Source organism: Colobus angolensis, unplaced genomic scaffold, assembly GCF_000951035.1.
Source record: "Colobus angolensis palliatus isolate OR3802 unplaced genomic scaffold, Cang.pa_1.0 Scaffold18, whole genome shotgun sequence".
NCBI classification, from domain to species: Eukaryota; Metazoa; Chordata; class Mammalia; order Primates; family Cercopithecidae; genus Colobus; species Colobus angolensis.
Window position 1 is genome coordinate 6021176 of NW_012114932.1, and position 70638 is coordinate 6091813.

A 70638-nucleotide genomic window follows, 5' to 3' on the forward strand; every position below is an offset into this window, starting at 1 on the left:
TATTAAGCACTTGCCAGCCCACATTAGTCATTAGGCATATCCTGCTTTAACTGATGCTGCCAAATATTTTTCCAAAGTGATCACAGTAATTTCTACATCTGTTGGTTTTTTTTTTTTTTTTAAATTTGACGGAGTCTTGCTCTGTCTCCTAGGCTGGAGTGCAATGGCGCAATCTCGGCTCACTGCAACCTCCGCCTTCCAAATTCAAGGGATCCTCCTGCCTCAGCCTCCTGAGTAGCTGGGATTACAGGCACCTGCCATCATGCCCAGCTAATTTTTGTATCTTTAGTAGAGACGGGGTTTCACCATGGTGGCCAGGCTGGTCCCAAACTCCTGACCTCAGGTAATCCACCTCCCAAAGTGCTGGGATTACAGGCATAAGCCACCATGCCTGGCCCTGTTGGTGGGTTTTTAAGTAAAGTTCATTTGTACTTTGTCCTCCTGTCTTGGGACAAGCAGTTTCCTGAACACTAAAGCTATGGCTAAGGGAACAAGCTGGCACAACCTAGTTGATAATTATCCTAGGAAAGGATTCCATAAGCAATTGCTAAATTCTACAGGACCACTTGCTCAGGGGTGATCCAGGCAGGGCAGTGAGTTGCAGGAAGGAAGAGGTCACAAGGGTGCAGGTACTGAGCTTCCTGGAGGGGGGCTGCACTCAAATGGCCCTGAGAGTTGGAGTGGCCAAGGAGAGACATCAGGCACCAGGGCAGGGACAGCCTATGAGTGCTGTGGGCAAGGAGTGTGGCTGGGCCATGATGCCCATCAGCAGTGGAGGAGTGTGGAGGCTGGGGCACTTCCATTGGCAGGTGCGTCCCTGCTGTCAAGGGCTCCTGGCTTTTATGTGTCAGCCCCCATGGCCCACCTGGAGGGGAAACTGCATGGCTGTCCCTGGGGCAGATGCTTAGTTTGAGGAAGCTGTGTTTCCTTCTCGAGACTTCTCTCCTAGGTTTAATTCTCACGTCTTGTATTTAACTGCTCAGATCTAGTCTCAATACATTCTTTTGTGCACTAACAATGGTGGGGAATGCAGAGTGACCCGTAAAATAATAAATCAACATTGTCCAAACCTGCACACAAACCTTTTTGAAGCCCGTGAATGTGCCATTGTCTTTTTTGTAGCTGGGACACACATTTCCTGCTCTTACTCTCATGGAAAGGCCGTGATGCGGTCAACAATCGACCACAAACAGGTTTTAATTTGAAATTCCCAGAGCCAGGCCCAGCACCAGACAGGGACCATGCAGAGAAAACTTCAGCCCCTCTCTGGGTCCACGAGCAAGGAAGGAACCAATGTGCATGAAATAAGGCAGGAGAGCAGCAGGTCGCTGCAGTCAAGGGTATGACAATCCATCGCCACAGGCACAATGGGCATGGTGAGGAAAGGTCAGAGTGGGGCTTCAAGGGTGGTTAGGAAGGTAGAGGAGTCCAAACTCTGGAAATGTGAGAACAATCCAGGGACATGACACAGAGCATTCTACAAACCCTAGGAGCTGGACACAGCAATTTGTGTGAATAGGCATCTGCATTGTCCTTGGGAGAAAATGTGCCCAGGGTCCAAAAATTAGTTTTAAATAAAGTTCAAGGCCTCTACCTTTGGCTTCTATAGCAGCCATGCCATTCTGAGTGGCAACGAGTCAGGGAGCTGGCTTCTCCACGATTCACCTGGATGTCCAGGGTCTGCCAGTCTCACCATGATTAGAATGGAGCTTCTGATCCACCTCCTCCTCAATCTGCTTTATTTCCAGTCTTCCCCATCTCAGTTAATGCAACTCTATCCTTTTAGTTTCTCAGGCCAAACACCTTGGTGCCATCATCCACCTCTTTCCTTCATACCCCACATCCCCTTGTAATGTAAGCAAATCCCGTGACCTCCTCTTTTAAAATATGTCAAGAATCCAACCATCTCACTGTTTCTCCACTGCCACATCCTAATCAAAACCACTTCTGGCTGGGTGTGGTGGCTCACGCCTGTAATCCCAGCACTTTGGGAGGCCAAAGTGGGTGGATCACTTAAGGTCAGGAGTTCGAGACCAGCCTAGAAACCAGCCATAGGGGAAACCCTGTCTCTACTAAAAATACAAAAATTAGCCAGCGGTGGTGGCATGTGCCTGTGGTCCCAGCTACTCAGGAGGCTGAGGCAGGAGAATCCCTTGAATCTGGGAGGCAGAGGTTGCAGTGAGTCGAGATCGTGCCACTGCACTCCAAACGAGGCGACAGAGCAAGACTCTGTCTCAAACAACCAAACAGACAAACAAACAAACAGAAAAGCCACTTCATCTCTCTCCCAGGTCACTGATGGAGCCTTCCCAATCATCTTTCTGCTCCCCACTTGTTTCCCCTCTCAGTCCATTCTCAGCCTTCTGCCTTGGCTCCTACATCCTCAGAGTAAAAGCAGATGGTCTTCTAGGTACCCATAGGACCCCACAATTCCTGGGCCCTGTAATTTCTCCCTCAATCACTTGGTTCCGGCCAAACCCACTTTGTGGAGGTTGCTGGAAGATGCCAGGGTGGGAGACAGGGGGCTACGGGGTTTCCCTGCGTGTCACAGGGTCAGGCTGCCCCTCCTCCAGAGCTGCCGCAGGTGGGAGGCAGATTCCCCACCACAGGGCCTTGGGGACATGCTTCTTCTGTTACTGTGGTCCATGGACATTGTCATCTCCTACGGTGGTAACTGCCTATTCCCTTGTCTGTTGCCCTTGGGGACAGAACTAACTCAGTTTGGTGACCCAGTACCTAGCAAGGACCTGGTCCAGGGTAAATGCTCTGTGAGGATGGTTTTAGTTGAGAGGAACCCCTCTAAGTGCAAGGAGTCAGGAAACTGGATTCTACCTGGTCACACCATGTCAGGTCTGAGCAGGCCACATGCCCCCTCTGGGCTTAGAGACCTCATTTGTAAAATGGCATAAAAAATGTTATTTTCTGAAAAGTGTCTGATTTTCTTGGTCAAATTGTTTCATGGTAGTAACCTCAAGCCAGAATATTTCCAAATATCCTGGAAATTGCTTACTTTTGTGACTCCTCCATTTCCAAATAGCCATCAGGTTCTGCTTCATCTACCAGGTCCCCAGGCCCACCCACTAGTTCCTCATTCTGCCAGTCATCTTCTGCTCTCTGTCCTCCCCTTGGCCCTCTAGCATCCACGTTGCATCCTGCGGCTGCTTCCTTATCCAGCTGCACTGTCCAGGAAGATGGGGAGTGATGATTAAGAGCAGGGTGGACCTGGCCTCACCCCTTGGTCCCTGGCACTCTCTAGGTTCCCTACCCATGCCTGCTGATAGCACTGTGGAGAGCAAAGTGTGTCACCTGCCCTTTGCCAACAACATAGCAACGCTCAACTTCTGGGGAAGTGACCAAGTGGCCATGTGGGTTCTGGGAAAGCTTCCCTTGTAGACCAGGGACCCTTGGAGGGGAAGAGATAAGATGTGTGGAGTAAAGCCAGGACTAAGAATTGGGACGCAGCTGGGTGACTGGTGAGTGGAAATTCAAGGAGGCCGCTGAGGCTGCTAAGAGGGGCCATTAGGAAAAGTCTCAGGGCAGTGGGGCCGGAAGAGGGCATGATGGTGAGAGAGACGGAGAACTGGAGAGAGAGGATGAGACCTGGAGACTGAGAAAGAGGGGGATGTCATAAAAGAGAGAGGAGTGAAAGAGCTACAAAGAGTTACAGATAACAGGACAGAATGCGAGCATAAGGAGTGTGGGTATGGAGAGGAGCCCAAGGAATCACAAAGACAGATGTCTGGAAAAGGGCTGGGGCGCGCTGCTGGGTTCAGCTTCAGGAGGGAGGCTGGGGAAAGTGGCTCCCCATTGGCCCTCTGTCCTCCCTGTAGGGTGGACTTGCTTTTGCCAACACCTTCTGTTGGATTGTGATTCATCTGGAGCCTGTGGAAAGGGACCTCCTTGCAGATCCCCAGGACTCTGCATAGGGTCTGACTCAGAGCGGGGCCCAGAAATGCCTGGAAATAATAACAATAATAGTTAATGTTGACTGAGTTTTCACGGTATGGTTTGGCCTTGTACTGAAATCTTACATCCATTCACTTATTAATTCACACACCCATTCCTTCATTCAAAAAATATCAATTGAGCAGCCCCCACGTGCTGGCATTGTTCTAAGCATCTTTATAAGTTACTTCATTAAGTTCTCACAGTTTTATGAGGGAGATGCTTTTAGTATTCCTATTTTCACATGGGGACGCTGAAGCTGAGACAGGCTGAATGATGTGGCTAGATCTGGGGACTGGAGAAGAGGTAGAGCTGGTTTCAAACTCCCCTGCCTGCGATGTTTAACTACTCTCATCACTGACCCTGCCTTTCTGGCACCAGACTACCCAGTGAATCAAAGAAGGGACAAGGAAGTCAGCTAGAATGCAGATGCTGCCTTGGGATGAAGCCCAGGCTTCATCTGGGCTTAGAAGAGCTGAGGGAGGAGGAGCACTGGGCTCCCTCAAGGAGGCAAGTGGAGGGAAATGGTGACTCTGAAGAATATTGAAAGAACTATCAGCCAATAAGAAAAAGCCTTACGAAACAATCAAAAAATGAACAAAAGACATTCCGAAACAGAGTGGCTGAAATGAAAAAGACAGACAATGCCAAGTGTTGCCAAGGATGTCAAGCAGCTGGAACTCTCACATACATTGGTGGGAATGTGAATTGGTATGATTAACTTTGGAAAACTGGCAGAAAGCAGAACATAGGCATATGCTGTAAAACTCCTTTCCTAAGTACATGACCAACAGAAAAGAATACAGATGTTCACTTCAGCACCATTGTAATAACACCAAGTTAGAAACGATCAAAATATCTATCACCGATAGAATACACACGTTAACTGTGGTACACTCATATACATAAAGACTATAGAAGTGAGCATGTAAGAGCTATTTCTTTATGGAACAACATTGGAGAATCTAATAAACAAATTTTTAAACAAAAAGCCTCAGGCACCTTCTGTACAATTCCATTTATAAAAACTTCATACATAGTCATAATGAATACATTGTGTTAGGTGTTGGGATAGTGATTACCTCTGGGATAGTGATTGGAAAGAGGCATGTACAGAGTTTTTGCGGGCTGGTGATCTTCTCTTTATTTGAGAGCTGTTTTATAGGTCTCAAATAAGGTTCAAATTTTAAAAATTCATCCAACTCTACATTTATGATTTGTGCATCTGCTGTTATATATGCATATGTATGCTACACTTTAATAAAAAGTGTATTTTAAAAAGATAAATATTGCCATTTACAGATTGCATGTGAAATTTAAGTTTGGCTTGGTATTTGAAAATAAATTGCTAAGATTCATCAACAAAGAGAAAAATCAAATGATTATCTCAGTTGATGCTGAAATTCAGCATCCATTTATGTTTATAGCTAACTATCTAAAGGGACTTCCTTAACCTGCAAAGGTTGCTATACAATCTACATATCTATAAAAAAACCAACAGAAAATGGATAACATATTTAATGGGGAGAATGTTGAAAGCTTGCATCTGAGATCAGGAACAAGACCCGGATGCTGTTATCTCCATATCTATTCAACATTGTACGGAAAGTCTCATTCAGTGCAAAATCGTTGGAAAGAAAATATAAAGCTCTCATTATTATGTTAGCGGAAATTCCCAAGTAATTAGATTTTATAAGTGAATTTAACAAGCTTGCCAGACAGAAGGATAAATACAAAAATAGATTGTATTTCTAATACTAGTAATTATTACCAAATTAAATAAAAATTAGAAACTGAATTAAAGGATGATCTCACAAGCAGAATGTTGAATGAAGGAAATCAGATACAAAAGAACATATTGTATGTTTCTATTTATATAAAATTCAGAAGTATGCAGATCTAAGGTGTAGTGTAGAAATTAGAATAGTAGCTAGATTTAGGGGTTGGGAGAGGGTGTGGGGTTGAGTGGAGGCATAAGGGGGTTTTGAATGTTGGCAGTTTTCTTTGACCTGGGTGGTGGTTACATGAGTGTTCTTTGGGATAATTTGCTCAATTGTACATTTATGTTTTTACGTTTCTCTTATCAGAGTCTTTTTTTAAGTTAAAAAAGATTACTTGGCCAACTTGAGTTGGGTGGTCTCTAATGGTCAATTGGCTGCAGCCAGGTCAAAGGAGCCATGTGGTTCACATGGTAATACCTTGCAGGGTCATAGAATTGGAGAGTAGATGAAGACGGTGTGTGTGTTTGTGTGTATGTGTGTGTGTAGGGGGAGAGCAAATAAAAGTCATTGACATCTCATAGGGAGTTTCCCCCAAGAATAACGGAGATGACCATCTCCTTTTTCTCTCTTGGTAACAAACGGGCCTCATGGAATGTATTGGGGAGTATTTCCTCTTCTCGATTTTGGAGGAGGTTGTGTGGAATCGGTGATAATTATTTAAACGTTTAGTAGAATTTGACAGTGAAACCATTTGAGTCTGAAGATGTCTTTTTTGAGAGTTTTAAAATCATGAACTCTATTTCTTAATTCAGATGATCTGTTTCATATTGTGAGTTGCAATAGTTTTTTTTTTTTTTGGAGAAATTGGTCAATTTCATATCACTTGTCAAATGTATGTGTGTAGAGACCTTATAGTAGTCCTTGAGTTATCCTTCCATTGTCTTTAGGATCTGTCGTGATAGCTTCCGCTTTATTTCTTTTGCTTGCTTTAGGTTTATTTTGCTCTCCCTTTTCTGGTTCCTTGAGGTGGCAGTTTAGATTACTGATATGAGGCTTTTCCTCCTCTAATGTTATCATTTGGTGCTACAAGTTTCCCTCTGAGTACTGCTTTAGCAGCATCCCACACATTTTGATATGTTGTATTTTCAGTCTCATCAGGTTCAGTGTATTTTAAAAAAATGTTTACTTGAGGTTTTCTCTTTGACCCACTGATGATTTAGAAGTGTGATATTTAGTTTCTAACTGTTTGAAGATTTCTCTGCTATCTTTTTGCTAGTGATTTCTAGTTTGATTTCATTGTGATCAAAGAATAAATTTTTATGATTTCGATTTTTAAAAAGTTGTTGAGGTTTGTTTTATGTCCCAGCAAATGATCTATCTTGGTAAGTATTCTGTGGGGACTTGAAAAGAATGCGTATTCTGCCGTCGTTGGGTAAAGGGCTCTATAAATGTTGATTCAGTGCTGCTGGTTGATGGTGGTGTTGAATTCTTCTACACCCTTGTTGATTTGCTCACTGTTTGTTCTATCAGTTGTTGGCAGAGGAGTTTGAAGTCTTCAACTATAATTGTGGAATCTATTTCTCTTTCTAGTTGTATCAGATTTTTCTTCACGTATTTTGCAGCTCTGCTTTTTGGTGGGTACATTTAGGATGGTTATGACATCTAGGTGTATTGACTCTTTTATTATTACATGTTTCTTTCTGCCCCTAATAATTTTCTTTGCCCTGAATTCAACTTTATCTAATATTAATGTAGCTCTTCCTGCTTTCTTTTTGCATGGTTTATGTTTTTCTATCATTTTACTTTCACTCTACCTACATTGTTATTGTTTTTAATGAGCTTCTTGCGGGCAGTTTAGAGCTGGGTTATGTTTTTTAATCCATTCTTTTAATTGGAGTATTTAGACTATTTAGTTATGTAATTATTGATATGTTAGTGTTAAGCATGCCATTTCATTTTATTTTTTCTCTCTGTTTTTAGATTTTACTGTTTTCTTTTTCTTACTGTCCTGTGGGTTACTTAAACATTTTTTAGAATTCCATTTTGATGTACCTATAGTAACTTTGAGTATATATCTTTGTATAGGTTACTTAGTGGTTACTGTAGGTATTACTTAGTACACATATGATTTATTACAGTCTACTGGAGTGGTATGCTGAATAATGGACCCCAAAGATGTCCATGTCCTAATTCCTGGAACCTGTAAATATGTTAACTTAAATGGCAAAAGGTACTTTGCGGATGTTATTAAAATCTTGAGATGGGGACATTCTCTGAATGGCCACAATATAATCATGACAGTTCTTACAGGCGGAAGGCAGGTAGGTCAGAGTGTGAGTTGGAGATGTGATGAGAGCCACAGAGGTGAGAATGATGTACAGCCCAGATCCAAGGAATGGGGTCAACCTCTAGAAGCTGAAAAACAATAAGGAAATGGATTCCGCCCGGAGCCTCCAGAGGGAAAACAGTCCTGCATTCTTTAGTTCACTGCTGATTTTGAAACTCTGATCTTTAGCATTATAAGATAATACATTTGTGTTGTTTTAAGCCACTACATCTATAATCTTTAGCGTTTTAATCTGTACTTAGAGGGAGGAATAGAGAGCGATGTGCCTACTCCATCTTGATCCAGAACTGAAAGTTGGACATGCTGTTTTGAGGTGCTGGTGGGACCTCTAGGCTGAGCTGTTCTGTTCACAGTTGAGTACACATCGCCAGAGTAGAGTAGAATAAAGTAGTTTTCAGCACAGAGAAGGTATTAATCCAAAGGAGGAAGGAGAATGAGGTTCTTAAGGAGCAGATTATGGGAGAAGAGAGGAAGGGCAAGAAAAGATTCCTTGGAACCATGGTTAGCTCTGCCGTTCTGGAAGCTTCCCTCCGGGATGGGTGCATTTGGAGAGATGAGGGTCAGGAGAGCAGTCAGAAGCTGAGGCAGGAATCCAGGGTCATCTCCGGACCATGGAATGGAAAGGAATAGGCAGGCACAAGAGGCAGGATGGAGGAAGAATTGAGTGCACCTGGGCACAGATGACATGTAGTGACTGAAAGAGAAAGGAGAATCAGTAAGGACACACAAGTATTGACCTAGAGACATGGAGAGTCTGACCTCTGCCTTGCCAGATGGAGTGAGGAGAAGGCCACCTGGAGGGGTTCCAGAGAGGGACGAAGAAGACAAGAGGAAGAAACAGAAAGGATTGGTTCAAGCAGAGAGAAGTTCTTTGATTGCTGAGTTTCCTTTACAAATGGTGCAACATTTGGCAACAACATTATTGGTTCAGAGGCATTGCTGTCCTGGACCTTAGCCCCATACCCACAGCTTCCCCCTAATTCCTCCAACAACACACGTTCTGGAGAGGTCAGCTTTTACTCAAGAGGGCTGACCAGGTGGCTGAACCTCAAGAGGATCACTTGAGCCTGGGAGTTTGAGGCTGCAGTGAGCTATACTGCTACACTGTGCCACTGCACTCCAGCCTGGGCAACAGAGCAAGACCTTGTCTCTCTCTCTGTCTCACACACACATGCATGCGCGCACACACACACACACACACACACACACACACACGAGTCTTTTCCAAAATCGATTTTCTGGAAATTAATACCCTCTGGAGGAAGACTGCTCAGGATGAAGTTTTGCTAGGTTGATCACAAAAAAGGGGCATCTTGCCCCCTGTCTCTGCTCCTTCTCTGTCCTTCAACAGGACTCCACAGGAGGCTAAGGATGAATGGACAGGATGCCCCGGAGAGGACCCTGGATGAGAACCCTCTGTAGCTTGCCTGCCACATGTCCTTGGGAGGGTGTAATTTCAGTAAAAACACACACTATAAATGCCACAGCTCATGGTAGGCACCTCCTAAAGTCATATGAGTTTGTGCTAGCTTTACTTCTGGTTTTAGCTGAATAAGAGTAGAGGGAGGAATGGGGAGGGTAGAATCTAGAGCTGGGAGGGAGAGGGGAGGGAAGAGTGAGAAGGGAGGGGTGTCACTGGAAAAGACTCATGCCCAGAAAGAGCAACAGAGGGAGGCCCTGGGCTGCTAAGGACCCTCTGGAGGCTCCAACAAGCCTCCAACTACAAACATAATTGGTTAAAATGACAGTATCTATGGCTTTGAAAGGGATGCGTGTTAAAAATTTGGGAAATTGTCCCTATGGCCCACAGCCCCTATATTTCTTTTTTCTCTTTTTGTCATCATTGGCACTGCCTTGATTCTCTACCAGTGCCCTTGCTTCTTATCCTTGGAAGGTGATGGGGCTGTAGAAGAGGAGGCCTTTCAGTAGGAGAAGTAGGTCCCAGCTTCCCTGCAGGCAGGTGCTGGGTGCTGGGGGTGATGGAGAAATCTCTTCAGCCTCTGCATCCTCAAGACATACACAGGTGGGTACTGCACAGGGTGAGGAAGGGGCACTGGGTGGCCCGCTCCCTGCTCCTTTCTCCATGTGCCTTAATGCAGGGCTTGTCCTCCTCTGCTCCACGCAATCACCTGGTCAACAGCCCTGAGGGAGACTCTCTGCTGGGCCAAGCCTGGAGGTGGGCCCTGGGGATGCAGAACTGGTCAACCATAGTCCCTTCCCTCCTGGAGCTCAGAGTGAGGGCATGGGTGCAGGGACAGGTGTCAGTAGTTACAAGTACTATGTTAGAGGAAGCTCAGCCAGGGTCAGATCCCCTCCCTATGGCAGGCATCCATAACACCTATGACATAGGTGTTTAAGAGAGAGAGGGAAATAGAGACAGGGAGATAGAGAGGGAGAAGGTAAGCCAAGGGGAGAGAGAGAAACAGACAGAGAAAGAGAGGAGGCAGGGATTAGGAGAGAGACACAGATGGTGAGTAGGCTGGCCAGATTGTGAACACTGTAGAAAAGGCAGGCAGCTGGGGGCAGTGTGTGCTCTCCTAGGAGGGCCATGTTGGAGAACGGACTCTGCCACTCTCTCTTCCACTCTCAAAGCTCCCTGCAGTCTCTGTTAACATTCTCTGCAAGTAGGATGGTGACTCTCTGGGTTCATGCAGCCCCTCTTGCTGACCAGGCGTCGCTGGAGGCTGGGCTCCTTCCTGCTCAACCCTGAACCTCTGTGCCCAGCTGAGGTTTTCGCACACAGTGGGGGCTCATGAGTGTCTGCAAATATCAATGACAACTTGCCTGTACCAAGCACTGCACGAGCATCTCAACGTCAGGTTTTAATTCTACCCACCTCATATGGTGGATATTATTTGTATCCCTTTTTTACATATGGAGAAACTGAGGCTTAGATAGGTTGAAAGACTGACCTAGGTCCAAGGAGCTGTTTAGGGTGGAACTGGTTCAAACCTACCCAGCCAATCCCATCTCTGAGCTTCTAACCACACCTTTCCCCATGCCTTTCCGTCTGCCCAGCTGTCAGGTGAATAAAGGAATGGTGGGATGAGGAAGTCCGCTACCAGAGCAGTAGTGAGGCTTGAGGACTGGTCAGAGAGCTGGGCATCTCTAGCCTAGAAGAGCTGGGGATAAGCAGCCTCACCCAGAGAAATGGAGGAACATCAAGCCTCTTCACTCCTCCACTTGCCCATCTCAGGCTCCTACTGAGTGAAGGATCCAGCTGATCTTGTCCTTGCAGGACACAGACAGCAGACACAGAGGCCTCCAGCACAGTGAAGCCTGTGGAGCAGCCCCCTCCAGAATGCAGCCTTGTAGGAGGAAGCACCATGGGTCAGCAACTCAGGTGCTTCATGCCTGGGCTTTCCCTGGGCCAGGGCCTCATTCCTTCTGGGAAGAAATTTGCATGACTCACCTTGGGCCACCCACATGCTCCCTCTGGGCCAGCACCTTCCCAGAAGGCTCTCCCGCGGGGCCTGACCTGCTGTACATTCTCAATGGATGTGGTGATTAGGTGCTCAGTTCAGATGTCTACCAGGAACTTGGGTGCTATCCTGGCCAGGAGAATTGAAAGCTCAGAAGTAGGGTGGGACTGGAAGCTTGAGCTGTTTCCACTGCTCCTTGGCCACTGGGGAGCATGCTCAGCAGGTCTTTGGAGCAGCCAACCCCAGGAGGGCTGTCCCTGTGAGGAGAGGGCCCAGAGGGCAGAGGGTTCTGCAGAGGAGAAGGGGTCAGGTGAGGGGAGGGAAGAGGAAGAGGAAGAAGAGGGCTCATCCAAGTAGACAGAAGCTCCTTGTCTCTGTGGGACCTTTGTAAATTGGGCAATATTTGGCAACAATACATGTTGGCTAATGAAGCCACTGTTTTCCTGCCTGGTGCCCTTCAGCAGCTCTTCCCTCCTAATGGAAGCTTCCAGGAGCCCACAAGCTTCCCAGGCTCTCAGGGCCTTTGGCTGTCTTCAAAGGGGCCAATGTGGGGCCAAATGTGAGGGCCTTTCTCTCGAGATCATTGTGTTGGGATTTTGTGGGGACTTGGGTGGGTAGAGACACAGGCAGCTCTCCATCCCTCTCTTTCTCCTTCTTGCCCATTCTCTGCCCCTCTCTTCAGGGTGATCAGCAAATAAATGATCATTACTAAGGCACCAAGGCCCTAAGGAGTCACCGGATGGGGTCCTGGGTGGATTTCTGGCTCTACGCTCCACTGCCTGTGAGACCATGAACAAAGTGCTTTGCCCAAGTCCACTCAGCTGGAAACAGGTGTAACAAGCACCTTATGATATTTCCAGAGCATCAGAAGACAGCTAATGTGTCTTCTGACAGCTGATATTGCCAGGCAGGGCCTGCTTCATGGAAGGGTTCAATTCTTTCCAGGTTCCCTTTCTGCTGAGATCCCTGGGCCTCAGTCTCTGCATCCTGAGCTCTCAGAGGGTTCTTGGCCTGTAAAGGAGAAAGCCCCTGGCCGTGGGCCTAATGGGAGACTCAGGGATAGCAGTTGTATCTTATTCAGTGTGTGACCTCAGGCGACACTCAGAGTACCTGTTTTTAGAATGGAAACAGTGACTGTCTTAACTCACAGAGCTGTTGTTAAAGCCACACGAGACAAAGTCACTGATAGCACTATTTGAATTTTAAAATGCCGTCCAAATATTAAAGATTATTATCCTATTTCTCTGCTAGGGATGGCACAGCCACCCACACACAAACACACCCACACGAACGTGGACATTGCATGACACCAAACAGTGATGAACGTAGGCAGCTGTGTGCTGGTCAACCGGTCCTCCAGGGGCGTGGAGGGAGGAAGCCCTGATTTAGAGCATTTGCTAATTCCATGGCATAAATATATGCCTGGAATCTACTATGCCTGACATCAAGCTGCCATCAGTGAACCCACCCCAAATCTCTAAATATTTAATTAAGTGGCTCTCAAGTCAGCAATCTCACACCACTGGCAGGGAAAAGAAATGGCCAGAGTTCTCCCGTCTGCCAGGCTATTGTCCAAGTGTGAATAGATGTCTCAGGAAGGCCTTTTCTGCCTTATTCCATGTGGAGCCAGTTCTACCCAGATCTCACACTTCCTTCCCAACACTCTTCTTGGGGTTTGAAGCTAGAGGCTCATAGAGGGCAGGGTGTAGGTTTACTGGCTTGCAGGGAGCACTTAGGTTGGCCAGAGACTATTGCCTGCTGGTGGGGCTTGGGCCTGCAATTCTGTAAAGGCTCCTTGGGGGAGTTTTGAGGGTGAGAGTAGAGCAGGGTTGGGGGAAGGGAGTCAGCCTCCCACATCTACCTGTTGAACACTAACTCTTGCCACTGCATGGTGGTTCCCACAGCAGCTACCTTCTTTGTGCTCCTTAAACTCATGCTACCGTCTCAGCATTTGGAAACCTGCATTCTGCTTCCTGCAGGCTTTTCGAGATCTGACCCAACTCCTGGCACATTGGAGATGTCCCGTAGACCAGTGCTGAATGAGTGGATAAATTAATAAGTCCATGTACACAGGCTTTGGCGTGGCCTGGCTTAGCCAGCCCTGACCCTCACTGTCCTTCAGACCCAACACATTACATACAGGATCCTTTGTCCCTTTCTTAGCCTGTTCCTCCTCTTCATTTATTCATTCCTTCAACCGATATTGATCTTCAAGTGCCTATAACATGCACAGAGCTAGCTGGCCAAAGGATTTGAGGGTGCCTCTGTGGCTCTTTGGTGGGTTTGGTGGAAAGTGGTAAGTAATATAAAAGAAGGTGGCTGGGCGCAGTGGCTCAAGCCTGTAATCCCAGCACTTTGGGAGGCCGAGACGGGTGGATCACGAGGTCAGGAGATCGAGACCATCCTGGCTAACATGGTGAAACCCCGTCTTTACTAAAAAATACAAAAAACTAGCCGGGCGAGGTGGCGGGCGCCTGTAGTCCCAGCTACTCGGGAGGCTGAGGCAGGAGAATGGCGTAAACCTGGGAGGCGGAGCTTGCAGTGAGCTGAGATCCGGCCACTGCACTCCAGCCCAGGTGACAGAGGGAGACTCCGTCTCAAAAAAAAAAAAAAAAAAAAAAAAAAAAGGAAAAAAAAAAAAAAAAGAAGGTGCAGGGTTGGAGGGACTATGTGAGTTGCATTTTCGATATTAAATTTAGGTGCCTTCAGGACCTGCAAGAGTAGCTATCCAGAGGCAGATGAACACATGATGTGGAACTCAGGATAGAGGAGGAGGATTTTGTTAATCCTTCTTCCAACAAGACTTCCAGGCCATGGCTGGCTGCAAGGGCTTATGCCTGTAATCCCAGAACTTTGGGAGGCAGAGGTGGGAGGATCGCTTGAGCCCAGGAGGTCAAGGCTGCAGTGAGCTGTGATTGTACCACCACTGCATACCAGCCTAGGTGACAGAGGGAGACCCTGTATGTAAAAAAAAAAAAAAGAGAGGAATTCCTGGCCAGAAAGCCAGAGTGAACTTTTGTTGTCCCTGGTGCTCAGGTAATTGGTCACTGGGTTCATGGCTCCCACGCCTTTACTTGTTTGGTTGTTTACTTTACAGAATGCTCTACCTGTAGAAATCCCACTTTCCTTCAGGTACCCAGGCCAAATCTTCCTTGAGTTCTTCTGGAGCCCTCATGATGGGTGCTGGTCATTCCTCCTCTGGGCCCTCACACTCTCTTGGTTTATGCTGCTTGGCCTCTTCTTAGGGAGCCTCTGTGATAGAAGTGCATTCCTGTGCCCGTCCCTCCCTCATGGTCCTGTGAGCTCTTGAGGGCAAGGACAGACCCCTTTTCTCTGTCTCCCATGGCATCTACCAGTTCTGGCATGAATGAATGAATGAATGAATGCTGTTAATACATCAGTTAAACTTCATGGTTTTGGGGGCAGACTCATCCCCTACATCAACCCGCTCTGCAAATGGCCTTGGGGGCTGCTCTGCCTGTGTCCAGATGCGCACATCCCTGCCCTGGGGCTAGGCTGTTCCAACAGGCGCGGCAGGAAAACAATCTGCCCTACTGCCTACCCATCCTGCCTTCAGGACCCTCCTTAAGCTGAGCCTCTTGGTGGTGCCCCCAGGTTCTCTGTGTTCTTAACATACTTCAGAGGGTCCAGGGCCCTCTGACCTCCCAGTCAGAGGGAATTAGTCAATTTTGTATTTCTTCAGTATTTTTGAAAGAACTTACTGCAATTATTGATGAAGGCAACTTTTAATGGTGCAATATCATGTTTCCAAACAATGAGAGACCTTGGATCTGTCACCACAAAATCCAGCTGGTGATTCTAGCACCAAATCTCAGACCCCAGTCTCATGGCAGGCAAGCAGGATCCCTGATTAGCCTCCACCCTGTGCCTTGGCAGGATCATGCCCAGAGGTGGAGGGGCTCCCCAGCCTCCTTAATGGCCTCTCCACCTTGGGCTGCGCCTGCTTCTCCATGGCTGGATGCCCACTGCATACTCACTCTTGGCAGAGCTGGATCCCTGGGGCATTGCCCATCCGCTCCAGGAAGTGCTTTTTAGTACCAAGTAGTCTACGCAGAGTCAAGACCAGCTTTTCAGAATAAGCAGATTTCAGAGTCACATATTGGCCAGGCTCACCTGCCAAGAAAGGTGTTCAGGTGACTTATTATTTCCCTCACTGTTGGTACCTTTTTTCTTCACTTAGTTACCTCTTTTTTTTTTTTTTTTTTTGGTGGGGGTTACAGAGTCTTACTCTGTTGCCCAGGCTGGAGTGCAGTGACACGATCATGGCTCACTGCCACCTCCATCTCCCAGGCTCAAATGGTCCTCCCACTTTAGCCTCCCAAGTAGCTGGGACCACAGGTACACACCACCATGCCGGTCTAATTGTTGTATTTTTTGTAGAGATGGGGGTTTCCCTATGTTGCCCAGGCTAGTCTTGAACTCCTGGGCTCAAGCAATCCTCCCATCTTGGCCTCCTAAAATGCTGGGATTACAGGCATGAGCCACTGCGCCCTGCCCAGTTACTCTTGGGCTAAGTTCACATCCATACACACAGGATGTTCTTTCTGAGGCCCCCAACGTGTCCCACGGGCACCAGGCTGTGTGTGACACTGCCCCAGAGATGGATGTTTAGTTTGCTTCCAACTGATTAATAGCATGCAGTGGTGTCCTGGAGACATTTGTACCTGGGCTGTTGTGTGTCATGGGACTGTGTTTATGAGATGTATTCTTAAAAGCAGTATTCTAGCTTTTGAATTTGAAAATCTGACATTTATGGCAATTGTTAAAATGAGGTTACCGTTTCCTACTGAATACTATCAACACCAAAAAAGAAGGAGGAGGAGGTGGAGAAAAAAAAAAAAGAGAGAAACAAATGGTAGGGCATCCTAGCCATAGGGCATCTTTCTTGTTGGCAAATAAGAACTTGGAGCCAGCCTTGGGTGGTGGCCATTCCCCTCTGAGGTCCCTGTCTGTTTTCTGGGAGCTGTACTGTGGGTCTCAGCAGGGCAGGGAGACACCCCCTGGGCAGCTTGCCTGAGACTCTGGGCAGCCTCTATTTTCTCTGTCAGCTGTCCCTAGGCTGCTGCTGGGGGCGGTTGGGTCATCTTTTCAACACAGGGCTCACTGCTGAGCCAAGGTGAAAGCAAACCCACCTGCCCTAACTGGCTCCTAAGCACCTTCAAGGTCATCTGCTGAAGAAGACAGCAGTCTCACAGGTCAAGGCGATCTTCCAGTAAAGACCCTCTGCTCTGTGTCCTACCCTCTAGAAGGCACTGAGACCAGAGCTGGGGCAAGGCTCAGGGGGCTGTGACTCCTAGGGACTTGCAGACTAGTGAGAAAGAACATTGCAGTAGCCAGGCAGAACCAGGATAGGTGAGGTGCAGGCTGGCTTTCCTCTCCCGGCTCTGTGTGGAGTCCTGCCCCGCCTCAGGGCTTTTTGGAGGAGCCTGGATCTTCAAGGAACAAGTAGACCTGGCCGCGGGGAGTGGGGAGGGAAGGGGTGTCTATTGGGCAACAGGGCGGGGCAAAGCCCTGAATAAAGGGGCGCAGGGCAGGCGCAGGTGGCAGAGCCTTCGTTTGCCAAGTCGCCTCCGGACTTCAAACATGAAGCTTGCCTTCCTCGCCCTGCTGTTCCTCGGGACCCTCGGTGAGTGCAGGTGCCTGTGGGCTCGCGTGCCGCCTGATGGGCCTCTCCTGCGCCCTGTCTGCTAGGCGCTTTGGTCCCTGTGTCCGGTTGGCTGGGCGCGGGGTCTCTGAGCCCCGCGGTCCCTGCGTCTGCAGCCGGGAGACGGCCCAGACGCGGGGCCAGTCTCTTTCCCACCTGGGGAGGAACAGGATCTGGGCTCCTCTAAACCGGGTCGGGACACGCCTAGCTCTGCGCAAAGCTTCTCAAAAGGCCTCCCAGGCAACTGTCCCTTTGTGTCCCCCCTATGGATTTGGTCCCCATTGTACTGTGATACGCTTTTTACCTGGGAGGAAAATTAGGCTCAGAGAGGGTGAATGACTAGCTCAAGGACCTGGTTCAGATCCTAGCTCCTGCCGTGAGACCCCAGCCAGACAGAGCCTTTATGAGACTTAGTTTCTTGGCTTAAAGAAACGGCCTAACCATGGGTCCGCAGGGTTGTGAGCAGGAGATGGGGCATTCATGCACCTTCCGTGGCAGAGGGGTGGGGAGGGGTGCGAAGGGGTGCAGTGCTCCTGATGGAACCCTGTGTCAGAGAGTTTGAGAGGGAAATGTGAGCCGAACAGAAAGGAAGAGTAGAAGGAAGGAAACAATTGTTAGTTCCATAACCAAAGTAATTTCTCGGGTGCTCAGTGGGCACTCTCCAGCGCTGCACATTAGTGAGTGTGGAGCTCCCTGCGGTGCCGGGAGGGGAAGGTCCCAGGCCTCAGCAGAAAGGGCTGTGATGGGCATCAGGACCTAGGCAGTGGGAAGGGGCATCGTGAAAGCCCAGGTGTCACACCTCCCAGCCCAGTGCAGCCTTCACTTGTCTTATGGCATCTACCTAAGGCGGGGAGCTTCCTGGATGGAAGTGGTGGAGGTGGATAGAAAGCAGCAGTGGGAGCCCGAACCCATCCTTGTGCCTGCCCTTCTGGTCTCCTGCTCCAAATTCCTGCCCATGGGTGTTGGTCATCCTTCTCGTCTCTAAGACAGATTGGGACTGGCCAGGACCCAACTGTTCTCTTCCCCTCAAGCTCCCTGGCAAGTGGCCTGTTGCACAGGGTTAGGGCCACCTGGGAGGGGCAGGAGAGGAAGGAAGCCTTGCCTTCCTGGAAGTGGTCATGGGCTGTGGTCCAGGATTCTGGCTCAGAGTTGCACCACTGGGTTTCATATTCATTTGGATCTTTGGTTGTTTGGGTGCCTACTAAGGTCTGAAGTTTGAATCCTGTAGTCAGTTGGGATGGTGGCTTGCACCTCAAAGTGCCATTGAAAGCCTTGTCCTTCCTGAGGAAAGGGTGGCAGTTGCCCTATGGGATTCCTGCCCTGCTCCCCATGGGTGTCCAGGCTGACAGAAGTTGGGTGGGTGGGACCAGCTGGATCTAAGCCATGTGAGCAGTGGATGGAGGAGTCTGTCTGCTTAGCCCCCGGAGCCATGGGCTGGGAGGCACTCCTGAGGTTTCCCATCAGTCTGAGCAGTCTGCCTGGGCCCTATCATGAGCTGTGTGGGTAGGTGGGGAGAGTAACTCCTGTCCTGGCCCCTGCCTTCAAGGCCAGGGCACTGCATGTCTGCCCAGAATGTAAGCTTTAGTCAGAGTCCAGCCAGGTCCGGTGGGCAGCATTTGAGTGCCTGACACTGAATACAAGTGCTGGGTTGAGGATTTTGGAGGGGCCAGACCCAGACCTGCTTCAGGGAGTCACACAGCTCCAGAGCTGGGAGGTAAGAGCGTGGAGACTTCACCTGGTGTTTGCGGGGCTAGGAACTGGGAATTCTGGTAGGGCGCTCAGTGGTCCTTTAGTCACCCTGGTTCAGCTCCTCTTAGGAGAAGAAATGAACTCTGCCTACAGGTTCCCATCATTGCTCAGCCCCCACCTCAAGCTTGAGGCATGGTCTTCAATTTTGCTCTCTCGCTTCATCCCCAGAACCCACCCATTACCAAGGTGATTTCTGATACCACCTCCCTATCCCTGCCCCCTTCTCTGTTCTCAGTGCTGTCCCCCCTCTCCACTCAGACCAGCCATTTCCTGGTGCCTTCCTTGGCCACAGCTTCTCTGCCTGTTCTCAGGTCCCAGGTCTCAGTTCACTCTACCCCTGCCCTAGGGAGAGCTCCAGTCTCCAGCCTTTCCCATGAGTCACAGCTTCACTGCATCCTGAATAAGACCTTCCTGGATCAGCATTGGAGACTTTCCATGATCTGACCCAGACCCTTTTCTAACCCCATCTCCAACCTCTCTCTAACTTTGCCAACCTAAATAGGTAGGCTAGCCCAGTGGTAAGAATAGGGGAGTTTAGTGCCTGACTGCTTAGGTTCAAGTCCTAGATCCAACACTTACTTATTAGCTATGGGAACTTCCACAAGCCACATAACTAGTTAAAGCCACAGTTCCCTCCCCTGGAGAACAGAGATGTTGGCAGAACTCACAATACAGACACGTATGTCTCCATTAGTTGGTATTTGTTCTCTTTTAAAACATTCACCATTCTTAGCTTCCTTCTTTTGGATTTTTGCCTCTCCAGTGAGAAGTGAAATCTGGTCCTGTCCACTTACACATTCCTTGTGTGACACACAGTGCTGTGTATACAGCAGGTATCCAGTTAAAGCTTACTGGGTCACAAATGGCTGCATCTGATTGGGTTAATTCTCAGTGTAGGATAGTTCCATAAGGGCTTCCAAGGCAAGATTATATCCCCTGGGATTTCCCTGGGATGAGGGTGAGTGAATGGGAGCAGCTGGGTGTCCCCAAACCCCTGCAGACTCAGCTTGGGAGTTACAGGCCTCTTGCCCACCCAAGGGCCATGGGTGGCTCAGAAATAGGAGGCAGCAGAGGCTGAACATTCTACCCCATAACACATCCAAAGAGCAGAGGGCTTTTACAACCGTGTTTTGTTTGTTTGTTTGTTTGTTTGTTTGTTTTTGTTTTTGGTAACAGCTTTACTGAGGTATATTTTATATATCATAAAAAAAATCACCTATTTGCGTACAATTCAATGAGTTTTAGTAACCTTACCAAGTGGTGCAACCATCACCATAAATCCATTTTAGAACACTTTTATCCCCTCCAGTAAAGGTCCCTCATGTCTGTTTATAGTTAATCCTTATTTCTACCCCAGCATCAGACAACCACTAATCTATTTTCTTATCTCTATAAATTTGCCTTTTCTGGACATTTCATACAAATGGAATCATACAGTATGTGGTCTCTTGTGTCTGACTTCTTTCACTGAGCATAAGAGAGGCTCATTCATGTTGTGGGGCATGTTAGTCGTTCTTTTCACTACTGAGTAGTATTCCATTGAATGGATGTACATTCACCAGTTATTGGACATTTAGGTTGTTTCCAGTGTTCCACTGTTCTGAATAACACTACTATGAATATTCATGCACAAGCCTTTATGTACGATAGGTTTTTATAATTTTTTTTTGGCTATATGCCTAGAAGTGCAATTGCTGGGTCCTATTGGAACTCTGTGCTTCACATTTTGAGAAGCTGCCAACCTGTTTTACAAAGTGGCTGCACCATTTTACATTCTCAGCAACGTATGAGGGTTTCCACTCCTCTACATTCTCACTGATACGTGTCATTGTCTGTTTTAGCTATTATAACCTGTTTAGTGGGTATGAAATGATATTTCCTTGCATTTTCAATTTGCAGTTTTTGACTAATGATATTGAGCACCTTTTCATGTGCTTATTGTCCGTTCATATATCTTCTTTGGTAAAATGTCTGTTTTTATCATTTACCCATCAAGTATTAAATCCTTTTTGATGTTATACTATCTAGCATTATGTTCTTAATTTCATTTTTAGATTGTTCTATGCTATATGCAAAAATATGATCAATTTTTGTATATTGATCTTATATCCTGTGGCCTGACTGTACTTGTTTGTTAATTCTAATAGTACTTTGTAGATTCTTCAGTATTTTCTACATAGAAGATCATGTTATCTGAAAATAAAGTCAGTTTTACTTCTTTCTTTCCAATATGGGTGTCTTTCATTTCTTTTCTTGCCTTATTGCTGTGACTAGATTCTCTAGTACTGTTAAATAGAAGAGGTGAGAGTGGACACTCTCTCATCACTCCTGATCTTAGGTGGAAAGCAGTCAGTCTTTCATTATTTTAGTATAATGTTCATTGCAGGTTTTTTGTAGATGCCTTTTATCAGGCAACCAGGGGAGTAAATTCAATGCATCTTCCTCCCTAATAGCATGGATTTGAGCAACAAAAGCAGGCTCAACAGAAGAACCAGTATTTGAGCAACAAAAGCAGGCTCAACAGGAGAACCAGTCTTTCTGTACAGAGTGAATGATGGTAGCTTAGGCACACCAACCAACCGATTTGTCCCCATTGACATTGACTTACCATTTACCTCAGCTACTAACCAAGTCAGGTATATTTTCCCTTGTTCTGTTGGCGTTCCCTGGGAAGACATTTACGGACAAAACAGTCTAGAGAGACCTGGATTCTCAGCTGGGCTCTGCACTGCTGAGTGGCGAGTCACTCAGCCTCCTTAGGAGCCAGTTTCCACATCAGTAAAACAGGAGCAATGACTCCTTTCCTGCTTGCCTTCCAGGTTCAAAGTTGCCAAAGCTGGTAGAAGAATTCCATAACTGATTTGAGGGGTCACCATCATTTTTTAAGTGGTAGGAAACATGTCAAAGTCATAGGAATAAAAATAATCTAGAGGGGCTTTCTCCTTTAATTTATTGAGAACCACAGACCTCTAGCCAATGCAGAGATCCTGTTAGTCCATCAAGATGCCTCCACTTGTGGAGAATGGCTGGACGTAGCCATGAAACGGAGAGGGAAGGAGGGCAGCTGAGAGAAAGGGAGGAGTCTGGAAAACTTGCATCAGAGGGTGCAGTGGTCACTGCCTCAGTCAGTGGTTGAATCCTTACTTCTTGGCCCCTCTCTCCCAGGACTGTGTCTGGCTGCCCGTAGGAGGAGTGTTCGATGGTGCACTGTATCCCAACCCGAGGCCACAAAATGCTCCCAATGGCAAAGGAATCTGAGAAGAGTGCGTGGCCCTCCTGTCAGCTGCATAAAGAGAGCCTCCCCCACCAACTGTATCCAGGCCATTGCGGTGAGTCAGTGCCGGGTGTTGGTTGGGACGAAGCTGAATGGAAGGGAGAGAGAAATGGAAAAACATAGAACATGGGATCTCCTTACTTCTTCTGCTTCACCTTTTGGGCAACTAAGTTGGGAGCTGTCCTCTCTCACAGGGATCCCTGCTATTTTCAGAGCAGAAAGAAAGGAACTTAAGAGACCACGTGTGAGGAACCTGGGGCCTCCACATAAACTGTTAATAACAACTGTTCCAAAATGAAATGTAAGCACTTGTGTTTGATGAATACATAGGATCGGCAAAAAGCAAGGTTACCCAGAGAGGGAAATCCTCCAAAAGAGTCATGACCTCTAAACCCTGTGAGAAAGAAGCTTGTCCTGGTCACATTGCCATATCACATGCCTGGGGCAGGGCCTGCCAGGGTGCTGGGCATTAGAAAGACTCTTGTCCAAGACACTTTCAGAGAGAGAGAAAAGGGTATCATGACTTGTATATGATTTATGATTCCTTTTATTTTTTGAGATGCAAGATCTACTGAAATAATTTTTACTCATTCATTCAACAAATACATTCTGTGTACCTACCATGTGCCACAATCATGTGTACTCAACTCAAGCAGAGTGGATAATTTACGTAAAAGTTCCCAAGGCAACTTCATAGGATTATCTTATAAATACAATGGAGTTATTAGAATAGTACTTAGGGAAAAATCTAGTTTAATCAATGTTTTAGGCTATTATTTTACAACTATTACCTGCATACAAACAGTACCAGCGGCTGGGTGCAGTGGCTCATGCCTGTAATTTCAGCACTTTGGGAGGCCAAGGTGGGAGGATAAACTGAGGTCAGTAGTTCAAAACCAGCCTGGCCAACATGGCAAAACCCCATCTCTACTAAAAATACAATTAGCTGGGTGTGGTGGCACATGCCTGTAATCCCAGCTACTTACAAGGCTGAGGCAGGTGAATCACTTGAATCTGGGAGCGGGAGGTGGCAGTGAGCCAAGATCATGCCATTGCAGTCCAGCCTGGGCGACAAGAGCGAGACTCCATCTCAAAAAACAAAAACAAAACCAAAAAACCAGCACCACATCTCTTGCTTGTTTAAAATGCAGATTCCTAGGCTCTATTCTAACCTACTCAATCTGAATATATGTGAAAGAAGCCACAAAATCTGCCTTTTAAAATAAGATCCCGTCTACGGCCATACCACCCTGAATGCATCTGATCTCGTCTGATCTCAGAAAATAAGATCCCTATTTGAAAGCGGTACTACATACCATTCATGCAAATAAAATTGAGATAGATTAAATGGTTAAAAATAAAACTTGTATGATTGAAAAACTAGGGGGCAGGTTAACTAGCAGAACTGTAGAGGAAATAGAAATCTTTTAAATGATGAACTAAATCATGAAACAAACAGACATTCTAAAATACGGAAAATGTAATTCATAGCCCATAGAAAATATTTAAATAAAAAATTTAGAAAGCACCGGAATGAAAGAATATGCACCAGCTCTGACACATGATTACTATTTACACTCTATAAAAGAATAACTCAAGGCCCGGCGCAGTGGCTCATGCCTGTAATCCTAGCACTTTGGGAGGCCAAGGCAGGTGGATCACGAGGTCAGGAGATCAAGACCATCCTGGCTAAGATGGTGAAACCCTGTCTGTACTGAAAATACAAAAAAAAAAAATAAATGAGCTGGGCATGGTGGCACACTGCTGTAGTCCCAGCTACTCGGGAGGCTGAGGCAAGAGAATCGCTTTAACTTGGGAGGTGGAGGTTGTGGTGAGCTGAGATGGCACCACTGCACTCCAGCCTGGGTGACTCCATCTTGAAAAAAATAAATAAAAGAATAACTCAAATTGGAAAAAATGTAAAATCATAGAAGAAAAATGTTATGAACAGAGTTACTAGTAAGAGGGAATTCATGATTAATAAAAAATAGTTGTGAGATGTTCCCCTTACTAATCAGACCTGAGCAATTTGTTAGTACTCAAATTTCTATAGTGATAACAGCTAACGAGTGATAGTCTGCCCTGCTGGTGATTCGAGAGTGAAGCTGGTCCTCACGGGCAGTGCCATTCTGAGCTGGTATTATAAGTCTTCTGGAAGCAGGAAGGCAACAGCAGCCAGAGTCATGGAGAGAAACGTGCTCCTCATCTGGGGGATTCCACCCTCACGTGCCTACCCAAGGACACAAGTGGTCACAAGGAAAATTCTGAGGACAAAGATATTCATGAAAATACAATCTTCACAGGCAACAGTTAGAAATAAACCCAAGTGCTAAATATTGGGGGAAATTATTCAATACATGATAGAACACCCACATTATGAGAAAACATTATGCTGTCAACAAAATCAATAAAGGCTCTGCAGAAATTAGAAAATGTATCTAGTTTTAGATGAATAAGCAGTCCACAAAATATGATGTGTCTCGGGGGTCCCCACCACCTGGCTGTGGACTCATACTGGTTGATGGCCTGCTAGGAACTAGGACTCAGAGCAGGGAAGAGGCCAGCTAGTGAGCCTGACTGCCTGAGCTCCACCTCCTGTCAGATCAGCGGCGGCATTAGATTCTCATAGGAGTGTGAACCCTATTGAGAACTGAGCATGCGAGGGATCTGGGTTGCACTGCCTGTGAGAATCCAATGCCTGATGATCTGAGGTGGAACAGTTTCATCCCAAAACCATTCCCCATCTGTCTGTGGAAAAATTACATTCCCTGAAACTGGTCGTTGATGGCAAAAAAGTTGGGGACCGCTGATCTATCCCACATTGCAAACCAAAGAAATACGTAATCATGTGGGAAGCAATGTGCAGAAATGGAGGAACATGGTTTCTTAGGATAATTTTAGGATCTCTTAATAACCATATTTTCTATCCAATAAAACAGAACTTAAATGAATATAGAGCAAAAATAGAAAGCATCTAGAACAAAAAACTTCAAATGTAGATGACTGTGAAGGGTGTGATCAGGAGAGTGACATAGGCAGGCAGAGGAGAAAGAGGGCAGGCGCTGGACTCAGGAGTTAGAGAGCTGGTGCTCACTGTCCCAAAACAGGAGTCCTTGGCTCTCACCATCTCTCATAGGAAGTGAGTGGATGTGATGGAAAGCGGACCCCTTTGACGACCCTTCCAGCCATGGAGCCTTTCTGAGTCCTGAAGTCCCACTTGCCAGGTTTGGGTGAGTTTTCTGCTGAAGCCGGTCTGGCCTCTTTACTTTCAGACAAACAAGGCCGATGCTGTGACCCTTGATGGTGGTTTGATGTACGAAGCAGGACTGGACCCCTACAAACTGCGACCTGTAGCAGCGGAAGTCTATGGGACTGAAGGAGGTGAGTTCTGCCTCGGGTCCCAGATGCCATAGTGGGCCCAGCCTGTGCCCTGAGCTCTGTGGATTGGGAGTTGGGGAACATGTGCAGGTGGAGTCTCGGTCACATCACACATGCAGGGAATGGAGTCGCTGGGCTCTGGGCCAGATGAAGGCTGTTTCTCCTGATGCTGACCCATGACAGGAGGACACACGTGAGCTGCGAGGAAACTGCAGCATAGCGTTCCCCCTTCCCACCGGAGACTTTTCAGGGTGGGTTGTTTTTGTCCCTCTTGTTCAGGCTAAGAGCTTTCAATTCCATCTGCCCCTTTGCAGAGCCACGAACCCACTATTATGCCGTGGCTGTGGTGAAGAAGGGCGGCCGCTTTCAGCTGAACGAACTACAAGGTCTGAAGTCCTGCCACACAGGCCTTCGCAGGACCGCTGGGTGGAATGTCCCTATAGGGATACTTCGTCCATTCTTGAACTGGATGGGTCCACCTGAGCCCATTGAGGCAGGTAAGATGGTTGGGGGATAGTGAGTGATCTCAGGCAGGGGGCTCTACTCCAGTTGTAAGCACAGACCACGCAGATCATGCAGGTGAAAGTGTGGGATGAATCAAGGTGGGGGTGAGACTGGTCGGCTCGTAACATCCTGCCGGCAGGATCTGTTACTCCAGCAGCCCTTGGGAGGCACAGCTGAGTCTGCTGTCGGCAGAGGGGCATGTCTCGAGCTCCCAGCCCCAGGACAGAGGCTCTCCTGCAGGGGTGGAGGAAGGAGCCCTGCCCACGGGGACCTCAGGATGGGAGGTGTAACCCCCTGTGGCCAGGACTGGCTCACACTCTGTGGTCCACTTCTCTGTGTTTAACAGCTGTGGCCAGGTTCTTCTCAGCCAGCTGTGTTCCCGGTGCAGATGAAGAACAGTTCCCCAACCTGTGTCGCCTGTGTGCGGGAACAGGGGAAAACAAATGTGCCTTCTCCTCCCAGGAACCATACTTTGGCTACTCTGGTGCCTTCAAGTGAGTGACCCTGTCCCCTTCTCTTCAGTGGCCAAGTGTCCCGTGGCTTCAGGCCGGGAGGCTTTTTCTCTGGCCCCACACAAAGCCCAGCCTGCTCTCGGGGACCAGAGAGGAGGTCTGGTTCTCCTACTGCTGTGTGTCCAAAAAGAGTGCAGGCCTGCCCAGTGTGTGTTCCCCTCCAGGCTTCCGGGCCCACCCTTGCCCCCCACCTCTCACCAGCCCCATGGGCAGTCACTGTGGCTGCGGGCCCTCCTGTCACCTCAGAGAGCCCTGAATCCAACTTGGCTCCCATGTTGTCCTGGGTTCCTCATACTAATTTCTGCCCCCTCCCTAACCACAGCAGGACTGAAGGCATCTTGTCATGAGATATGCAGTCCTGGCTCCTGGTTGGGCAGGATGGCTGCAGTGTCCAGGCTGATGTCCTTCTACCCACCTGGACCTCTCTCCACAGCTGAAGGACAGTGAGCAATGCCTGATTCGCCCCCATCCTCTCTGCCCCCACGCAGAGGCTGAGCTCCCCCTTTTCCCATTCTGTCTGCTGGTGCTAGGTGTTTTTGCAAAGGGAGGCCTCTGCGCTTCCCCACTGGCCAGGGCACACCTGCACACTCAGTCCTGAGGGAAAGAGTCAGATGAACAGGGATGCTAAGCCTTTACCCTCTTGGGTAGAGGCTTCAAACTCTCTTGTATATAGAAAAAAAGTTTTGTCCTCTTAGCCCTCAAAGCAGAAGATGGGGGCCTCTGGACAGCACCTGAGCCCTTCTTCAGGATCCACCTGGAGGGAGCCCCTACCTTCCCAGCTGGGGGGATGCCCCAAAGCCTCAGAGCCCTGCCCCACAGGGAGTGGAAACCCACAGGTGCTGAGTGCCAGGGTTGCTGTTCCACAGGGAGGGGCCGGGGAGGGGCTGCCCGTGCTTACCCCTGATGCTTTCTCTTTTCACAGGTGTCTGAGGGAGGGGGCTGGAGACGTGGCTTTTATCAGAGAGAGCACAGTGTTTGGTAAGAGCAGGGTAATGAGCTGTGGGTACTGCCCCCTTTTATCTTACCTGATCATGACTCTGACCTTTGAGCTAATTAGATTCCGAAGTTCATGGCAGACCATTTTCAAGATTCCTACGGGGCACAGCTGTGATTTTATGAGCTTTCATATTTTAAACGGTCACGTTTCTTTAAACCCCCTGTGCCCACTGCCTTTCTCTTCCCCTCATAGACACCCACGCCAAGGTGCTTGGCAATGCGTCCTCCAAGACGTATGTGCTTGTGCAGAACAGACTGTGCTGGTTTGTGTTTCTGGTTTCTGAGTTCTAAAACAGAGGTTTTAGCAAGCGTTAGGAACCCTGCTGCTTGGGTTTTCTGCTCAGCATTTTGTTTTAGAGGTTTATCGCTATTGTTGTATACGTGTCTAGCTCAGGGGTCCTAACAGTTGAGCAGTGTTCCATTGGAATAACTATTCCAATGGAAGAAGTCCACATTTTAGTTCTGTGTCACCATAGTGATGGACAGAGGTTGTGCTCTCTTTTCCTCTACCACATGTAGCCACATGACTGATACCTTCACCTGCGTTCCTTCCTGCAGTGTCCCTCCTGGACCTATACTAAAGCACAGTTGATGAGTATGTAGAGGCTGAACACACTGCACCCAGGACCAGTGGACATAAGCCCACTACATTCCATGCAAGACCAATAGAGACAGAGGCAGAGCTACCATATTCCACCAAGGACCGCCAGAGAAAGCAACAGATATCCACATTCACCCAGGACCATCAGAGACACACCCCACATCCACCAAGGACTACCAGAGAAAGAGACAACACCCACATTCACCCAGGACCATCAGAGACAGACCCTGCATTCATCAGAGGCCACCAGAACCAGGCCTCCACATGCACCCAGGGCCGCCAGAGACAGATCCCACATGCACCCAGTATTGCTAGGGTGCTGTCTAGAAGGACAGCCTGCAAGTGTTCTAATTTCCTCATAACTTCACTTAGAAGTGTTTTTTGACTTTCATAGTTTTGTCCGAATGATGGTTGTAATGCAATAGATAGTTCGTTGTTGATTTTAATTTTCATTTCTCTGACATCTGGTGAGTTTGATCATCTCAACCTATTTGCTAGCAGTTTGGGCTTCCCTTTCTTATTTTGTGACATTTGACTACTTTTTAAATTGAATTTCACATCTTGTTTCTGCATGATTTTGATTCAAGGACAGAAGTTCCCTCTATCTAGGTATCAAACCATTGCTGATTTTAAACTTTAGTAAAATCTTTTCTCAGTCAAAAATCTGACAACGGTAGTCTTTGTTGATCACGAATCCTTGATATTGATAAGGTCAAATCCACAAGCCTCGCCCTGTTGGTTTGTAGTTTTGAGGTCTTTCAAAGATGTCCTTCTTCACACCCAAATCATAATTATTTCCTACAATAAGATTTGAAGATCCCCTCCCTCATCTATGTATATGTGCTCTACATAGAAAATCAGATAATGGATTTGGCTTTTGCATTTTATCCCCTTTACAGTGAGGCAATTTTCCTTACAATAAAAAGTATATAAAATTATCTTTTTTCTACTGATATGTGAAGCCAGTTCTACACCAAGTTTGTATATATCTGAGTGGACCAGTTTCTTTTCTTTTTTTTTTTTTTTCCTGAGACGGAGTCTTGCTCTGTCGCCCAGGCTGGAGTGCAGTGGCCAGATCTCAGCTCACTGCAAGCTCCGCCTCCCGGGTTCATGCCATTCTCCTGCCTCAGCCTCCCAAGTAGCTGGGACTACAGGCGCCCGCCACCTCGCCCGGCTTGTTTTTTGTATTTTTTAGTAGAGACGGGGTTTCACTGTGTTAGCCAGGATGGTCTCAATCTCCTGACCTCGTGATCCACCCGTCTCGGCCTCCCAAAGTGCTGGGATTACAGGCTTGAGCCACCGCGCCCGGCAGAGTGGACCAGTTTCTGAGCTATTTTGTTTCATTGGTGTGTTTGCATTTTTTCTGCTTTTGATATTGTGACTTACGATGGGTCTTACTATCTGGTGGAGAGAAGAGAGAGAGAGAGAGAGAGAGCGCCAGTGAGAGGAAGAGAGAGAGAATGAGAGAGACCTCCTTCTCCCCCTCACTTTATTATTCCTTTTCAAATATACTGAGCTAAAGCTTCAGAATTATTTTTTGAATTTCTGGAAATTTTGATTGGAATTGTATTGAATTTAAATTGTTCCATGAAAAATCAGCATATTTATAACATTAAGTTGTCCAGTCCATGGTGATGCTAAATTTCCCCCATTTGATCACACCTCTTTTTAGCTTCTTTGATAGAACTAAACTTTTTCCTTTATGGGTCTGATGTGTCTTTGTGGGAGGCTAATTATAAGCTACTTAACGGTTTTAGTTGTTATTGTAACATCTTACAGTCCATATTGGTTTCTATTTGGTTATTATTAATGAGGATAACATCAGATTTTTGTAGGTTGCTCTTATAACTTGTTACTCCTCTGAACTCCCTTTTTAGTTGTAGTAGTTTCTATTAGTTTTGTTGGTTTTTTTGTAGATAATTATATCATCTTTTTAAAAAAGAGTTTGTCTTTTTCCTTCCAGTGTTTATATCTCCCATTTCTTTTGTAAATTGTGTGATCCAGTTATGTAGAATTGTGTTGGCATTGTAATAGTGGGCATCCTTGCCTTGTTCCTGATTTTGTGGTGAATGTCTAAATTTTCTTCTTTTAATAAGATTTTTGCTGTAGATATTTTGATTAATGGCATTTATCAAGTCAATAACTTAGGGCCCGGCGTGGTGTCTCACCCCTGTAATCCTAGCACTTTGGGAGACTGAGGTGAGTGGATCACATGGGGTCAGGAGTTCGAGACCAGCCTGGCCAACATGATGAAACCTCATCTTTACTAAAAATACAAAAATTAGCTAGGCATGGTGGCGTGGGCTTGTAATCCCAGCTACCCGGGAGGCTGAAGCAGGAGAATCTCTTGACTCCAGGAGATGGAGGCTGCAGTGAGCTGAGATTGCACCACTGCATTCCAGGCGGGGCAACAGAGTGATACTCAGTCTTCAAACAAACAAATAAACAAACTAACAAAAAGGTTACCAGTTCTATCCATTACTATTTTTCTGAGACTGAAAAAAAACATACACACACACACACAAATAGATGTTGAACACATAAACAGTCCTTCTGCATCTATTGAGATGAAGATGATCTCATGGTTTTCTTCCATTAAATGCAGATTACTTTAGTTTTTATTTTTTGATGTTCAGCCATTCTTTTGTTAATAGAATAAACTGATAAGTCTTCATCCCAATCTGTTAGTTTTTTAAATACTCTGTGAGACTGAGTTAGCTAATTCGTTATTTATAATTTTTGCATTTATGTTCGTAAGTAAAATAAACCTTTAATTCTTCCCTCCTGTACTTTCTCTAATTTTGACATCAAGGTTGTACTAATCTCATAAAATGACTCGGACAAGTTTTTTATCACTTTACACATTCTGAAGCAATTTATGTATGATATTCCACATTTGCCTGAACTCACTCACAAAACCATTCTTTCCCTTCTTTTGATATACTCAGTGTTGGAAAGTGACTCACCTTCCTGCCTTATTTCCTGCCTTATCAACATTTTTGTCATTTTTATTCTTCCCTGAGATGTGGGTAAGGGAGTAACCCTTGGTGGCCCCCTGGGCTTGTCTCTACAAAGTGACTTTTCCAGGCAGAGATGCTGCAGAAACAGACGGATCTGGTAGACGGATCTGGTTCGTTCTTTCTGACCTGCAGGGGAACCCCAGGGCGCCCTAAGTGATTTAGGAGGAGGATCACACTTCAGCTGCCCCCTGAGGCTTTTGGGGGCACTACCTTTACCTTTCTGAGTGTTCTGGAGCAAATTCCTGCCTTTCTGACCCTCAGTTTTGTCAGTTGTGCAAGATGTCTCCCCAAACTCAAAATTCTGTGGGGAGAAGGAGAACTACAGTTCGTGGTTACTGCTGGAGTTGGCTCATCTAGGCTCCCTCCCACCTCCCCTTCCCTGCAGAGGACCTGTCAGACCCGGCTGAAAGGGACAATTATGAGCTGCTCTGCCCAGACAATACTCGGAAGCCAGTGGACAAGTTCAAGGAGTGCCACCTGGCGCGGGTCCCTTCTCATGCCGTTGTGGCACGAAGTGTGAATAGCATGGAGGACGCCATCTGGGAGCTTCTCCGCCAGGCACAGGTATCTTCACCCACAGTCCTCCCCACTTGCTTGGATTTGGGGGCGGGGGGCAAGGTCCCTTACTTCCCTGACTTCTGCCACTCTAGAAGTCCTGTAGCCTTGCTGCAGGATAGCACACTAATGCATTGGGCTGCTTGCCCAGGCTGTACTCTGGACAGCAGAACCAATGAAACTCCTCTGCCACGCTGACTGACAGCGTCTTATGATGGGAGCAGAAGCAGGGGGTGGTCGATGCAATCTTCTCAGGGCCCTAAGGTGCTTGAACCTCAGCAGCTCTTCAAAGAATGAGCCATAGCTGCTGGGTCTCCGGGATGGCACGAGTCCCTCTGCAGGAGGGTCGCAACTGAGGCTCCTGCTCTCAGTTAGGATGATCCCAAAGCTCCAGATACTCTTTTTTAACATCTTTTTTGTTTCCTCCATATTTACCATTGACACCATAATTCTATTTTTTCTTAATTAGGAGAAGTTTGGAAAGGACAAGTCACCAGTGTTCCAGCTCTTTGGTTCCCCGAGAGGGCAGAAGGATCTGCTGTTCAAGGACTCCGCCATCGGGTTTTCAAGGGTCCCCCCGAGGATAGATTCTGGGCTGTACCTTGGCTCCGGCTACTTGACTGCCATCCAGAACTTGAGGGAAAGTGAGTGAGCCCAGGAGAGTCCTGAGGGCCGCCTGGTGTGGTCTTCTACTTCCCAGCAGGTGGCCCTGCTTTGTGGCAGTCACTGCTTTTCCCAGCCACTGTGGGGTCATCGTGGAGGTCTGATGCAGGTGTGGGTGTCTTCTGTGAATTAGGTCAGGTGTCTCTAAGAGAATAGTCTGGCCACCCGATCAGTGGACACCAGGCTCCCCAGGCTTGGCAGAAGAATCAATTTGCCTCCTATTAAGTGAGAAACATGAATATGAACCAAGAGAGCCAGGACCCCTTCTGGATGAATCCGGAGGTCTGGTAGAACACCCCCACTTCCCAGGCCCAGGCCTTGAACTTAGTTGGGGACACCATGGTGGGGGAACTCAGCTACGGCTCCTCCTCTGATGGGGGGCTGGGAGTGGGAGTCTGGGGGAACCCAGAGGCTGCACTGTAGTTATTGGTGGTGATTGCAGGTATTAGGGGAAGTCAGGGCTGGGCTCAAGGTCCCCTAGGCCATCTCTTGGGGCTGTCACTGGTCTCTGGGTCATGGAGCTTTTATCCTTAGAGACAGACACAATAAGCACCTCCCGACACTAAAGATTAATGAATAGATTAGAATCCAGGGAACTTCTCCAAAGGAACAGAAACGGGAAACACAGGGAGCTCTGTGGGCCTGAAGAAGGGGCTTGGAGCTGAGAAGTGGAGGAGGAGAGGGCATGGATCCACACGTCCACACATCTACTGTAGCTCCTGTCCCAGGGGGGTCTGGGCAGGACCCTGGCTCTTGGGAGGTTGGACAACCTGGCAAGGTTCAGGTTGCCTGGCCAACCTGCGGTCTTCCCTCTGGCAGGTGAGGAGGAGGTGGCTGCCCGGCGTGCGCGAGTCGTGTGGTGTGCAGTGGGTGAGCAGGAGCTGCACAAGTGTAACCAGTGGAGTGCCCTGAGCAAAGGCAATGTGAACTGCTCCTCGGCCTCCACTACGGATGACTGCATCGCCCTGGTGCTGGTAGGGGGCTCCGTCCCAGGGGTGGGCGGCTGGCCCTGTGGAAGACCCAGGGCCTGAGCATCTGCTTAAAGTGAAGTCAGCAGTCAAAGAGGTCACAGGGACCCAGATGAGGCAGGGACACCTGGAGAGGTGTGCTCAGGGGCATGCACCGTTTTAGGTTCAAAAAGCAGTTTACTGTGGGTTTCCCACTCCTCTGATTACAAGAACAACTCAGGATTATTGTAAAGAATTTGGAAAATATGGAAAGGTATGATGTTAAAACAAAACAACAACAAACCCCCCAAACCACCTGTGGTCTCACACAGAGGGACAGACATGGTTAAAATCTGGCTAATTCTCCATTCCGGTATTTCTCTGTGTCTCTACAGATATGCATGCAATAATAATGAAGTGTTTCAGTTATGTCGTTTTTAAGCCCTTTTCACTAAACAGCATATAATGGACATTCTTCCACATGAATGTTTACTCTTAGAAAACATTAATTTTTTTTTTTTAAAGAGACAGATTCTTGATCTGTCACCCAGGCTGGAGTGCAGTGGTACTACCACAGTTCACTCCAGCCTGGAACTCTTGGGCTCAAGTGATCCTCCCATCTCAGCCTCCCAAGTAGCTGAGGCTACAGGCACACGCCACCATGCCTGCATTATTATTATTATTATTATTATTATTACAGCTACAGAGTCTCACTTTGTTGCCCAGGCTCGTCTCGAACTCCTGGGCTCAAGCAATCTTCCTGCTTCAGCCTCCCAATGTGCTGGGATTACAGGTGTGAGCCATAGCACTCAGACAAAAACATTTTTTAAACATGCTTCCAGGGTATCTTTTATGTGAATATGGCTCAGTTTAGTCATGCCCCCATTCCTCTTTGTCTCTTACTTTGCTATTATCAATAACCCTGTGGTGAGCATTCTTGAGTAGAGATCTTTGTCCGCATCTCTATTTTTAATATAGTTGTAAAAAGTATTACTGGGCCAAAGAGGGCATTTCGTACTCCTGATGAGTCCATGACCCTGTGTTGTAGTCTAGACTTGTTCGTTCTGGTGGTGGGCCAATATGACGGCTTCAGCTTCTGTGTTGGACAACTTCTGTGTAGCGCTTGGAGTGCAATGAGTTCAGATTAGATGAAGCCAGCTCTTCCCATCTGTGTCCTCAGTGAGTGAGACTGCTCCAGGAGGGTGTCCCCAAAGTGCTAGGGGCACAGAAAAGGTTTTGCTCACAGAACAGAGGATTAGTGCAAGCTGTGCCTGGTCTTTCCAGTTGAATTGTCAGCCCAGAAAGCAAGCAGGGCTGCGAGAAAATTAGAGGTGCACATGGTGTTCCCTCTGGGTGCTTGGTTTGAGCAATCCATCTCTTTCTGCTGTTTCACTGGTCACCTGACAGAAAACCATTCTCTCAGACAGCTGTATAGACAGGCAGGATGAGATGCAGCCTCGCTGTGGTGCTGGAGATCTGCTCTGTCTTTGCAGAAAGGAGAAGCTGATGCCATGAGTTTGGATGGAGGATATGTGTACACTGCAGGCAAATGTGGTTTGGTGCCTGTCCTGGCAGAGAACTACAGTAAGTAGAGTTAGCATTCTCTGGTATATTCCCTCTGGGTCATGGGAGTGGGGCAATGAGTAATCCCATTCGGTGAATGCAGGTGAAACGTTATGATGGACAGATACATTCAAAAGGGAGAATCAGGGAAAGAAGAAGGGAAAGGGGCCTTGTTATCCACAAAGGCCTATTGTGTTGAGAACTAACAAGGGACAGATTGGTTTTATCTTCTTAATTTTTCAGAAGATCTTAGTGAATTACAACATACAAACAGAAAAGTGCACATAAATGTACAACTCATTACACTTCACACACTATACAGTCCATGCACTCAGGCCCAGATCAAACACTGCGCAAGTTTCAGAAGCCCCCTGTGTCCTCCTGTCCCCCGCCCCCTTACTCCTACAAGGGAAGCCTCTCTCCTGACTTCTGAGGGCGCAGGTCTAAGTTTGTCTATGTTTTAAACTTCACGTTAAAGGAGTTGCACAGCATGTGTGTGTGTTTTATTTGGTCTGGTTTCTCTTGCTCATCTTTATGCATTTCATCCACCTAAGCGTGTAGTTGCAGACTGTTCAGTCTCGTCACTGTGTGAGTCTACTGTGATTATTCAGTCATTTGAGTGTGAATGGGCATTTGAGTAGTTTCCAGTTGGTGGCTGTTGTGAATAGTGCTGCTGTGAATCTCTGTGCCATGTCTTTTGGTGAACATATAGACACATTTTTCCTGCATGGAACTGCTGGGACTGTCAGTTTGGATTTGATTCTGCATCATTGGGATTTAAAAGTTTGTGGCTTCTCACTACATCTGAATGGATAATGATGTCTTGCTTGTCTTTATTCTTTCAGAACCCCAACAAAGCAGTGACCCTGATCCTAACTGTGTGGATAGACCTGTGGAAGGTGAGTTGGCATTAGCCACTTTCAGGGTCAATGATAAGTTCTTGTTGCTGGAAGAGGAAGTGGCAGGAACTGTAAAAAATAGAAAGAATTGCAGCCCTAGAGGGCTTCTAGGAGCCATAATTTTAAGGGTGCAAATAATTCACAGAGGAATAGTTCCAATGAATGTTTATATTGACCTTCACACTTGGCAAAGAACATCCATATCGTCCCTCATTGTGTCCTGGTCATGGACTAGGGAGTGCTACTTCCCCCACTTCATGGGGATGAGGAAACAGTGGCACTGACAGACCCCAAGTGCCCAGGATCTCACTCACAGCCACAGGTAATACTGTGGTAGACCTTGGTCTTGACCCAGGGTCCCTCGTGTCAAATCCAGTGCTCTGTGCACCACTCCCCCTGCCCACCAGAACTGGTGCTTGGTCAGTTTCAGAAGAGACTTGCCCTTGGTGGGTGTCTGTCAGATGCATTCTTTCAGGAGGACAATGGCAACCATGTTGAGTTCAACCGGTACAGGGCTGGTTCAGACTCACCTCAGGGCAGTCCCTGGAGAAATGCGCCCCTGCACCCACACAGCAGTTACTCGGCTGGATGTTGGTGCTCTTGCCTGATGCACACTGTGGTTGGTGATTTATGTACTGTTGGGGTCACTCTTGTTGTTTATAGTGTTTGTTGCTTTAGAAGCTTACACTGAGAGACGCGTTGCTGGTTTGTAACTCAGGGACATTGTGTGGCTGGTTGAAGACAGTCCCCTGTAATCACTAAAAGAATCAGCTTTTCTTACTGTTTTATTTCATAGCTCAGATCAATCTCGCCTTAACATAAGGCAGCAGCTTATGCTTTCTCGGTCTACCTGAAAAGGCCAGTTCTTTGTGGGAATCATTGCCTGGTGATGCTTCGTGGCCTGTTTTGGCCTGGGCTGCAGACAGCTCCACTGGAATCCATATGCCGGGCCTCCTGGAGGTTAAGGCTTGTTTTTCTGTCATCTGTTATGCCAGGATATCTTGCTGTGGCGGTGGTTAGGAGTTCAGACCCTGGCCTTACGTGGAACTCTCTGAAAGGCAAGAAGTCTTGCCACACCGCCGTGGACAGGACTGCAGGCTGGAACATCCCCATAGGTCTGCTCTTCAACCAGACGGGCTCCTGCAAATTTGGTAAGGAGTCCCAAAGGTGCGGTGGGTGGGCCACCCTGGGGGGTAGGCACATTGTGCTGTGGAACCTTAGCAAAGGGAAGGGAGGGATTTGCAGGCTGATAGTGGCCTGCAGGCCTCTTCCGGCATAAGGAAATTCCCCCTGTGGCTGCCCCCTGGAGGCGTGAGTGCACTGGGGGTTTCCCTGCACAGCACTTCCCGTGCACACTCACCCTACCCCAAGATTAAAGATCGGAATATCTGCCTATTTCGCTGCACCCTAAGAATAAATGCAAGCTCCAAGATGTAGAAATGGTTTTTGGCTCTTGGAGCTCCAGACCTAAATTCCTCTTAAACTCTGGCTTCTTAGCTTGGGGAAATGTGTCTGCCTGCCTCATGAAAGGTGACTCTTGTTACTAAGCAAAACTGACTGCTTACTCTACACAGCAAAGGAGCCTGAATAAGACCTCAAGAGTCTGGCTCCACCTGCTTCTGGAGTTTTCTCTCCCCACCACACCCCGCACTCATCTTAGTCAGCATAAGCCATGCCCTGCCTGCTGCGGGCCCTGTAGCGTGGTGTGTAGCACATCCTCAGTGAGACTCCCCTCTTGTATGGGCGTCTCCTAGAGCAGGAGCTCCACTGCATGGGTTTTGATCCTGACTGGGACACGCTTTCACGTGGCTTTGCTCCTCACCAGCTCCATGGTAGCCTCTGAGCTGTAGGGAAACTGCCAGGATGGGGTGGGAACCCCCAACTTTTCCGGAGGTTGACACATAGTGTGGTTCTTCCAGCAGCAGGGGTCGTGGGAGTCTGATAATGGGTGACATTTGCTCAGTGGGGCAGAGCTTTCTTGTCACCTTTGTTTATTCTTTCTTGGGTTAAATCATACAATGAGTGAATTCAGATCAGGTTCAGCTGCAAGGAACAGAAAACTCCTGAAATAGTAGAGGCTTAAACAAGACAGAAGTTAATTTCTGTGTCATGTAGTCCAGAGGTGGTTTGCCTAGGGCAGGTATTAAGACAACGTGGTGTCTGGAACCTGGGCTTTAATCATCTGGCTACTCTGCCATTTGTATGGCTTCTGTGCTCAAGGTTACCTCATGGCCTACATTGCATCTGTAAATCCAGTCCCTGCTTCTGCATTCCGTGTGCAGGATGAAAAAAGAGAAGAGAGGGCAAAAGGCATGTACCAATTGTCTTTCAAAGATGTTTCTAAGAAGCTGGCACCCAACTCTCCTGCTGACATTTCACTGGCCAGTAGCTACCCATATATCCATAAGAGCCCCAGGGAGTCTGATAAGTCTAGTCTTTATACCAAAGGGCCAGGCACCCAGATACAAAGCAGGGTTTCCGTTACTGATGAAAACAAAATCAGACCCTGGACTAGGCAACTCGCAGGCTCTGATGCACACGGCCACCACGGTCATGAGCTGAGTCCCCAGCAAGAGGCTGTGATGATGGGACCCTCCAGGCAGCCACAGCTGTCATCCCCAGACTTAGTTGGGAGTCTGTCAGTGCCTACAGTCTGAATGAAGCTTTTCTGCTGGGTCCTGTGTTGGTGACAACATGTCGCTTTGTGATGGTGAGTGTGTTCTATCCAGACTGCTGTCTTGGGAAGTCTAATGAACGGAAACCAGTCTGCATCAGCTGTTAGGTAAAGGCCGTTTGTGTGGACTCAGGTTGGAAGAGCTGACTCTCCGTGTTCCTTCTCTCCAGATGAATACTTCAGTCAAAGCTGTGCCCCTGGGGCTGACCCGAGATCTAATCTCTGTGCTCTGTGTATTGGCAATGAGCAGGGTGAGAATAAGTGCGTGCCCAACAGCAATGAGAGATACTACGGCTACAATGGGGCTTTCCGGTGAGTCTGTGACTGAGCTCCATCAGGATGGGGCCTCACCTCATCCCTCAGCATGTCGGCACTGCAGTTCTAAGGGGCCAGATGTGACCTGTCACAGCAGGGTGGGGGCTCATGGGTGGCCCCAGTGAGGGCTGTCCCCACCACACCCACCGCCCGAGAGAGTGGAGGCTGGCACCAGGGCTGTCTCACCTCAGCTCCACAGTGCTTCTCCCTGTGGCTTTGAGCCAAGATCAACAGCAGTAGGCCTCAATAGCCTCGTCCTGAAAATCCGATGGGTGGAGTGTGGTGTCCTAAGTGCTTTCTACGGTTCCATTTGTAGGGGAGAATTCTCTTTCTCGTCGCCGTCCCCTCTCTTCTCACCTAGGTTGCCATCATGTTGTAGGTTTCCCCTTTTCTCTGACTTTGGCCTTGGAAATGGCAAAGAGATCGCAGAATTGCAGTGTTATTCTCCAGTAACCAAGTGAAAAATAAGCCAAAAAACAAGTTTTCAGAATTCACAAATTATAACCACTTCATGATTTGTAACCACACCCCACGTTTTACAGCGCCATTCATCCGGGCGTTGCTTCTCAGGGGCACGATTTACCAGTGTGAAGGGCGCAGAGAGGATCTTCCCGGGTTCCTTTTCCTCCATTTGCCAAGAGTACATTTCACCACCAGATGGCGTCACGTGTCTGAGGGTGTCTTTGAACTTTTTAATAGAAATTCAACCGCCTTGTTCCAGTGATGAAATGACATAAAAGTGGCTTTTGCTGTACTCTGAGTGGCTCATAAAAAACCCAAAACAAAAAAAAAAGTTTTGTGAATGTATAAAAATATCTTTAAGGGTCTAAGGATTTGCAAATGGAAATGTGATTCTACTCAGAAATGCTGAACACACGTCTCATAAGAGCCCGAAAGAATCGTGTGCTCCTCTTTTTTTTTCAGACCTGCAGCAAGGTATTAGTTCACTGGAAACACCCACATTTTAATATTCCTATTTATACTGGAAGAAAATTCCTTGTCTTTTGTTTAAATTCTATCTAGAATCTAGATTGGGGAAATTTATAGAAAAATAATTAGATGCTGAAACCAGTGTCTTACCCCTTTATTTCTATGATCCTTATAATGCTGGTTCTTAATTTTTAACTTTCTGCTGACTCTGTACTATAGAAGAAGATCTAGCCTCTCACACTGCCCCCGGCACCTCTTCCACCCCACAACCACAAACTTCAACTCTTCAGCACCCAACATGCTAATGTCATATTCAGTACTTATGACTGTGTAAGCGTTATTCTCCTATTATATTTCCCTTACTGTACAAACTTTTTGTTTACTCTGGAGTTCATAGGTGTCTTTTCTTATTTGCTTAATTTTCTGCCCTTGAAAAAAAAAAACACTACTTCATCCCAAAACTCTCTGCCAGTAATGTAAATCTCCTAACAACATACACACACACACACACACACACACACACACACACACACACACTGGTTGCTATCACAGTTTCATCATTTACTTGGAAGTGCTGCTCCGGAATGTGTCCATCTTCTTGCTGCAGTTTGGATTGGTTGCTTTGCGGGCCACCTGCACATCTGTGGTCCTGGGGGTCCTGTTGACCATTATTCTGGTGCTTCCCTTTGTCTTCATGTTAGATTGCCTGTTTCCTGGATTGCATATCTTTTAGCTTTCTTGGTTTTGTAATGTCTTTTATGTAGGGTTTTAAAAGGAGGACAGGTAAACCTGTGCTCAATCTGCCATTGTAAACAGTAAATTCCTAGAAATAGTTGTCTTTTAGATGTGTACTTCTGTATTTCAGTTTTTGGAATGCATATTACAAATATTTATGAAAGCCCTACTAGTTTCTCTTCTGTAATTATGTGTATATTTTCTGGAACATTTTAGGTGCCTGGCCGAGAATGCTGGAGATGTTGCGTTTGTAAAAGATGTCACTGTCTTGCAGAACACTGATGGTAGGTGAAAGTGTTTCCTTTTCTCCTTCAGAGCAGAGTCTTTGGCATCACAACACATCTTAGTGTTCAGGTTTGCCTTTGGGAAGGTTTTATAACGTTTTCCAGATTTTTGATTAAAAGAACTCCAAAATTCTTTATCTCAATAGACAACATGATAACATCTGTAGGTGTCATATGGATTTTGAAACCAAATTCATACACACACTCTCTCTCTCACACACACACACACACATGCACGCACATACACTCACACACACACACAGATACTAGCCATGCTCAGTAGCAAATGTCTCCCTGGCTTCGTCTAGTCAACCACAGAAACACTGTCTGCCCTCATGCATGAGATCATGCATGCCTGTTGGAAACTGTGGATGATGCTGCAAAACTGGGTGAACACATGCAAATGAAGGCTCCCTTTATGAAAAAGGAAGTAGAGGCCTTCATTCATCCCCATATGAGCCTTGGTCTGGAGACTCCTTGGGAGTTAGTGGGAACAAAATTACAGGTGGTTGCAGATGACGGGAGATAATCTTCCAGTCAATGTTTGAACAATCACTCTCTCTTCTGGTCCTCAGCCATTTGCTACCTTCCAATCTGTATCTGTCTCCTTAGCCCCACTTCAGCATTCCCACCCCCTTGTCTCAGCAGGTGACTTGCTATTTTGTTCCCTGAGAAAGAACTGCCTCCACTTTTGGCCTCCCTCCTTCAGCAATCACTGAAGTCACAGTCACTTCTCCCTTCTGCTTTTGCCCCTTCCAGTGTCTCTTGGGACGGAGATTAAAAGCAGATATGTAAATTTGAAAGTATTTCAGTACCAAATACAGGAATCCAAGAGAATGAATAAAGTGCTTTCTTAAAGGTAGAGGGCAGAGAGGCAAGCAGGAGCCTGAACAATGAGCCTGTATCTGCACAAACATAGACATGCGTACAATTACATTTAGAATTTACAAGCCATTCACTAAAGTAATCTCCAGGGATCAGATTGATGTCAAATTTAATTTTAACTTTCTCTGGTACTTTACAACTGTATTTTGTGAGAATTGACTATATATATTTGATAAACCTACAAAAGTTTCTTTCCTTTCTCTGGTTACACTAATAGCATTTGAATATGAAAGGGAAGAGAAACCAATTTCTCCTTGAATGTAAACCATCTATTCTTTTTCTGGAACTCACTGAAAAATATGGCATAGGTGGAGGGTTTTCTTCTTTAAAAAAAAAGAACTCGTAACAGCTTTATTGAGGTAGAATTCATATACTAAAAAATCCACCCATGCAAAGTGTACAATACAGTCATCTCCAGCACGTTCACAGAGTTGTGCAGCCATCATCACAGTCCAACTCTAGAATGCTTGCATCATCCCATAAAGAAACCCCTGCGCATATTATCAGTCATTGCCCCATCCTTCTTCAGCACTGGGGACCATCAATCCACTTTCTGTCTCCATAGGCTGGCCTGTTCTGGACATTTCATATACATGGAGTAATATAATATATGGTGGGGTTTTTTTTTGAGATGAGGTCTTGCTGTGTTACCCAGGCTGGTCATGAACTCCTAGCTTCAAGTGATTCTCTCAGCTTGGCCTCCAAAGGGCTGGGATTACAGGCATGAGCCACTGTGCCCAGCCTATTACGTGGTCTTTTGTGACTGGCTTCTTTCACTTAGCATCGTCTTCAAGGTTCACACGTGTTGCAGCATGTACCAGAACTTCACTCCCTTTTATTGCTGAATAACATTCCATTGCATGGACACAGCACTCATATTTGGTATATTTGAAGTTTGTACAGCTTGTGTAGGACAAAGCTCATTTTCTCTTCCTCATATCACCACAACCCCAGTGTGTGCATTTGAGAGGTCAGTGGGATGGCCACACCCGTCCAGAAGAGACTTGGTGGCTGAGCAGGGGAGCCGTGGATGATGCCACCATCTTTTTCTCCCCAGGAAAGAACACTGAAGCATGGGCTAAGGATTTGAAGCTGCAGGACTTTGAGCTGCTGTGCCTTGATGGCACGCGGAAGCCTGTGACTGAGGCTAGGAGCTGCCATCTCGCCATGGCCCCGAATCATGCCGTGGTGTCTCGGACGGATAAGGTGGAACGCCTGAAACAGGTGCTGTTCGACCAACAGGTATGGACCACAGGGCTTCTAGTGCTTTCTTAGCTGTGTGGGCTCTTGTTAGGTGGGGAGATCACAGAGCTAGGTGCACCGGCCCACTCGAGCCTCTCTAGTCCCTCTGCTTGAAGCTCATGGTGACAGTATTGGCTTCATGCCGTGGGGTTGCCCAGAGTGTCAACAAGAACAATAGAGGCTTTTGACTCTGGGCTTTCTGGGACTCACTCCATTTCAGCTAAGTCTCTGTGCCCTGGCCTTGTTGCCCTCACTGCCTGGCTCAGAGACTGTCTTTTGCCCTCCTGTCGTTCTTCTGGCAAATGAGGGAACCACTGAGCCTTCCTCCCACACTCCTTGGGATAGTGCTTTACTCAGGTGGTGTTCCTGAACCTGGGCTGACTGACCAATGCTCTAGGCCAGGCCTCTAAAACAGCAAACCCAAAACGTGCCCTATAGATTTAGGGCTACCTAAATGTGATTTGAAGAAAATCCCCAAATTTTCTTAAAATCTGGGATTTTATTAGAACTTCTATTTTTATCATATAACATCATGTCTCTATGTGTACTTTTAAAGAAAACAACCCAGGAATAATAAGACTGGCCACCATAGTCGGCCTTTATGGAGCCCTTACTGTGCATACACACTGGTGCTGGTAAGAGCTGCCATGACTGAGGGGTTTGGGTCTCAGTCTTCCCACATGGGAGCCTGGGACAGAGCAGGAACTGTGTGAGGGAGGCAGGGTGACTGGCCTGCACACTGAGCTGGTTAGTGGCCGAGCCTGGGTTTTCCTAGCAGCCTGCCTCTCTAGAAGAGCTGCATATTAGAATGTTCTAAGCAATTGACTTGTGAGGGCAGATCTCAAAACCCCTCTGCTGTCACCTTGTCACCCATAAGAGGTCGTATGGGAAAAGGTCGCAGGTTAAGAAGGAAGGAAAGATGGCAGATAGTAGGAGGTAGGACCAGAAGTGGTGTGAGGCCAGAATGCTGCCCAGGGCGGGCCTGCCAGCAGGAGTGTGGGGTGGGGGACTCCACTAAGGAGGTGGAATGACTCTAGAACTCAGCTCCTTCTGCCCCATGGTTTTCTCAGGGCTGTTCTTGGGTGGGAGAAATACCCCTTTGCCTCCTTTAACCCATGAATTCCTCTTTTCCTTAGCTACTCACTGTCTGCCCTTTTGTCTTTTGTCGCAGGCTAAATTTGGGAGAAATGGATCTGACTGCCCGGGCACGTTTTGCTTATTCCAGTCTAAAACCAAAAACCTTCTGTTTAATGACAACACTGAGTGTCTGGCCAGACTCCATGGCAAAACAACGTATGAAAAATATTTGGGACCGCAGTATGTCACAGCCATTACTAATCTGAAAAAGTGCTCAACCTCCCGTAAGTAGACCCTAGCTAGCATCCCCGAGAAACCACCACTGGTGAAGGTCAAGGTCTGAGGGCCAGACAGCATTCTAGGAACTAACACAGGTGTAAAAATGTTAAGGAAAGATAATATCTCTTTATAATCCAGGAAATTCTAATCTCATTGATAAAAGAATTAGAGAATAAAATAGAGCAGTATGTAATAAATTTTTATAAATTTTATAGTACTGATAGTGACTGCTCTGTCATGATGTCTTTGGAAACTGATAATCCATTTTATTCAGTAAAGTGAAAAGTGTATATACACATATGCATTGAGAAGTGACAAAACCAGCCAGGTGTGATGGCTCACACCTGTCATCCCAGCACCTCGGGAAGCAGAGGTGGGAGAGAGGTGGGACAGAGGTGGGAGGATCGTTTGAGCCCAGGAGTTTGCGACCAGCCTGGCCAACACAGGGAGAGTTTGTCTCTACAAAAATAATTTTAAAAATTAGCCTGGTGTGGTGTCAAGCACCTGTAGTCCCAGCTACTTGAGAGGCTGAAATAGGAGGATTGCTTAAACCCAGAAGGTTGAAGCTGCAATGAGCTATAATTGTACCACTGCACTACAGCCTAGGTGACACCGAGAGACCCTGCCTCAAAAAAAAAAAAAAAAAAAATCTGATTCTAGACAGTTACCACAGGTGCCGACTATTGAGAAAACAAAATCTCAAAAAAATTCAAGTGTAGAAAAACATATCTTAACCAGGGAAATATATTGATACTAATTTAATCCCTTAAAAATATTTAGAAGACATCACGGAGTATTGTAAGGCTCCCGGTTATAATTGTGGGATTTCAGTGTGCACAGCTGCCTGTGCACTGCAATCATTCAGATTCCTATTCCTGGTCCCTCACCCAGAGTCGGAGGCATTGGGGATGCTGTTGGTCCAGGCATGGGAGCAGGGCCAGGAATGTCTTTATTGGTGGTTTTCAATGAGAGACAATTTTTCCCCTGAGGGAACATTTGGCAATGCTGAGAAGCATTTTTGATTCTTACAACGTAGAGGGTGCTGCTGGTACCAAATATATTATAGAGGCCAGGGATGCTACTAAACAAAGCACAGCCAGCCCCCTGCAACAAAGAGTTATTATCAGGCCCCAAATGTCAATAGTGCCAAGGTTGAGAAATCCTTTTCTGTATTGACCAACAACTCAGGTCACTGTGATGCAGGTCATGACCACCCTCTGAGAAATATGGCTACAGGGCTCTTCTTGTGAGCAGCCAGTTCAGGACTGCATAGACCACGTGCTTCTTGAGGGCAGGCCTGTCTATCCACGCTGAGTCCCTAGCACTTAGCACAGCAACTGACACAAAGCAGGTGCTCAGTAAGGATCTGTGAATGAATGAGTGGATCTGCAGATGAGCATGATTGCAAACAGGTTCACATTCCGGGAGAAGCTAGAGGACCACCAATGTCTTGTGAACTTGAGGATGTGACAGTCGATTCAATTAGAGACAAGTGCAGAGCGGTTGTGTCTCTCAGGCCAGAGCAGGGAAACACCCTGGCTGGTGAGGGCTAGACTCTGGCTCCCTGAACACCGTAGTCGCTAGGAGTAGGGGAACAGGAATATGAGTGTGGCAAGCACTGACTCACAGCGATGGGAGAAGGCAGAGAAAACTCTTAGTATCCTCTTTGATTTATTGGTTTAAATAACTGGTTTATTGATTTTAAGAAAAGAAGAAATCAGTTTCTGAATCTCTTGCTCTGTTGTGTCCCACAGCCCTCCTGGAAGCTTGTGCGTTCCTCAGGAAGTGAAACCCAAGAGGATGGCCCAGCCTCCCCAAGGAAGCCTCAGCCATTCACTGCCCCCAGCCCTTCTCCCTGGGTGTGCTGGGGCCTTGGCCTCCCTGGCTGAGGGTGGGGATTGCTCATCCATCTGCTCACAATTCCCTGCTGTTGTCTTAGCAAGAAATAAAATGAGAAATATTGTTGATATTCTCTCCTTATAAAGTGTCACTCATCTTTTCTAGAATTTTATACTGAAATCACATGCCTGACAAAATACCTGTACAGCTGGACCTTCCCTTCCAAGTTTTTCAGGTCCAGCCCCTCTTCTTTCTCGCAGTCTTGAGTATGATGCCCAAGGGTCTGGAATTTAAGGCCAGGCCAAGCACCGGTTTTCCCAAGGGGATCTGGTTGGTTATTCACATAGCTATCTCAGTGCACGTGCATGTGTGTGCCTGGGAGTGTGTGTCCCCAAGGCAGGGCAGGAAGAGTAGGCATAGGAATTATAACTGAAATGTAGGTTCAGTTGCTCATCACTTGCAGAGTCTAATTAACAAGAGCTAGGTTTGGTATAAAGAAGGTGACTTTTATTCCAAAGCTACCTTAGGGGAAGAAGTACAGGCTTCTTGCCTTAAGGGTACTGCTTCACCTTTGAAGCAGAAAGCAGAGGCTTTTAAATGGGGGGTGTGGCATACAGGGCAGGAAGTGAGCAAGTAGGGGGTCTGGGTACTAGCCTTGGTGACTTATCTACCAGGCAGTTGAGCTGGTTACTGCTGGTGCCTGTGGGGGCACAACTAGGTTGTAAAAGCAGCCAAAAAATTTCCAGGTGGAAGAGTTTCATAGAGGGCATATTGTGGCTTGTAAATTGACTGTTATGTCTCAAGGTAGTCTCTTGGTGGGAGAGAGTTCTGCTCTGGAGCTTCTAAGAGCGCATAGTTAGATGAACTTGCCCTGTTGGGAGTGTCTGGTGAAGGGGAGACAAAAGATTATAATTGCATTTCTCAAGGGCTAAGTAGGAAGCAGAGAAAAGGAGGAGAGACAAGTGAAGACAGAGTAACTTTAAATAATGAAGACAGAAATGAAGAAGGAATAATTTTCCTGCTTTTCCATTGCTTCTTTGGACATAACAGGCAAAAGTGTCAACCAGGGTGTGACTGTCCCTTCAAGAGCAGAGATCAGACAAGTGTCCTGAAACTCTGTCTCCATTCTGGGGGCAACCTTTTGGCCATGTTCCCCACTGTCAGTGAGATGAAAAGCTCTACTGCTGTCTGCAAAACCTCTAAAACCTGTCAGGAAAGGACATTAATTAAGGTCCCATAATACTAGGATGAAGCTCTTTTCCTATGTGCTACTTCGAATTATGGCCGGATGTGTTGTCCATCCTCACTAACATGAGAAGATTAGTTAGTGAGCAACACCTGATGGGGTAGCCACAGCAGTGATAATGCCAGCACTGTAAAACATGACATTTGAACAGTATGAACTTTCTTGTCTAAATGAGATACTAAAGTGAAAGTAAGGCCCACCTGTGAAATTCTCCTGTTCCAGGTTGAAAAGAAATGGAACACCATTGTGTCTCTCTGTTCATGCTCAGTTATATTGCTGTAGCAAATGGTCTCCAAGTCAAAATCTTAGTGGTTAACATGACAAAAATGTGTTTCTGTCTTGTGTCCATCTCCTTCATGGGTCAACAATGGCTCTGTGACTAATGTCTTTACTCTGAGACCCAGGCTGAACCAGCAGCCCCAGTTTTGGCCATGTCGGGCTTGAGAGAGAGGGGAAAATAAAAGAGATAGAGGCAGCTGCTCTGCCGATGGAGTGCCATTCTTTCATTCCTTTATTTTCTTAATAAACTGCTTTAACTTAAGAAAAGAGAGAGTCAAAAGCATCATACAATAATACTTACAGTGTCTGCGTGGCAGAGGCCATATCATCTTCATCATTTCATTGGCCAGAGAATTCACATGGCCACAACATCAATGAGGTCGCCCAGGAGGAAGAGGCAGTGACGGGGGACTGGGGTTAGTGCAACAGTGCCAAGAAAAATCTTCAGAGCATTTCACAGTGCCCAGCCAGAAAGCCATCACAGGAATGTCCCATCAGCCCACAAAGGCTTCTATGCCATCCTAGAGAGGTGTCCTTTGCCCGGGTCCCGCCCCCTTCCCAGAGCATGGCCTAGTGGGTATGGCTGGATCTCAGTCCCTGTGTGCTACTCACCAGGTTGGTCGAGCCTCTGACTGCACAGCTGCACAGGCCACCCCGGAAACAGAAGATTGACTAGATGCAAGATGCTTCCTGTGATATTTCACAATTTATCCTGCATTGATGATACTTCCCCATACAGAGAACCATGCAGTAGCTCCCGAGGTTGGGTTTCCTGAGGAGGAATCATTCATGTTTGATTTCAGAAACCCTCCCTTCAGGCCGTTGCTAACATTTGCTGTGACACCAGTCACTCTCTGAGGCTCAGTAACAGCTTCATCTGCTTCACCCTGTGCCACAACTTTAAGATTGGTTTGGGCACATCCTCTTATCATTTGTGTGTGTGTCTCCTGGGGTCTCTAAGTCCCAAATCTTTCTTTAAAATGTTATTTCTGTAGAGCACCAGACTCTGTCGCTGTTCAGGGCACCACTATGTAACCTGCACGAACTTAGGGGAACTGAACAAAGGGGGCAAACGTGGGAATAAAAGACAAGAGACAAAAGAGTATATTTGGAAGAAGGGGTCGGGGGCACTTTGCCTCTAGTGGACAAGGGCCCTGAGCTTTACACAACTCTCCATATTTATTAGGCAGAAGAGATAGCGAGAAGGGGGACGTGTAAGAAGGGGTCAGCTGCTCTGTCCAGAGTAGGCTTGCAAGACTGCATTCTCTAGATGTCCCGGTAGATAACCTCAAGGAGCTCCACGCCAGGAAGCGACTACCCTCAGCAAACCTTCTGGCAGTGGGAGCAGTGTTGAGTTTGCCCACATCCTGCATTCATGATAAACAGTTTGCTGTTTGATCATATAGCCTCCAGTGGAATGCTGAGTTGGTCACGTCCCACAGGCCTTTGGCTCCTTACAGACCCCTTCCAGGTTATTAGCCATGACTTTACCTCTTCGTTTCTCTTTTCTATACTTTCCTTGCATTCTACAAAATAAAGTATCCCTGGGCTTTAGAGTAATCTAATGCCTACTGAATCCAAAATAATCTGATTTAATCCTTGAATTTTCAAACAATTTCAATGAACTTTGTTTTTTAACAGGGTTTGGACCTCCCCCATAATAAAATCCCTTATTTCTTTTTGTCACTTCAGTTCTAAAATCCAACCTACCATTTTCCATTGAAAGCTGAGTCTTTCTTTCTTATTTACATAAAAATTGTTGGATGTATCTATGAACAAACCAGGGGAAATTGAGTGTGAGGTGGGGAAGTGTTAAGAGGGCCTCAGAGTGGCTGCGGACCAGATCCATGCATCTCTAGGTGAGTCCCCATCCATTCTTCCCTCATTCTTAATGTGTTTCCAAACAGGCGAGGAACAGTGAAAACCAAGTCAGACATTCTAGTGCCAATTATATAGAGATAATTTATATAAAATGTGATAAATGCAAAATATTCCATCAGAAGGAGTATTAATGTTAAATAACTTCAACTGACTAGTAATTAGGCAATCATTTTTCATTGATTAGCACAATTTAAAATTCAAGTTGCTAATGATACTCAGTATTGTGAGGATGTAATGAAGCAGATAGTCTTATGCAATATCGGCAGGACCATATTATTACACACAGCCTTAGGAGGACAGTTTAGCAACATCTCTCAACATTTTAGGTGAGAAATTTATCTACAGCTGGTGCCTCGGTGCTGATGCTGGGGGGTACTGGCGAGCATGGCGCACCATTGGATGGGGGGCTCCAGGCTTCAGGTTCCATGCTCCAGGCTGCAGGACCTGGAACTTCTTCCTGCGTCACGGCAGGGCTGCTACAGTGTGCTCTGGTGCAGAACTGGCAGGGGTGCCTGCAGGCCTCTTCTCCAGCATGTGTGTTTACTTTTTTTTTTTTTTTTTTTTTTGAGACATGATCTCACTCTGTTGCCTAGGCTGGAGTGCGCTGGAGCAATCACAGCTCACTGCAGCCTCAACTTCCCCAGTTCAGGTGATCCTTCCACTTCAGCCTCCTGAGTAGCTAGGACTATAGGTGCAGGCCACGCAGGGGCTCATGCTTGTAATCCCAGAACCCTGGGAGGCTGAGGCGGGTGGATTACTTGAGTCCAGGAGTTTGAGACCAGCCTGGGCAACATGGCAAAACTCCATGTCTACAAAAAAATACATAATAATTAGCCATGCATTCACTTCTGAGGGAAAAGTCATGGACTCTGTGGTGCTGTGAACCTCGTCACTCACACCAGAAAGAACATTGTGTGCTCTTGGGTCCTGGGAAAGCTGACTGACCACCTGAGGTGACGCATACTTATTTAGTTATTTATTTTTATTTTATGATTATTGGTTTTTGAGACAGAGTCTCACTCTGTCATCCAGGCTGCAGTGCAGTGGTGCAATCTCGGCTGACTGCAACCTCCGCCTCCCGGGTTCAAGCAATTCTCCTGCATCAGCCTCCCCAGTAGCTGTGATTACAGATGCTTGCCACCACGCCCAGCTTAATATTAGTAGAGACGGGGTTTCACCTTGATGGCCAGGCTGGTCTTAAACTCCTGACCTCAAGTGATCTGCCTGTCTCTGCCTCCCCAAGTGCTGGAATTATAGGCTTGAGCCACTGTGCCCAGCACATGCATACGTTTTTTCCTCAGGAGATTAGTTTTTACCAGTGAAGGGCATTCAGAATCAGTTAGCTGACCATTGTTTTCTGAAGTAATCACAGGCCAGTCCCTAGTGGGAGAAAGAAGTGGCCTCTGTAGCAGGATACCTGGAGCTCAGCCCCAGCTCTGCTGTGTGACTGTGTGACCTTGGGTAAATGCCTTAATGTCTCTGGGCTCAGCTTTCTTTGTAGGTAAAATCAGGGACTTGAGCTTGTTCTCTCTATAGCTCTCCTACAGACTGAGTCTGTCTGCAATCACAAGGAGCAGGAGAGGAAGAGACTTAAAATGTGTTCTTGTGGTCAGCAGTTATGGGTTGAATGTTTATGTACCCCCAGCCATTCTACTGTTTAGCTTAGAGCTGTTCTCCACATGGGACCCTTTCAGTGGGTCCATGAGGTCAAACTATTTTAATGATGATACTCAGAAGTTATTTATCTTTCTCCTTATTTTATGAGTAGAATTTTCCAAAGGTTATTTGGCATTTGACAGTCTAACAGATTGGATGGAGAACAAGACAGAGAATCCAGCTTCTGGCCAGACATGGTGGCTCACACCTGTAATCCCAGCACTTTGGGAAACCAAGGCAGGAGGATCACTTGAGCTCAGGAGCTCAAGACCACCCTGGCCAGCATGGCCATCTCTACCAAAAAATACAGAAATTAGCTGGGCATGGTGGTATGCGCCTGTGGACCCAGCTACTTGGGCGGCTGAGGTGGGACGATTGCAAGGATCACTGTTGCTGCTAATTTTTTTTCTTTTAAAAAATACAGACATTTTAAATAAAAGTATGTTATTTATGTTAATCTGTAATGGGCTTATTATTTCAAAATCAATTAATAATGTAAATATTTAAAACTGTGTTAAAATTTCTAATAGTATAAATAGCAATAGATTTAGCCCACTGTAAGGGAGATGGTTGTGCTTTAGTCAGGAGTAGGCCGAGGTGGCCTTCTGGTGCAGCATGACTCAGTGGGTTTGGAGCGCAGGCACACAACTCAGTGGGTTTGGAGCACAGGCACACAACTCCGCACATTATGTAACCATGCCATGTGAGGTGCATTAGGTGACCACTCACATGATCACGTGCTTGGCTCAGAGCCACTGTTGTCTGTAAAAGGTATAATTACCTTGCTGACACTGTACGTATGGCTCGTGCCCAGAGAGAGAATAAAGCCATGTTGAAAACGCCTACTCGAGTGTTTTTCCAGTTACTTGCCACCCACCTACCAACTCCGCTTGGACTTCAGTTTGGACTAGAACCTGACAATTGGCATCACGAACAGGATCCTAAGGTAAGTGAGCCTTCGGTCCCTGCTGATTCCAGGTTGGCCATGTGACCACAAAATGGATAGTGGTACCTGGTGGCAGCCGTGCTGCGAGTGTGGGCCTGAGTGGAAACCTGGATGGCAGTGGATGGGTCCCCCACGAGCACGGAGAAGGCGCTGAAGCAGCTGGAAGCACAGAGCACCAAGAAAGAGAGAGCCTTTGCTGGCAGAGTTGGATGGGCATTTTTAACTGTGCTAAGAAAAGTACACACCCAGTCCCTGAGGGAGGCCTGGCTACACCAGTCTTGAAAATAATTAAAGGCTTCCATGAATGGGGACCTCCAGGTGCAGGCAGGGCACCTGGAGGTGTGGCTTCAGAGCTTGGAAAAGGAATTAGAGGCTAATGCAGGCCTGGGTCCATCATCTTGTCTGGAGATCCCCACTCAGTTTCATACCAAGGAGAAAGAATGCCCGTTGCGGGCTCACCCAGTGGTCTGACAGAAGGTAGATCATGAACAGCCACTGGGGCCCCAAGGGTGGACTCAGGGACTCCCCACCATAATGCAACACATTTCATACATTGCCTATACTCCAACTGAGTTGCAGGAATTAGGCAAGCAGTGCCGCCAGGGGAACTGCTGCCTGCCTGGATGCTTCGTCCATGGAATGAGGCAGCAGATAGTATCTCCCATTCCATCTCTGAGATTGAAAAGCTGGCCTCCATCATGACTCACCCCTCTGTCTGTCAGCGGCTGCAAGTGAGCAGGTAGTTAGTGGCCGGGCGAGGTGACTACACCCTGATTGAGTGGCTGCAGGCAGCCATGTGAACTGTGTGGAATAATGCTGGTGAAATGTGAGTAAATGGCTGTCGCATGCCAATTTGGTGTAAGATGGGTATGCGGCAGGCTATGTTTGACCTGAATACCTGGGGGCCAGATGATAAATGTTTCCCCTCCCACATGAGGGATCTCATGTTGGGTTCTGTGCTCCTGAGCCCCTTTGACTCCCTAGCTGCTGTCCTTACCCCGTATATAGGGCGCTATATACATGAAGTAACCACTGCCATGGCGGCTGTCAGGGACGCAGAAGGTCGTCAGGGGAATTGAAGGGTCCACACCATAAAGAAGGGGAAGGTACCCCACCCACAGGGGGCTCTCCAATGAAAAAAAGGGGCCCCAACAAGAGACACACTCACAGATGTGGATAGATTTGATTTTGGCTGGGGTTGACTGAGAGAAAAATCGATAAGCAGCCCAATGAAATACTCCTAACTTTGTGGAGATCATTGTATCCAAGGCAGCAATTCCAGAAAATGCCCAAAGGGGAGAAAGGCATTGCTGGGTGACCTGGTCCTGCCCAGGCACTCCAGCTCAGAGACTACTTGCTGCAGCCAAGTGGAAATGTAGAGCCTCTTCTGTTCAGCTAGGGAATTGGCCAAAGGTACCTGGCTTGGGGGGACACCAGGCAACTGGAGGCCACATGTGGAACTGGCGATCCACTGGTCCCCCACCAACGTACAGGGGGTGCTGGCAGAGATTGTAGCCTTGTTTATGGGAACCCAGTTAAGTTTTCGGGCAAAGCTGCATACATTGATGGTTATGGAGGCCAGTCGGTGAAAGTGAAACCTGTATCTCTATACCTTGGCATTGGCCACTTGGCTCCTCGCTTATACACTGTGTATGTCTCTCCCATACCTGAATACATTCTGGAGGTGGATATTTTACGTGGCTTGGAAGCTGTGCCATCTATCATGGATTTGATGAACCACTCGACAATGGAATTGGGACAGTACCACTATGTGGTGAACTTGACCAAAGCATTCTTCTCAAATGACATTGCTCTAGAAAGACGTGAACAGTTTGCCTTGGCGACAATGGACTTTCACAGTATTGCTGCAGGGCTATGTGCATAGCCCCACCATATGTCATGTCTTGTTGCCATGGATTTAACAGCCTGAAAATGTCCAAAGGGAGCCCACTTGTTGCATTATGTTGATGATATTATGTTAATCTCTGAGTCTCTTGCAGATTTAGAAGTGACAGCACCCCTCTTGTGGCAACATTTGGCAGCATGTGGTTGGGCCATCAACAAATCCAAGGTCTGATGGCCTGGATTACCTGCTAAATTCTTGGGAGTTATCTGGTCGGGTAAGGTGAAGGCCATACAAGAGGCATCATTGACAAAATATAGGCATATCCCTGGCCCACCATGGTGAGGCAGCTGCAAACTTTTGTGGGCCTCCTGAGATATTGGTGGGCATTTGCGCCCCATTTAGCTCAAATGGTAAAACTATTGCATCAGTTAACAAAGAAGGGAGCAATCCGGGATTGGGCTGATGTGGCTGAGACTGCCTTCCTGGCAGCTAAGTGGGCTATTCAGCAGGCATGAGCCTATGGGTAGTTGACCAGGGGTGCCTATTTGAACTGGATATGCATGTGACCACAGGTGGTTTTAGCTGGGGCCTATGGCAGCACACAGAGTGCCTGAGAATGCCAGGAGGCTTTTGGTACCAACTACGGAAAGGAGCTGAGCTCTGGTATTCCTTGATAGAGAAATAGCTAGCAGCTATATATGCTGCCCTTCAGGCTTGTGAGAAGTGATAGGATGGGCTGCAGGTAGATATGGATGATCTACCTGACAGCGGGATGGGTGCCTTCATGTGTAATGACCCCCTGGACTGGGATGATGCAAACATTCACTTTGGCAAAGTGAAGCACTTACTTGGAGCAGCAGAGTACACTGAGTACAAGCCCATTAGCAGCAGAGTTGCAAGAGGTCTTGGTACCTGCAGTGCTAATGCAAGAGAAGGCCATGGGGCCTGAGGCACCCCTTGATCCCCAGCCACTGCCATTTAAGGAAGGGAATCCCTCTATTTCTGATGGGGCATGGCACACAGATGGGTGTAGCCGAGGTGCTACTCCTGCCTGGACCAGTGTTGCAGTCCAACTTGGTACCAACACCATATGGTTTGAAACCAGGTGTGGACAAAGTAGTCAATGGGTTGAACTTAGAGCAGTATGGATGGCGATCACCAAGGAGGAGACACCTGTACCAGTAATCTGTACTGATAGCTGGGCAGTCTATGGAGGCCTAACCTTGAGGTTAACTACTTGGATAATACAGAATTGGCTAGTTGGCCACCAACCCATTTGGGGCCAAGCCATGTGGCAAGACCTCTGGGAAATGGGTTATCAGAAAGATGTAACTGTTTATCATATGTCAGGTCATATGCCTCTGGTCACGCTCAGCAATGATGAGGTAAAAGCCTTGGCCAAAGTCCAATGGTTAGAGTTGGCATCTACATGAGATGCGGCCTTGTAGCTACACTGGAAACTGGGACATGCAGGGGGTAAACTGATGCAACAGGTCAATAAACATTGGGGTCTGTTCCTGCCCATGAAAGACATTTGGGAGACTTGTCAGAAATGCCCAGCATGTGCTCAGGCATACCCTAAATGGAGGCAGCTGCCCAGTGCTACACAAGTGACAACAGGGCAAGTGCCCTTGACCAGGTGGCAAGTAGATTACATTGGGCCGCTGCAGAAGTCGCAAGGGTATACATACGCATGTGCTAACAGCTGTGGACACAGCTACAGGCCTGTTGTTTGCCTATTCTTGCAGGGTGGCCAACCAACAGTACACCATCCGGGCCCTGCAACACATATGTGCTCTATGTGGTTGCCCTCTGGTCATTGAGAGTGATGGGGGACACATTTTACTGGATAACAGGCACAACAATGGACCTAAAGTGGGGATTCCATGTACCACACAACTTGCAAGCTGTGGGTATGACTGAACGATATAACGAGCTCTTGAAGAATGGGTTATACTTGCATGTCACACCTCTGTCTTTGCAGGGCTGGAGTTCCAGGCTGGACCTGATGCTCCAAACCTTGAATGAATGGCCATGGAAAAGCAACCCAGCCCAGGTGGAGGCTTTGTTACACGGGGCTGCCGCCCCCATTAAGTTGCAGATACACACCAAGGATAACCTCCTCTGACCAGGTGTGGGGACGAACGGTAACCTGTTGTTGCCTGCCGCAACACACCTGAAGGCAGGGGAACAGAAAACCTGGCTGTGGCCATGGCCCCTCCAAAAAGCCCCCGACTGCTGGTGGTTGGCCATCGCAGCTCCCTGTAGGGAGGCCTACAGTATGACGTGTATGTCACTCTTTGAGTGTTCAGTGCATGGCCCCCGAAGTTAACTGTTTGTAGGAAAATGGCCAGGGAAGAAACTTTCTTCCAGGGGTCATGTGTACTGTCTGTGTGGCCTATTACGAGCTCCCCTGTGACTTTGGCATGAATACAGGACCCAAAGGAACCATGGGGAGCTGAGAAGGTGTGGTATTATTGCCCAGGGCAGAAGCCTTTGGGGGCTGCGTTGTTATCCAGTGATGAAAAGTTAGCCTGTATTTTGCCTGAGGGACGTGATTTTCCTCTGTTAGTACCTGTGCCTGCTCTGTCATTCCAACCTTAGGTTAACATGCTCCAATTGCATTGTGGACTGGGCCTACACCTACGCTGAAGTGACCAATGTTTCCAACTGTTGGATCTGCACTGCCCTTCTAGCAGCTGCAGATGGCTTGCCTTGGCACATACATTCAGCATCTGCAGAGAACTGGACATGGCTGGAGACTTGGGTCCCATGGTCGATGACTGGAATGCAACATGGCAAGTTTTGGACAAAGGATGCCACAAGACCCACAGAACACCCACTCCCTGGCTGGCCCATAGCGTTTATGATGGGTGGGGCTGGCTAGTGGGGTAATGTGCAGTACCCCCGGCCCAGGCGCCACGGTGCATAGAGCAACATTGGGGCAACAGCACTGTAGGTACCCGTCACAGCCTGTGTAAACGTAATACTTGTCACCACACCGAAGGTATGGTGGAAGAAGTGGCCCCACCAAGGTCGGGGCCCAATGGATTTTGTGCCCCTCTGGGAGTTTATGGGTCTGTGGGGACACAGTGTGGCCTTACCTATAAGCAAACTGGACTGACCTCATACCTGGGGGTGGCCTTATGTACCTGCCACCGTTCTCCTCACATTGCCCAGATGCCCACATAACTGGGAGGTGCTACACTCTCAGATTTTGTGAGTGTGATGAGCACCCTGGTGGTTCTACCCCTTGACAGTGACTATTCCTGGAGTGGGTGTCATAACTGTAGAAGCACAAGTTACTGCTCTAGCAGAGCACGCTGCTCAGGCTCTGAAGTACACCTGAGTGTCTCTCCTCTCGTTAATGGATGAGGTTGATCAGATCAAAAAGGTGGTGTGGCAAAACCGAATGGTCTTAGACATAGTAACTATTGCCCAAGGAGGCACCTGTGCCCTTTTAGGAAGACAACGTTGTACCTTTATCCCTGACAATTGGTAGAACATAACAGCAGCCCTGCAAGGGGTCTCACGGGAGATTAAGGTAGTCAAGAGCCTTGCTGATGAACCCCTGCAGAGATGGTGCGCATCCCTGGGCTCTGGCCTACGCTGGGCCCTAATAGTCTCAAGTAGCATCGCTGGGATTCTAGTAGTGTTGCTCTCTGCATTGTTGCTGTGAGTTATGGATTCAGAGCTCTACCCTATGGGCACATGTCCCTACCCAGAAGACGCCCTTGGCCTAGGGGTGGAGTGTAAGGCAGATGGATGCACTTTAGTGAGGAGCAGTCTGAGGCCACTTTTTGGTGCAGCATGACTCAGCGGGTTTGGAGGTCAGGCACATGACTCTGCACATTATGAACCATGCCACTTGAGGTGCATTAGGCGACCACTCACATGAGCTTGTGATTGCTTCAGAGCCACTAATGTCTGTAAAACGTATAATTACCCTGCTGACGCTGGACATATGGCTCGTGCCCAGAGAGAGATAAAGCCATGTTGAAACTCCCTATGATTCCTCGAGTGTTTTTTCAGCTACCCGTCACCCACCCACCAACTCCCTTCAGACTTCAGTTTGGGCTAGAACCTGACACCCACATAAACTAAAGCTGTATGGGGTCCTCAAGTTTCAAGTACATAAAAGTATTCTGTATCCAAAAAGTTTGTGAACCACTGCCTTAGAGAAACTTTCCATGGTGTGAAAGATGTATGTGAGAATGCGCAGTAGAGACATAATAAAAAACCAGAAAAAGTGGAAATCTCAATGCCTGTCATCAAGAGAGATAAATGCAGCACGGTCTATTTCTGTTCTCCTCACATTGCCCAGATGCCTGTGTAACTGGGAGGCGTTATGCTCTCAGTTTTTGCAAGTGTCATAAAGGAGAGAATGGAATATTACCTGTCATCATAGACACTGCAAAATGAGCTAGTAGCAGGACTTTTACCACAGGTACCCATAAGCAACACGTGGCGTTGTTCACCGTGCTTTTACATTGTTATGTAAATAACTTAAAATTACGTAAAGAATGTAAAAGCATGGTGAACAACGCCACGTGTTGCTTATGGGTACCTGTGGTAGAAAGCAAAAATCATGATCCTGAAGGAGTGAGCAGGCCTACAGGTGCTGGGCAGGCACTGTCTTGCAAAGAGCACAAAATGTGCAGGTCCCTCTGGGAGTGTTACAGTGGGTAGCTAGTCAGGAAGAGCAGGGCAGGAGAGGGCTCCGCATCCCACACACACACACCAGGAGTGTCAGGTGACCATCAGGTGGCGGTTGTTGACTGTCTCTTAAAAGTAATAATTGGTCACACCCGGCAACAGGGAAAGGCCGGCTCCTAATAGATAGAAAACACCCGAAACTGGTGAGCAGCAGTTTCCCTACAAGATCTCAGGAGTTGAGCCAGTGGGCTCAAGCATGCACATGGGACAGCCCACCCCAAGGGAAGAATCAGGGGAGAAATAACGCAAGACCCCGGAAGCGTGCTGACATATAAAACCCCAAGTCAAAAGGTCAAACCATGCACTTGCCTTTCAAGTCGTCCACTTGGCCCTATTCCAAGTATACTTTCTTTTGTTCCTATTCTAAATATTTTAATAACTTTTTAAAATTTTAAATAAACTTTTAAATAAATAAATAAACTTTTAAATAAATAAATAAACCTATTTTAAATAAACTTTTACTCCTGTGCTAAAACTTGCCTCAGTCTCTCCTTCTGTCTTATGTCTCTCAATTGAATTCTTTCTTCTGAGGAGGCAAGAATTGAGGTTGTTGCTGACCTGCATGGATTTGCTGCCAGTAACAGGAGCAGAGGACTAGGCCTTGGATGGAGATGGTGAGGGGGCCACTCCCTCCCTATCCCCAGGCATCAGTAAGATCTGAGACAGACTGCTCTCCCCTTGGAGTGTATTGCTGACCTTGTCAACTGAAAATAAATGACTTCTAATAGTCTTTACTAACAGATAATAGAAAAGAAAAATGGCCATCTGCACACCAGGTGCCAGAAGGGTTGATTAGCTGCAAAAATGAAACAGTACCTGATCCTGCAGCTGCAGCTGGAGCCCGCCTGATTAGGTTTACACTGGTCCACTGTCATTTTCCAACACCTAACTGTCTTCTGCACAAACCAAATAGGTGAGCTGAATGGAGGGAGGTGGACATCACCATCCTTCATCTTTCATGTTCTTGCTGCAGTTCCTCCAGATATGCAGTGTTGTTTTGTTTAGTATCTTGGCAGGTAGAGGCAGTTCCAAAGGCTTCCACTTGGCCCCCACTCTGTGGATCAGAGGATTAATGTGGGGATTCTTCCCAGATGCTGAGTATCTCTATTCCAATTATGCTTTCTGTTAAGAAGATTGTTTCTTTCTGTTTCTCCAATTGATGGGGGCATTGGGCTTATAGTTCTCTGTGGGAGGAATTCTAATTATAGATTCAATTTCTTTATTAGATGTGAGATTATTCAGATTTTATATTATTTTTCCATGTCAATTTTCTTTATTTTTCTTTGTTTTTTTAAAAAGATGGGGTCTCACTATATTTTCCAGGCTGGTCTCAAACTGCTTGGCTCAAGTGATCCTCTCAACTTGGTCTCCCAGAGTGTTGGGACTACAAGCATGAGCCACTGCTCTCAGCTCAATTCTGCATTCTGGAACTGGGGGGATAACTATAGGATAAGTTCAGGGATCCTCTGGACCCACTGGGAAACAGACCTGAGTTAAAACTCTAGTGATCACCTGACCTCCATGAAGCCTTACTTTGGCAGGTAGATCACGGAGATGTTTTAGGTCTCTTAGAATTAGTGTCAGTGTAGAGCCAGTGTCCAGGAATCTCCAAAAAGCCTAATTATTTCCTTTTCCTTCATGACTTTCCCTGGTAAATGGCCCTAGGTTGCTTTGGGGAAGGCTGGGAAAAAGATTATCAGAATAAAATGCTAGAAATGTAACAGGGTCTTTCCTCAAGGGGAGCCAGCTTACCTTTCATTCAAGGGGTTCTAGGTCTATAAACTATGTCAAATCTGGCAATTGATTGAATTGAGTCACAGTTCTGGTGACTAAAGTTAGACTTCTGTTCTCTAGAGATAGAACTCTTCTGCTTATACAGATCAGGTAAAAATTTAGCAGACTGTCCTTCTATTTCAGTTCCAGGGATACCATGATCAACCAGCCAAAGCCAAAGATCTCTGGGGGTCAGACTATTCTGAGGACTGCTTTGGCTCCACCATCCACAGTGGCAACCACGCCCACTTGGTGTTTTGTGTTACCACATGGCCCCTCCTTCCTCAGGATCCCACCATCCCCCCTGTATTTACAAACCCCAATTTGGTAGCATTTCTCACTATAGCTCCTGATCTACAGAGAAGAGCCACCACTTAGAGAGATTTTTTTTTAAGGATGCTGGAGCTCATTTTCACTTCCCAGTGTGGTAAGGGTGTGTCCTCCAGATCTGCAATGGATAGGTGAGTGAGTCTTAATGATCCAGTAGATCCACTAGTACTGCCATCTCCTTAAGCACTTAGATATTTTCTTCTATGTGACACCATGCAAGTTCTGGCATTCCTACTTCAATGAGTGTAGGCCACCTTTGTGTTGATTTTTATTCAACCAACAAGCAAAGTGTTAGAGCCATCCGCAGCTCCTTGGGCTAAAGCACTGACTCCTTCCAAACCCTGGAGGGGCTGCTCATATGGAAACTGGGATTCCCGAGTGTGGCAGTCCTGCTGTGGCAGTTTAGGGAAGAGGAAAGACCTGGCCGGGGCTGCCACCCACCACACCATCACACTTCCTAACTGCCTGCTAAACGGAGTCCTGGGGTCATTTATCTTTGCTCTAGTTCTGACTGCCAAAAAAAGATTTAGTTTTTAAAACTGAATAAATACCTCAAAATTAAGGTTGTCAGATTTCAGGAAAGAAAAGGAAACAAAAGGAAAAACAAAACAAAACAAAAAACAGGATACTAGGATGCCCACGTAAGTTTGAATTTCAGATAAATAACAAACACTGCAATTGTCGTATATGGGATGTAGTTATACTAAGTAATTATTAGTTGCTTAACTGAAATTTAAATTTAACTGGGCATCCTATTTTGCTTTTTCAACTTCAAATTGTATTGCTTTTCCATTCAGTATATCAACTGTTTCCTGTTTTAAAACTAGTTCCGGGCCAGGTGCAGTGGCTCACACCTGTAATCCCAGCACTTTGGGAGGCCAAGGTGGGCATATCACCTGAGGTCAGGAGTTTGAGACCAGCCTGACCAACATGGTGAAATCCCGTATCTATTTAAAAAAAAAAGAAAAAAAAATTAGGCATGGTGGCAGGCGCCTGTAATCTCAGCTACTCGGGAGGCTGAGGCAGGAGAATTGTTTGAACTCAGGAGGCAGAGGTTGCAGTGAGCTGAGATCGCGCCATTGCACTCCAGCCTGGGCAACAGCATGAGACTCCGTCTCAAAAAACAAACAAACAAACAAACACACACTAGTTCCATTTGTACCCACGAGCACACAGAATTGAGATGAAAAGGAGACAGCTCATGAGATTTCAATCTTTCTCTCATATGTCCCTAGTTAGAATTAACAGGAATTGTTATCAATGTAATCGATGTAACAGGAATTGTTTTTTGTACTGGAAAGTAATTTACAGGCAAAATAGAAACACCATCAGCTTTTCTTGAACAGACTAGACATATTTTGCTTTTCATCATTTGTTAGTTTTCTATTGCAGTCGTTTATGGAAAAGTGGAAAAGCTTGTGCTATTTTTATCTTTAGGAAACTGTGTTCTTGGTCTGACATGGGACAAAGGCCTTGTTAGCTGTCAATGTTCCAAATACACTACACTACTTAAGTGTTCAGGCCATTGTGGCTGGGTCGTTTAGCACACACTTTTGCTTTCCATTAGCCATTTCAGTCTCAGCCACCATAAGAGTTTGCAGATCTTTATTCTCTATACATTCCATGTTTTCATTTGGAAAATCCTGATAAGATTGTTCTTTGCGTTCATTGCTGTGTCTGTAAACATGGGAAGATGATGCCATTTCCTCTGAGATTCCTGTCCTACGCATTGGAGGAGAAGTGGCTGGAGAGTCCAGACCTACTTCTGCAAATGTGTGAAGAGAGTTTCTGTCCCTTCTCCCCCTTGTCTTCAACTTTTCTCATTCTTTTTTAGTATAGGATGGAGTACTCTCTTCCCTGGGCTCTCCCTTGACTTGCCCTGGTGATTTTATTTGCCATGGAAGGTAATTCCCGATAAGACTGTGCTCCCTGTGGGGGCACCCCCTGCTCCCTGGTCGGTGATGGGGGTGAGAGGTTGTGCCCATGGGCATCCCGTATTTTAGCTGCCAATTCTACTTGGGAGAAGTGACAAAGGCCCAGGCACTCGAACTTCTCCAGCAAATGCTCAGAGTATATTTCCAAGACGAGTAACACCAATGTAACGGAGTGCCTGGAGGCTGAGAGGCTTTTTAAAAAATAGCCTTTTTGAGGTATAGTCAACACACAACAAATCACATTTAAGGTATACAACTTGTTACGTTTTTGACATAGGTATAAACCAATGAAACCATCACCACAGTAAAAATAGCAGACATATCCACTGTCCATCCAAATTTCCTTGCTCCCTTTTGCAATTTATTCCTCTCCTCTCCCCTCCAACATCTCCAGCAACCACTGATTTGCTGTCGCTATGGATTTGTTTGCATTTTCTAGAATTTTATATAAATAGAATGATAAAATAAGTACTCTTTAAAAATATCTGGCTTCTGGCTGGGCACGGTGACTCATGATCCCAGCACTTTGGGAGGCCAAGGCAGGCGGATCGCCTGAGGTCAGGAGTTTGAGAGCAGCCTGGTCAACATGGCAAAGCCCTGTCTCTACTAAAATGACAAAAATTAGCCAGTTGCTCTTGTGCATGACTGTAGTCACAACTACTTGCGAAGCTGAAGCATGAGAATTGCTTGAACTCAGGAGGCAGAGGTTGTAGTCAGCCAAGATCACGTCGTTGCATTCCAGGCTGAGTGACACAGCGAGACTCTCTCTCAAAAATAATTAAATAAATAAATAAATAAAATAAAAATAAAAATCCGGCCTCCTTCATTCAGCATTTTGAGATTTCGTGCATGCTCCTGTGTGTATCAATAACTCATTTCTTTTTGTGGATGAGCAGTATTCCATTAGGCACACAGGCCACTGTTTGTTTATCTGTTCACCTGTTGATAGACACACTTTTTCTAGTTTGAGGCTATATAAATAAAGCTGTCATGAACATTTGGGTCCAAATCTTTGTATGGACACACGGGCTCATTTCTCTTGGGCAAATACTGAGGAGTGGAATGGATAGTAGGTGTAGGCTTTGCTTTTGGTGACACTGCCAATTTTTCCAAAGTGATTATACCATCTTACATTCCCACCAGCAGGGTATGGAAGTTCCAGTTGCTCCACATTGTTTTAGAAGCTAGAAAAATTGCCATTTAAAATGTCACCATCAGTTTCTTTCTTTCTTTTCTTTTATGATAGTGACCGGCATTCGCCTTTGGAATGGAGGGATCCTTTGTTCTGGGAAGGACCCTTGAGAGACTTTTTGCAGTTTTGTCTATTATCTGTGCCCACTCCAGCTCACCCTGAGGTCAGACCCACAGCCCTATTATGACTCTGAAAGAGTAGACCCAGCTACGAGGCCTCGGTGAGTGACACAAGGTGCCAGAGAAGAGGCTGTGATCATGGGCTCAGCAAAACTGAAATTCCTGACATATATCATTTTATTCCTCTTCCTAATTTCTCTCCAACTGACGACTGCTTCATATTTCCTCTCTGCCTCCCTCCACTGCACCTCCCACCCTCACATCCCCAAACCTTTCTACTTTCCTGAATAATTCACCCCAACTCTAAATTCCACATTGTCCTCAGGACAAAACCAAACCCTTACTTAATTGAGTTCCTTCTCCCTGGAACAGTGGTTCTCAGAAGGAGGGCCCAGGTTAGCAGTATCTGCATCCCCTGGGAATCTGTTAGAAATGCATATTTGGAGGTCCCACTCCAGATCTCCCGAACCAGAAACTCAGGGGTGGGGCCCCGAACTCTGTGTTTCAGCATAGGGCTTGTGATGTGTGCTGGCGTTTGAGAGCCACTGCCATGGAGTATGGTTTGGAGCCAGTTATTGTTATATAAGCATGTCCCTTGGGGGTCTCATCCACTATCCTAATAGGCTTTTTGAATGTTTCGTCTAACACAAATAGGGGGTCTTTGGTTATGGGGTGGCATATGGAGAATTCTCATGTTTGGAAAATCAGATATTCTCCACCTCATTTCATCAATATAGAGCAAATTTCCTTCCACCACTATCAGTAAGACATTAAGGACCCCTTTTAATTGGCCATAGACTTGGGATTTAATGAGTCAGATATCTCTATGTGTCCCTATGTGAGATGCTGTGCCCGTGGGTATCATCATTTTTGGCTAGGAAGGAACGTGCCTCCTGTGAAGGAGAGATAGGGTTCCACTGCTTTCCTGTAAGATTCAATGCTGTGAACATGTGCCTGATGCCAGGAGGGGAGGAGTGTGGGCTGGTGCCCTGGAGTGCAGCAGTAGTGGGTGGCCTGGGTAGGTTTTCAGCAAGTATCAGTGCCAATCCTCCAGTTCTCTTTAGTGCAAGCAAGATGCTGGGCCAGCAGGAGGAGGCAGCCAACCCAGTCCCTATGTCTGCAGGACTCAGCCATGAGCAATGATTGTCCCCTGGCAGCAAGGCGCTGGTAGCTTTGCTCCTCATAGAGAAGCAAGATTATAAAGAGACCAGTGAGTGTGGAGTCTGGTTTTGGACACCAGGAACAGGAAAATATTTTTAGGATCAAGGATGCATCATCCTTACAGATCTGGGGGGTCGCTGGGGAGGTAGCTCGCATGTTGAGGTGACCTTTTGCTGATGTGGCAGGTGGGAGCTTGTGTTCTACTGACTCAGCCATAGAAAGGAAGTGGGACAACATTTTGTAGTTATGTGCTGGTGAGGCCTGAGGTATGTGTTATACTTAAAAGGACAAAACATTCATTTTGTTAGACATTCTAAACAGAATTTCTCATTTGCTTTTGTTAAATCTCCTAAGATTCCATAGTTTTGATAAAGTACAAGAAAATATCAGAAACCTTGGGTTAGGGGAAGCTGGGGGCCTAGGGGTGTGGCGAGTGACCAAGAGAATTTAGAGGACTTCCTCAGAACAAGTTACCTTACCTCTTTTTTTCCACAGCTTCCAGCTAGCTGGTTCTTCTCGTCAACTGCGAGAAAATCCACCTGAAAAATCACTCCCATATAAATGGGCTGCTTATAATTTGGAATGTAGTTAAATTGGTTTTAAAAGCAACTTATGAATTATTTTAAAATACATTAAATAGATGTTTTAAAATACATTTATTTCATGCAGTTTGTCCCCAGGGTTTGGAGTTTGACGTTCTGGACCAAGCGTAGGCTCTGAGAAAACGCTACCAGGGCTGGAGAATCAGTTCTGCCCCTTCCTACTTGTGTGATCTTAGACAAATTTCTGAGCTTCAGTTTTCTTCTCAGCGAAATGAGACTAGTCCCATCCACACTATGGACAAGTCGTAGGAGGCGAAGGAGCTCATGTTTGTAAGGGGCCTTGCACGGTGCCTGAGACAAATTCAATGCTCAGCAAATGTTAGCTCACCTCTCCCTTTTCTTCCTGTATCCGATTTTGTATACAAGTGTGTAAAAAATTTACGTGAAATAATGCAAAAAGATGAAAATCCATGTTTAGTCGTCTTGCCTTTGGTGGATGCTAGTTTACACTTCGGTGGAATGGTCAGGTTCTTCCCTCGATGTGCCTTGTGCAAACTGCCGCCTGGGTTGAAGTGGGGTGTTACTACGCCGATGGAAAAAGCGGCAGAGGTATTTCCTAAATGTCCCATCAAGAAAGACATACAGGAGAGGGTTGACGCAGCAGTGGGTGGTGGCGATGAGTTTAGTGATGAGAACACTTTTGTCCAGGTTGTAGTTGCTCTTGCAGTCACTCAGGGAGAAATGTTCTTTGAAAGTGGACAGGAAAAGTGCGATATTGTAGGGCGCCCACATCAGAAGGAAGACTACCATTATGGCAAAAACAAGCTTGAAAAGGCTATACCTCTGCTCCCCGAACCTTAGTGTTTTTCTCATTTGCGCATAGAGAAATGTAAAAATAAATAGGGGAAAGACAAGAACCGAAACATTCATTTTTAAAGTCAGAAAATGCTTCCAGAATGTCTCATCAGCTGGCAGGAAGGGAGTTCTGCTAAATGCACACTTGTATCTCGGGTCTTCCATCTGAGGTTTATAAACCGCAAATTCGGGCACAGTGGCCAGAATGGCTGTTACCCATGCCAGGGCACTTGTAACGATGCCACAGGGCACCCTCCTCCTGATTGAGAAAAAGTTTCCCTTGTGCAAAAACACTAGGTACCTTTGCACGGTCAGAAGGCAATTGAAAAACGTCTCACTGTACAGGCCCACAAAGTACAGTCCAACGAGAATTTTACACATGGAATCGCCACCAGCGTGAGCCCAGAAGGGCAGGGTAAGCAAGAAACACAAGTTAGAAACTGCCAAGTTTAGAAGATAGATATTTTCCACGCGTTTGAGTCCTTTATATTTTACCAGGATAAGCACAACCAGGAGATTGTCCAGGACACCGACCACGAACACAGCAGAGCAGAGCGACGGCACCAGCTGGGCTGAGAGCGCCCAGGCATCATACTTGTCACATTGCTCTGCCTCATCGCTCTCCAGTTCACCTTCTATGAGGACATCATATTCATCCTCTGGTGCCAGCGTGTAATTGGCCATATTCAGGCTGCCCTGCGGAGAAATGGGAGATGATTTTCCCCTCCAACAGCTGTCTTATCCTGGAGGAAACAACAAACTGGACCCCGATTCAAACAGCCCCACTTTCCCTTTCTGAAGCTACATTTTAGCCAGAGGAGTTCTCTATTTCAGAAGACTGAAATAAACATTTCTTTAACGTGTGCCCACTTCCCCAGAGCAGCACCATCCTCAATCTACTTGTCAAGCATGTAAGTGCTTAGCAGTGTTCCAGGTGCCACGGGAAATAAAGCTGGCATGACACCGTCTTTGGAGAACTTACCTTCTTTCAGCAGAAACAGGACTTGCCTACATGAACACAATATGGAAGAAAATATATAATTAAAGAGAACCAAGTACCGTGGCTTGCTTTTAAGAAACGGGTGTAGATCCTAATTTCTGCATGTTTAAGAAGTTTGCTCACCCCTCAAAGCAGCTTCCTGTAACAGCTGAGATGTTTTTCTCTTGAAGGGTATAAACAAATGTTTGCAAAAGTGAAACCATGCTCAGTATCCACATGGCCATGAGGGGTTAAATACATAGATGACACACAGATGACTTACCCCTGGGCCGAGCTCCTGGTGGGGAAGGGCGCAGCCTCCAAACCCAGCATCCGGGAGCTGTGGGAATGGCCCCAGACAGGGGATGGCCTCCTTTTGATCAGACTGCTCCTGACCCTGAGGGGCGCGAGAAACTACTGTGGATTCCCCTGGTGGCTCTACCCCCGCCACTCACAGAGCTCAGGGACCTACTGAAATCAAGAACTCGAAGACTCCCCCAGGCCTCCAGAGGATCTCTGAAGCGTCTGAGAGCAACCGGGAAGTTATTTCCTCCTCCCTCCGGCCCTGTACCCCGCCTTTGATTTCCCTGTGACCTTTGACAGCCGTCTTCTGGCCGCCTGAGATAAGGGAACTGTGTCACTGCTGCTCTGAGTGATAGCAAGGAAGTGATGTCAAGGTGCTGAGACCTGCCAAGACCCTCTGGCTTGTGGCATGTGACACTCCGAGTAGGTGACAGGTATCAGCTACCGTCAGCAGAGAGGAATGTTCATGGTGACCACAAGTCCAGACCTGAGGGTCCTGATCCTCTAACGTGGCCTCTCACCAGTGTTTACAGAAACCCACCCGCTGATTCCATATGGAGACCAGGAAGCTGCCGTGAGAGTCACAGTGTGTTTGGGTTTTTATTGTCATTTTTGAGGGACACTGTGTGCTTTGTCTAAAGACTGAGGCCTCAAAAGAGAATTTCAGGAAAATGGAAGCTACAGGGTGATGTCAGTTGGGAAAAGGCCAGGGGCAGAGGTGGGGCCTCAGCAGCAGTGAGCATAGGGCTGCCCTGGGTGTCAACATTGAGGAAAGCAAGGGGATTTGCAAGCAGCCAGAAGTGATTGCTGCTGGAACTCATGGGGGAGCTGACGCCACTCTGCAAAGGAGAACCCAGAGGAGGAAAACCCTGTGGTGACGACACAGAGGTGACATCAAGTCGCGTGGGAGAGAATGTGAGGGGGGAAAAGTTTAACCCCAAACTGAGGCTGGGGGCTAGGGTAGGTTTGAGGCCAGAGAGAAGGAAATTGAGAGAACAGCCCAGATTTGGAATGGTGGGAGGAGGCTGTGGGGAGGGGAGGCTGTGGGAAGAGGGTGGGAGGGGGAGGGCACGGTTTGGAAGAAGGATGAACTGAGAAGAGGAACTTGAAAATACTGAAAAAATCTAGATGAGCTTCTCTTGGGTCAACGACTCAGCAGCTGCGACTCACCTAATTTGGGGACCAGACCTATTTGCTTAGAATTTATATATTGATTAAATGACATCCTTTTCACACCACAGATGTGTCTGAGGTAGGATTGAATACAAAATGTGTACCTGTCAAAATAGAAAATTAAGAAACTAGCCTGGCACTGCAGCACATTCCTATAGTCTCAACTGCTCAGAAGCCTGAGGTGGGACGGTCGGTTGAGCCCAGGAGTTCGTGGCCAGCCTGGGCAACATAGTGAGACCCCATATCTATAAACAATATAAAAATTAGCCAGATGCAGTGGCAAGTGCCTGTAATCCCAGACATTCGAGAGGCTGAGGTGGGATGATCACTTGAGCCCAGGAGTTTAAGCCTGTAGTGAGCCACGATCAAGCCACTCTGCACTCCGGCCTGGGTGGCAGAGTGAGGCACTGTCCCTGGAAAAAAAAAAAAAAAAGAAGGAGGAGGAGAAGGAGGAGGAGGAGAGGCGGGGAGAGGAGGGGCAGAGAGAGAACTATTAAGAGAAAAATAAACATAGAAAGAGCCCAGACAAATATGTGATTGAGCATTAAATTTAACTGCATGTGTGCCGAAAGTCAAGGCAGAAAGAGAAACACAGTGATGTTCGATGGCAGAGGGGTTGGTGCTGGCGGGAACCTAAGCTGTAAGTGCCCTCTTTTCTCTCGTGTGGGTCTCCTGTGACTGAGTGAGTGGGGGTCACCACACCCTGGGACACTCTTCCCACCCTCTGCAGCCTGGGATCAGCAGTGGCCCCTCCTCCTGGGTCTCTCCAACTCCTGCAGCTGGGCAGGACACTCAGGACCTTGAATGAATAGGTGCGGGCAGCTTTACTCTCCATGCTTGTGGATCAGTTCCAGAAAAAGGAACGAAAGTCAAGTCAGACTTTGAAACTTGCAAAACCCCAGGAGTACACACACTCTTCCTCATTAGTGGAGGACAAAAACAGCAGTTGGGCACCTCATGTATCACATGTCACAGAATCATGTGAGATGTGAAATTTCCCAAGGAAAAACACAGAATAATGAGGTGTGAAGTTTCCCAAAGAAAAATGTTTTGTAAATTCAGGATCACCCTGACTTCCTAATATTAGCATGGCCTTCACTTTCAGTATTATTTTATTTTTGCCTGATTCCCAGCATTCTGCCTGTCCACATTCAGGCCATGAGGTCCTTGAAACTTCATCTACGTAGGAAGGAAGGAAGAGTTTAGAAGGCTGTAGTTGAGGGGAAAGGAAAGTTCTCTTTATCATTCTAATATCTGAAGCCATAATAGGGCCTCCTCCTTGTGAAACGACACCACATTCTGCAGCCTTGGCAAGTGGCCCACAAACCTTACCTTTGAAGGTCTGAGTTCCTCTTTATCACTATAATTCGACCCCAGTTTTAGTCGAAGGAACTATCACTGTATACTCTCATTCCCCACTTCGTGTAGATCACTCATTTACTCAACTGAATTATTCAGCTAGTATTTCTAGAGTGCCTAGCCTGTGCCCAGCTCAGTTCCAGGTGCTGGGGATGCATCAATGGACAAAACAAGCAAAAATCCTGACCTTCATGGAGCTCACATTCTACAGACAGAAACTAAGCAAGGAAATTGTAGGTTAGTAGGAGAGAAGTGCTATGGAGAAAGTGAAGCAGGGAAGGAGAGCAAGAGAGGCCAAGGTGGCTCAGGGATCACATTTTAAATAGT

General features: G+C 46.9%; 2 protein-coding genes across 8 annotated transcripts; one reads left to right on the forward strand and one right to left on the reverse strand.

Moving 5' to 3' along the window:
- Positions 1-16744: 16744 nt before the first annotated feature.
- Positions 16745-46162, forward strand: LTF (lactotransferrin). Of its 4 annotated transcripts, XM_011939239.1 has the most exons (18): positions 17008-17082; positions 22015-22051; positions 22133-22178; positions 25396-25504; positions 25816-25998; positions 26352-26499; positions 27440-27495; positions 31520-31698; positions 32159-32333; positions 33172-33326; positions 34793-34883; positions 35708-35761; positions 36757-36912; positions 38606-38747; positions 40632-40699; positions 42642-42826; positions 43998-44187; positions 45937-46162. In XM_011939239.1, the coding sequence occupies exons 1-18, from the start codon at positions 17040-17042 to the stop codon at positions 45969-45971; spliced, it is 2052 nt and encodes a 683-aa protein (XP_011794629.1). In that variant the 5' UTR covers positions 17008-17039; the 3' UTR covers positions 45972-46162. The 4 variants fall into 4 exon arrangements, with proteins under 4 accessions (XP_011794627.1, XP_011794628.1, XP_011794629.1 ...); XM_011939237.1 differs by having other exon boundaries at positions 16745-17082; positions 22015-22178; XM_011939238.1 differs by having other exon boundaries at positions 16796-17082; positions 22015-22178; positions 33172-33320.
- A 19570-nt stretch (positions 46163-65732) lies between these two features.
- Positions 65733-68141, reverse strand: CCRL2 (chemokine (C-C motif) receptor-like 2). Of its 4 annotated transcripts, none has more exons than XM_011939242.1 (2): positions 67567-68141; positions 65733-67193 (listed from the first exon to the last, which is right to left on the reverse strand). In XM_011939242.1, exon 2 carries the CDS (start codon positions 67179-67181, stop codon positions 66147-66149), a length of 1035 nt encoding a protein of 344 aa, XP_011794632.1. In that variant the 5' UTR covers positions 67182-67193; positions 67567-68141; the 3' UTR covers positions 65733-66146. The 4 variants fall into 4 exon arrangements, with proteins under 4 accessions (XP_011794632.1, XP_011794631.1, XP_011794633.1 ...); XM_011939241.1 differs by having other exon boundaries at positions 67760-68098; XM_011939243.1 differs by having other exon boundaries at positions 67621-67679.
- Positions 68142-70638: the final 2497 nt, after the last annotated feature.

Coding starts and splice junctions, on each gene's coding strand:
- CCRL2 (XM_011939242.1), bottom strand. CDS start 67,181: ATGGCCAATTACACGCTGGCACCAGAGGATGAATATGATGTCCTCATA.
- LTF (XM_011939237.1), top strand. CDS start 17,040: ATGAAGCTTGCCTTCCTCGCCCTGCTGTTCCTCGGGACCCTCG. Junction 25,999..26,351: donor ACCTGAGCCCATTGAGGCAG/GTAAGATGGTTG, acceptor TGTGTTTAACAG/CTGTGGCCAGGTTCTTCTCA. Junction 44,188..45,936: donor GAAAAAGTGCTCAACCTCCC/GTAAGTAGACCC, acceptor TGTGTCCCACAG/CCCTCCTGGAAGCTTGTGCG.